Source organism: Moschus berezovskii, chromosome 25, assembly GCF_049115385.1.
Source record: "Moschus berezovskii isolate FMDL1 chromosome 25, NW_MosBer_1.0, whole genome shotgun sequence".
NCBI lineage: Eukaryota > Metazoa > Chordata > Mammalia > Artiodactyla > Moschidae > Moschus > Moschus berezovskii.
Window position 1 is genome coordinate 26,451,553 of NC_142484.1, and position 72,089 is coordinate 26,523,641.

Here is a 72,089-nt window from a genome sequence, read left to right on the forward strand (position 1 = left end):
CTACCGCACAATTGCACTCATCTCACACGCTAGTAAAGTCATGCTCAAAATTTTCTAAGCCAGGCTTCAGCAATACGTGAACCGTGAACTTCCAGATGTTAAAGCTGGTTTCAGAAAAGGCAGAGGCACCAGAGATCAAATTGCCAACATCTGCTGGATCATGGAGAAAGCAAGAGAGTTCCAGAAAAACATCTATTTTTGCTTCATTGACTATGCCAAAGCCTTTGACTGTGTCGATCACAATAAACTGTGGAACATTCTGAAAGAGATGGGAATCCCAGACCACCTGACCTGCCTCTTGAAAAACCTGTATGCAGGTCAGGAAGCAACAATTAGAACTGGACATGGAACAACAGACTGGTTCCAAATAGGAAAAGGATTACGTCAAGGTTGTATATTGTCACCCTGCTTATTTAACTTCTATGCAGAGTACATCATGAGGAACGCTGGGCTGGAAGAAGCACAAGCTGGAATCAAGATTGCTGGGAGAAATATCATTAACCTCAGATATGCAGATGACACCACTGTTATTGCAGAAAGTGAAGAGGAACTCAAAAGCCTCTTGATGAAAGTGAAAGAGGAGAGTGAAAAGGTTGGCTTGAAGCTCAACATTCAGAAAACAAAGATCATGGCATCTGGTCCCATCACTTCATGGGAAATAGATGGGGAAACAGTGGAAACAGGGTCAGACTTTATTTATCACTGCAGATGCTGATTGCAGCCATGAATTTAAAAGATTCTTACTCCTTGGAAGGAAAATTATGACCAACCTAGACAGCATATTAAAAAGCAGAGACATTACTTTGCCAACAAAGGTCCATCTAGTCAAGGCTATGGTTTTTCCCGTGGCCATGTATGGATGTGAGAGTTGGACTGTGAAGAAAGCTGAGCACTGAAGAATTGATGCTTTTGAAGTGTGGTGTTGGAGAAGACTCTTGAGAGTCCCTTGGACTGAAAGAAGATCCAACCAGTCCATCCTAAAGGAGATCAGTCCTGGATGTTCATTGGAAGGACTGATGCTGAAGCTGAAACTCCAGTACTTTTGCCATCTCATGTGACGAGTTGACTCATTGGAAAAGACCCTCTGCTGGGAGGGATTGGGGGCAGGTGCAGAAGGGGACAATGGAGGATGAGATGGCTGGATGGCCTCACCAACTTGATGGTCATGAGGTTGGGTAAACTCCAGGAGTTCATGATGGACAGGGAGGCCTGGCATGCTGCGATTCATGGGGTTGCAAAGAGTCGGACACGACTGATCGATGGAATTGAACTGAACTCCATTATGCAATCTTGTCGACTTATTGTGACCCCATGAACTCTATGTCCATGGGATTTCCCAAGCAAGAATACTGGATTGGGTTGCCATAACCTTCTCCTGGGCATCTTCCCATTCCAGGGATCAAACCCAGGTCTCCTGCATTATAGGTGGATTCTCTAATGAAAGCTAGACTAAATATAAAATCTTTAATGCAATAGAGATATTTTTGTATTGTCTTACTTCCTATAATAGAAAACTGCTTTAATTTCTGTTATTACCAAAAATTTGCTTCCCATGGGGTTGCAGAGTCCGACACTGCTGAGCAACTGAACAACAACAAGGATAGGAAATCATGAGCTGTTGAAAATTGCTCTCCTCTCACTACCTACCCTCTTCTGACCTATAGACTCTGAGGTAGGAAGTGCTGTAAGAAAGCTGAGTTCCACTCAAATGGGGGAAACTTCTTTTACACACAACTTGCATGTTCCGATATCGTTTCAAGACTCATTTCAACCCTGAGGACCTTCCTGAAAGGAAAAAGAACAAGCGGTCAATGAATGGGGGTTCATTTGCTCCCAAGTCATCTCAGTCTGAAAGGAATCAGCCACTTCAGATCCACTGTTGACTACTTCTGTTCTGAGGATGAATTCTGTATATGGTCACCCTGCTTATTTAAATTATATGCAGAGTATATCATGAGAACTGTCAGGCTGGATGAAGCCCAAGCTGGAACCAAGATTGCCAGGAGAAATATCAATAACCTCAGATACGCAGATGACACCACCCTTATGGCAGAAACTGAATAAGAACTAAAGAACCTCTTGATGAAAGTGAAAGAGGAAAGTGAAGAAGTTGGCTTAAAATTCAACATTCAAAAAGCTAAGATCATGGCATCCAGTCCCATCACTTCATGGCAAATAGATGGGGAAACAATGGAAACAGTGACTGACTTTATTTTTGGGGGCTCCAAAATTACTGCAGATGGTGACTGCAGCCATAAAATTCAAAGACGTTTTCTTCTTGGAAGAAAAGCTATGACCAACCTCTACAGTATATTAAAAAGCAAAGACATTACTTTGCCAACAAATTTCTGTCTAGTCAAAGCTATGGTTTTTCCAGTAGTCATGTAAGGATGTGAGAGTTGGACTACAAAGAAAGCTGAGTGCCTAAGAATTGATGCTTTTGAACTATGGTGTTTGATAAGACTCTTGAGAGTCCTTTGGACTGTAAAGAGATCCAACCAGTCTATCCAAAAGGAAATCAGTCCTGAATATTAATTGGAAGGACTGATGCTGAAGCTGAAACTCCAATACTTTGGCCACCTGATGTGAAGAACTGACTCCTTTGAAAAGACCCTGATGCTGAGAAATGTTGAAGGCGGAAGGAGAAGTGGGCGACAGAGGATGTGATTGTTGGATGGCGTCACTGACTCGATGGGCATGAGTTTGAGCAAGTTCCGGGAGTTGGTGATGGACAGGGAAGCCTGGCATGTTGCAGTCCATGGGGTCACAATGAGTCGGACACAACTAAGCAACTGAACTGAACTGGCAAGGACAGAAAAGTAAGGGTTGTTAATGGATGATGTTTTCCTTTGATATTTTCCTTTTCTCCACTCACTAAATGAAAGTGCTGTTTTTTTTTTAAGTCTGGGATCATGCCAGGGTTGAAACAGGAGAGTGGGCTAGGGAGAAATAAAATATACTTTTTAGAAATTAAGTTATCTTACAGAAGCAATCTCCCAATGCCATTTGAATCCACAATTTTCAGACTGGTCGAAGCAAGTGTTCTAATGATGGCTGTTATGTACTATATCTATGTATCTATGGGTAATTTTTCCTCAATCCCTGAATGAGTTAAGAGTCTAATGATAAAAGGGGAAAGGAGATTAGATTTTTTTTTATATATTTTATTGGCTCACACACAACTATTACAGCAGTTGCTTTCTGACACTTTTGCTTTATCTTCTCTCCATATACAATTCATCATACTGTTGCCTAATAAACTTCTAAGAACATTACTGTGCTTGATAAAATCATAACTTTTTTCCAATTATTCATAAGGAAAAAAATCTAAATTTCTTAATTAAAATCTGAGGTCTCTGAGGGTAAGAGAGTATGTCTTATTTATTTCTTCTTCTGTAGTATCCAGCAAAAGATGGAGCATGTAATTAAGACAGCAATATTAATAAAGATTTCATTGAATTAACTTGAAATTTAAGGCTTTATTTTGTCTTACCCCATTCTGCTTTTCTAATATTTTGTTCTATAATTACTCTTATATGACGCTTCCCTCATTCTAGTGTTTTTAATTTGTATTCTAAACTTCAGATTTGTCTATCCATCCTTTTTTCATTCATCTGTTTATCATAGATATTTTCAAAGATGATAAATCAAAATACTCTCAGTTGCAAGTAATGGAAAATCTAACTCCAATTGGCTTGAGTATTAATTAAATGGCATTGTTACCAAGTCCAAGCTCCCTCCACTCACTTCAAGATAAGTCAATGAATCTCAGATGAAGTGTTGGGGTCATTAAGGGAGCTGGCTGACCCAGAAGATGGCAGGCTAGCACCTCAAAATAACCATCTTGTAAGGGCGGGGTTGCCTTGCTATTTTATGGGTCAGAAATAGGGAGAGGTTGAGGAAACAAAAGACTATTCAAGGGCAAGCCTCAGGCAGCGGAAGATGTTAGTTTCATTTCCTTAGGGTCCTTCACTGGTGGGAGGCTCAGGTTATCTCCCTGAGGCAGGCCATTATGTACGCCTACAGTAACAACAACAAGAACAGCAGGATGAGGGGAGTCACAGAAGCAGATCTAGCATAAACTCAAAATTAACCGTTCCCGGTTACAGGATTCACTGACTCAAAAATTGGGAAAATCACTCTGTGGTCAGTCAGAGCACAATGAATGACTGAAGGTATTGACACTCAGGGTCTCAGTGAATGATCACAGTCTCTCCCGTTTACACAGTAAAACCTACCCCTTATGGTTCTCACCACGCTGTAATGGTGAATCTCCTGCTCACACTCAGTAGTTAAGTCATGTCCAGTTTCTAAGTCGTGTTCAACTCCTTGCAACCCCATGGACTGCAGCCTGCTAGGCTCTTCTGTCCATGGGATTTCCCAGGCAAGAAGACTGGAGTGGTTGTCATTTCCTTATCCAGGGATCTTCCTGACCCAGGGATTGAACCTGGATCTCTTATGTCTCCTTCATTGCCAGGCAGATTCTTTACCACTTAGCCACCAACGGTATTTTTACTATTATTATAATCCCCCTAGCAGGCACAAAAAATTGTGTAGATGGAACAGGATTTTTCAATTATGATTTATCAGTGCCCTGCTATTCTTTGTACTAAGAGAAAAACCACACATATAAATATTATTTGAAACACGTTTTCTTGTTGACTTTCAAAGAATTACAATTAACCTGGTGTATGTTAGTTGCTCAGTCGTGTCCGACTCTCTGCGACCCCATGACTGCAGCCTGCCAAGCTCTTTTGCCCACGGGATTTTCCAGGCAAGAATACCAGAGTTGAAGGAGGAAACAGGCTCTGTCTTGAAAGCAGGACTCCATCTTGGGCCGGACTGAAGACTTGAGCTATATGCCCAGTATCTATGGAAATGACATACCAACTGGAAAACCAGGCTCCGGGAAGGAGCTCCTACCTAGACTCCCAGTTGCCTAAAAGGATACCCTAATTATCTGTGTAACCAATAGAATCGTGCATTCTATTATGCTTATTGGGGTAGGACCACAGGCCTATTGATAATTGTCCACTGTTAACTGATGCTAAAGCTGAAACTGCAATACTTTGGCCACGTCATGCGACGTGTTGACTCACTGGAAAAGACTCTGATGCTAGGAAAGGTTGGGGGCGGGAGAAGGGGACGACAGAGAATGAGATGGCTGGATGGCATCACCGACTCTGTGGACATGAGTTTGAGTGAACTCCGGGAGATGGTGATGGACAGAGAGGCCTGGCATGCTGTGACTCATGGGGTCGCGGAGAGTCGGACAAGACAGAGCGACTGAACTGAACTGAACTGAACTACTTAGGCTTAAGGCATATGAATCACGGGTTAACTTTGATTGTATCTTTCTTTTCCTTTGTTCAGACTAGTGTCAGAGAATTTGGGGAGGTGGGTTTGAGAACGTACACTTAGGGTATGTAAGGTTTTCACAAAAACTGGTTGAGGTCCTTGACTAAGAGGAGACTCTGGTTTGGGCCTGCAAGTGTAATAAACCGCACTCCACTATCTGCATTGCGCTTCTGAGTGAGTTTGTTTCCCAGAACGCGTGGCTACAACAGAGTATGTTGCCATTTCCTTCTCCGACCTGCTGTTATGACAGTGCTTTTAGTGCAAAGAAAATTATCTATTGACCACTAGAGGGCAGCAGTTAGAAAACATTAATAGCCGCCACTGCATTTCACTACATTTTTGCTGTTTGTTCTCCAAAATTATAACAAGTATGTTTACAGCAGTTAAATATTGTATATTTTAAATATTCCATACCATTACCAAGCTATGTATTCATATATTTACTTTGGAAAGTGTCACTTTAAATATTCTAAAAGTGAAAGCTTTTCACCTTCTGCCTCTCATAACTTAAGTAACTTAGCAGTGTGGAGAAGTCAAACTGACAATCTCTGGGTGAGTGCAGCCAAGTGGGGGATTTCAATAATGTTATATGCTTTCTTTCAAGGAATATAATATCCCATAATCTGGAATGATGATGAAAGCAAAATAGCGTCCCTATAGGAGAGAGAGATTTCAATTAGGTAATATTTCATCAGACCAGAAACATATTCCATACTATAATACTTATCAGTTAGTCTATGTGTCTGTAAAATACATTAAAGCAGGGTGTTCTCTGTTTTAGGCTTCTTCATATTGAAGTATTTCTTATATTCTCTTTACAAGTGGCACCTCTTATTAATTTTTTCCCAATATTTTCTTATTCAATCATACCTTTTAGTTTAAGAAAAAGAATTGAAAGTTTAAAGAAGCTAGTGCTTTCAAAATCCTTTTGTAATATATCCCATTGCTCTATGTATATAGTATGGGATTCAAAACAAGGAATACGTTTCTGAAATTAGAAGAGCAATAGTTGGATTTCATTCACTTTAACACTTGGATTTTTCCAAGGCACAATGCTGTGAAAGTGAATAAGGATTTTTTCCCCTTGGGTACACAAAGAAAGAAATGGCATAAAATGTATATATCTTTCTAATGGTAAGTTAAGATGCACATAGAAAAGAATAATATATATTTGGTAGTTAATATACATATATACACTTGATTACAGTTTACATTTATTTAAAACTTCCTACTTCCAAATTTTTAATCAGACAGACCACAGGTAAATCAAAAAATAATTCATATTAGGTCATTAAATATAGAAGTGCAGAGTACTGACTTATGTATACAGATGTGAGTAAGACAAACTAAATTATTTCTTCTATCTCTGGTTCTCAAGAAATTGTACCATAATTTATTGGTAATTTCTCTAAAGCTAACACTGCAAAGTAAAGTCAAATAAAGCTAAACTAAAAACTGTCCACTTAAAAACCCTTAGTAAGAAAAAAAAGTCACAGATGAATCCTAGGGCTTATTTGCATCGCTTCAGCCTGAAAGAAGTATGTAATTAGAATGAACACTGATTAAAGAATGCAAAGTCAAATAAAGTCATACTATAAAAAAGCTTCTCAAAGCAGTTTTCTCTTTAAGAATATGCAAGCTGTACAACCTGTATAGGAAGCTATAATCTGTATCAAGTCCACTAGTTTACCATACCCCAGGAAGGCACCTAGTCCACAGTGGGTGCAATATTTGTTGATAGTAAATAGAAAATACTGCATTCAAAACAGCCTCAGAATTAGTCTCCTTGAAATATTTTTCAAATAAATTTACTTTAAAAACACTTTACCAGTGATTGATAAATAGCATTAATTATGATAAAAAGGAAACTTATCAAACATTACTATTTCAAAAAACTTATAGTTATTACAACTTATTCTATTGTGAATAAAAACATTAGCCACTTTTTACCCCCGTGATGGACATGTCATTTCTAAATCTTAACAGAGTGACGTATAATGACTCTTCCATTAACTGAGGGATTCCCAGACAACCAAATTATTTCTAAGGACATTAAGTACTTGGTCAGACAATTGTAAACATATTGCCCACAAAGGATACTTCCTATTTTTAGGTGTAGATCTTAACAAGTACCAAAAAAGAAGGAGGAGGCCATGGGGAAGGAAGAGTAGAGAAGAAAAGAAGGGACTTCCTTGGTGATTAAGACTTTGTGCTCCCAATGCAGGGAGCTGGGGTTTGATCCCTGGTCAGGGTTTCCCTGGTGGCTCAGAGAGTAAAGCATCTACCTGCAATGCAGGAGACTTGGGTTTGATCCCTGGGTAGGGAAGATCCCCTGGAGAAAGAAATAGAAACTCACTCCACTACTCTTGCCTGGAAAATCCCATGGACGGAGGAGCCCGGTAGGCTATAATCCATGGGGTTGCAAAGAGTCCCATAGGACTGAGTGACTTCACTTTCACTTTTCATTCAGGGAATTAGATCCCACATGCTGCAACTAAGATCTGGTGCAACCAAATAAATAATTTAAAAAAAAAAAAAAGAAAGAAGGAAGAGAGAAAAAAGGAAGGAAGGAAAGAAAGAAAACAGTTTTAATTATTAATACATAAAGATAATTCCTTCTAAAATGATAACATATCCTTCCACCAGAGGGCAACATTTGCAAGACATTTAAATGGTCTCTCAAAAGCATTTCCTAACACAAAAATATAAACAAATGCAAACTTATAATACTGCTATTGGGTAATATCTTATGTAATTTTGAAGAATACAAAATTTGATGATGATGATAATTATTTAAACAGTTGCTTATAAAACAATAATACTTAGTAAAACACAAGCAATAAATTGACTTCTTTAAAATATAAGAAGATAAAACTTTCAGAAAGGAATATATTGCTCTATGTCATTGGACGTTTTTTTCAGTTCATTATTAGCCATTTAACTCAAATATAATAATAAAAAATTTTAGGGTAGAAGAAATGAAAAAATACTGTTCTACATCAATGAATAAATTAATGAAAAAGTCATAGAATTTTACATGTGGAAGAGATAATAGAGATTACGTGCAAGCCTTCATTTTTTACAAATAAGAAAATCAGTTTATTAAAACTAAGTAACTGATTCAAAGTTGCAGTGATGATAATCAGCAGAACCAGGATCCAAACACAGTCAGCTGATTTCACATTTTTTACTATACACCATTGATATTCAAATTGTGATCCAGGGGTGCAGCCCTGGAAACTTGTTAGAATTGATGCACCTTGGTCTCTACTGCAGAACTATCGAGTCAGAATCTGTATTTTAACAAGATCTTAAATGGTGAAAAATTACTCTAATCCATGCTGCTTCTTCATCACTGGATTCATGACTTCAGGCAAATCATTAACTCTCATTTCCCCCTTCAGTAAACTGGAAATAAATTAAAAAAAAAAACACCTGGGAATGAAATTAGTTTGAAGAATCATTGTAAAGAATAAATGAGATCATGTAAATGAAAGTCATTCATAAATTATAACACTACACACATTAGTTATATTCAATGAAACCTCCTTTTATTGATAACAGTGCTTGGAAAAAGGGGACAATTCTCTTAGAAGAATTGTCTAATAATGCAATTCAAGGCTAAAATTGGATGGAAGATATTAAGGGTAAGGGAAGGTGTCCAGAGAATGGAAGACTTTTTCAGTATTCCTAAATTAATACTATTTGTATAACTATGAACATTTCCTTGCATAAAATGAAAGCTGGTGATATTAAAGTCACAAAGGTACATATTTAATGTTTGGATTTGGGGAGCATGATGAAGAAAATATGTCAGATTAGTAAGTCATATCTGAATATATGTCTCTTATATTGGGTGTAGCTATTAACCTAAGAATAGACTAAATGGTAGTCTTGTAACAATTCTTGTAATTTTTCACATACAACATTTTCCCCTTGTTTATGAATTTGCTCAAGATATCCCCTCAGTTGGGATCTCTCTAAGAGCCACCATCTTTCCCCACCCAATTTCCTGGACTGTCATCATTTTAATAGGACTAAATTTCTCTTCAAGTATTAAAACAGACAAGGAAACATCACTTCCTGAAATATTTTCTGTACACTTTCACTTCCAGGCTGGGTTACTTAACTCGTCCAATTTCACCCATAAGTAGTTGTAATTGTATTTATGTGTCTATTTCCCATGCAGTTTGTGAGATCTTTCAGGGAACAGTCCCAGAACCTAGTGAAAATTTGAGCACTAAATAATTATCTTTAAAATAAATAAATGAATATTAACAGTAATTCTGATTCAAACACTTATCCTTTCATCAAGAGAATGGAGAAGAGAGCCAAATGACAAAGATTTCAAAGGGATGAATGTAATTATTTTACACTACAAACAATGCTTTTGTGTTGGATTTGTGTCTGTCTCATATATATGACACACAGCAATCAGGTTTGCCAGTGATTTAGATCTCTAGTCATTTGGGCTGAAATTTAGGCAGGAATTCTTAAAAAAATCATTTTTTATATCCTCATCTTAACTTCACAAATATTTATCTGACTTCTATTTTGTATATAATTTTCTGGAATTTCAAGATCACTGAAATCCCTAAATGAATTAAATTTAATGAATTTGGTCATGAAAGATTTGAAAAACAGATACTTTGAAAAGCACTAGATGAGTCAAGTCCTGATGAACTGGAAGAACGTAGTTTTTTTGGAAGAATGTAGTTTAATGTTTCACTCCTTCTTTTTTATAATTGATCACCTTTGGGGATGGACACGGTTTTGAGGCATTCCAGAGTTTTAGGAAAATCTTGTTTAGTATACTAATAGAATATATATATATATATAAAATATATACAAATGCACATCAAAATAAGAGAAAGATGCCCCCAGTATCCTTTTCTTTATTATAATTCTTAATAAAATATACTTTGATAAATGTTAAATTTAATAATAGCAGATGGCTTCAGCTACTTTTGAAATTTTTCCACTATCCATTCAGTACCTGCATATTCATTGTATTATTTGGCCTATTTGGGGGATATTCTTACATGATTCTGTATTTAGATCCATATTTCTGAGATTTGGTACCAGAATCCCTAAGAAAAATCTACTCCCCCTGTTGGTTTAAAGGAAATTCAAGGATTTTGACTTTGAGAATGTAGTTCAAGGACAATCTGATTTGTAACTATTTGCCTGAATTACATCTAAGAGATTTGTGATTCATGTCAAATGTATTAATAATTAACATTAATCTTGCATAGTTTCCTCATTTTGCTTAATGAAATAGGTTCCCTGGTGCCATACTTACATACCTAAGAGCAAATGTCTTTCGTGAATGTCTCTAATTCTGCTTTAGAAGAAGATGTTACAAAATTAAAAAATTATATTTGAAAATATTGTAAATAATTTTAAATAAATCATCATCAGCAATAATTTGTTAAAAAGCACAAGGTGTAGCCACAAATGTCCTCAATATATTAATAGTTTAGTAGTGTGTGTGCTGAAAAGTAGTTAAAAATAAAGAAGCATACAATTCCAAGGAATTTATATTAAACTGCTTGTCTTTTATTTAACCAAGATCACTGAGGAATAACTATTCATTTTTTGAAAAAAAAAAAAAATTTCTCTACTCTATCCCTCTCTCTGCCCGCTTCTGTTTCTATTATTCCCCTTTCTTGCTTCCTCCTTCTCTTTCTTCCTTTCTACCTTTTTTTTTTTTTCCCTCTTACCTACCAGGGGTTAAAACAAAACACATGAACAATATAATTATGCAGTTCGTGTACATATAATTTATATTCAAGGGAGCTCAGGTGCCTTAAATTCCACAAACATAAGTAAAATATGTTGTAATCTTCCTTCCCTGAAACAGTCAGAGTTGGTATCAGCATGCTGGGCAAAATGTAGCAAACTAGAAGTAACTTGTCAATTTTTAATAAAATCTTTCTCCCTTGCAGAGCTAAATGCACCATTCTCACTGCAAACCCTGGCGATGATGACATCTTTTCACTTGGTTTCCATAGCATCCACTCCTGAATCCCCAGTATGGTCCTTGGTCAGGGCCATCCTTTCAGTTCCCCTAGAAAGTTGGCAACCTGACCAGCCAAAAGAAACCGCCCCCTTTCCCGAGACTTACTCTGTCCGTGGTGCTGAACCACTTTCTCAAGAAGCGCCCAGACGGGCGCTGTCAGCGGTGCTGAAAAAAATCTTCCCTGACTCTGCCCAAATCAGAACAGTGTATCTGTTATTTACTCACGTCCTCAAAGAGCAGCAAGCTTTCTCCATCTTAATTCGACTCTACCGCAGAGCAGAGTTTGCGCTGGCGTGATGGGAGGAGATCATGGGCAAGAAGGAAAAACTAACAGCAGCATCGCTCACCTGAGACCTAAGATGCTCCCATGAGTTTCGGAAGTGCTCTGCTCCTTACAGCAAAGGCACCATTTTAAAAAGTACTATTCTTTTGACTTCGTCCTTACACAAGGGTTCTGTGATATTTCCACCCGCGTTAGAAAGGCAGAGGGTTTGTCAGCAACAAGGCTTTTAAAACCGAGGATTTACATTGTTTTCGAGTGGACTGACTTCCAGGACAAGGACTCATCTGCACCCGCTCAAATACCATGGCACTGCGTGCGCCCTTTGCCACCGGATCCTCCCCTTCCAATGAGACTTTCTGATTGTGTCTACCAACTCTCCTATTAGAAAACCCGTGGGTTGCATGCAGCTATTCTGTTGTATTCTCGTTCTCACTCTCCCTCCCCTCTCTCACACGCACTCTAGCAAGAGGCACACCGATACCATTCTGCTGAGGAGGAAAAAAAAAAAAACCTACAACTACCTTAAGCGATTAAGACAATATGCGCAACTCTCGCCTTTCATAGCGATCTCTATTTAAATCTGGCAAGAGCCGACACCAAGCTTTGCAAGAATGGAGTCGGTAAAACAAAGGATTTTGACCCCAGGAAAAGAGGGGCTAAAGAATTTTGCTGGAAAATCCCTCGGCCAGATCTACAGGTAAGGGAAAGCAAACCTATGTTTGCCTGGGACTCAGCATGAAAAAAAATCTGCAGAGCTATTTCCTTAAACCCTGGTTGCTTAGAGATTGTAATATGATCGGAAAATCTTTCTTTTTGCTCATTGCTGAAGTGAGGCTGCTCTGGAAACCTACTTATTAATTCAGGAATGTTGCACTAAATTAACCTGTCTGCTGTTTGTGTGTGTGTGTGTGTGTGTGTGTGTGTGTGTGTGATTTTTGCTTTGGTACCTGCACATTCTTATCCTTTTCTGCTGAAGATTTATCCTTTTTCCAGCTGAGAAATGACCTGCACCTGTTCAAAGAGCCTTTCTTTTGTTGCTTACAGTGACACCAAATTAAATTCCTTTAATGCAGAAAAAGGAATAAAGAATACAACCACCTAAAAAATTAATAAAATTCTGAAGAGTAGTGGCAGAAAGAAAGCTGGGTCTTAGTTTCAAAACCACTTGAGTAGAGAATCCCCCAGTGGAATCTTCCTTCTGTACTGAAGCAATAATCAAAATATATCAATAATTGATAGCGGAAGCAGTTCCTTTTTTTAAATCTGAAACAATGTATATGTATTTTTAATTATTTGATCTCTCTTAGATGTCTATTTCTTGTGTGGGAAATATCACAGTGCTTTTAGGAAGAATCATAATAATAATCAGCCAAATGACTTTGGCAGTATTAGAAACGATTTAAAAATTTAAATCCTCATTGCAGTCACTGTACTATTCTGTAAATTTTACGACTTTAAATCTGTTCAAGAATATGACACAAATGCACCTTTTCTTAATAATAGGAGCAAAATCAAGAAGAAAGGGCAGAAACAAAAGGAGAAACGATTCTAAGAGAGTGCTAATCTTCAAATGTGATAAATTGAAGCCTTTGGAAATGTATAGGAAATGTAAAGAAAATGACCAATGCACGTCCCAATTTTCCCAATCTCTCCAGCTCTGGTGGGCTTCTTGTAGGCACCATCATGCACCTATGCGGCAGTAAATACTGCAAGGGCCCTGCAGTTATACAGATGCCCTGGAAAGAGCTATTCTTTCTCAGCCCAACTGCCATCAGTGAGGAGTTCAGGTGCAGAGTTTAACTTTGCATATATGAGCATATGAAGCCAATGTGAAAAAAATCTCATTAATGGAATTTTACTCTCCTAGAATAAATACATTGTCATATGCACTAATGCTGGAATTAGACTTTAGGAATAAGTACTAACATAGCTACCGTTAGCTTTATGATCTATTCCCCAGTTTATATTTTGCAGAATTTGCAAGTCTGACTTTTTGTCCTAGTAGCCTCAAATTGCTTAACAAGCAATTGTCTCCCAAGCTAGGTATTCTTGAAATTGATCTATTTTGCTTTCTCCATGTGTATGAAAATGATTCTGTGTGGCAAGATACATGGTGGATTGGAAAACATCTGCAAATTGTAAATGGAGAGGTTCTTTGTTTAAATATCCATCTCAAAGGTTCACGATGTGTTACCCTTCACATTCCTCTTCTTTTTAATAGAAATTTCACGGATATACTGTGGACCAGAACAGCACTATCAGCTTCTAGTTAAACCATTCCATCACTCTACTTTCCCCTTCCCCCAAGGACAAAGCCCAGAGCGATTGAATCAGAGGGGTGAAATCTTGTGAAACACTACACAAGTTTAAAAAAACAAACAAACATAAATCTGAGATCTTCTACCTTGATGTGGGACATCTTCCCGGAGTTGCTTTGGGGGCGCGTTCGTGTATCTGGGAGTCGCATTGTCTTTGGAAATGGGCCCAGGACATTTTTCGGTGTTTGTAACTGAGATAGTAATGACGCAAGATTGTGAATAATTAATTATTCATGTTCTGGCAGTAGGAAGCTTTGGTGTCGGCCATATGCGGCGGAGGCCTTTGTTTCAAACTCGAGTAAAAAGAGGGAAAAGAGTAAGCTGTGTCACAGGAGAGTGAACGTTGAACTGGCATCCTGGGGTTAGAGGAATGGGAAGGGAGAGGGCGTGACACTCAGGGAGCGTTCGCAGACCTCCGCGTGGGCACTGGACGGGACAGGCCTTGGTCCCCGGGGGCTCCCGGATTCAGTCGGGGACTGTATCCCGGCGTCCTCCGCCCGGGGGGCGTTTAACTTAGCCGGAAAGGAAGGGGTAAGCGGGTGCAGGAATGTGCCTGGGCCCGCCGCCGCGGACCAGCCCTCGGGAGACTGGAGGTTGTATGAAAGCGCTGCGGTTGGGAGGCGTCTACACAGGTGCTGGGAAGGCGCCGTTCGGGTCACCCTTCTTTTCCAAACTGCAGACCCCACAGGAAAGTCAGGCCCAGGCGATGGATGTGAATCAAAGCACTGCGGGGTGAATCCCCAAGGGAAGGGGCATTGGCTGCCAGATAAGATAAAATATTGAAAGTTGAGGAGATGCGGCCGCGGGGAGGGAGCCTGGGAGTCCCTGAAGTCTGGTGTGGCCCCAGCTCCCTAACTCCTGAGGGTGGGGAAGGCGGTCAGGGCCCCCTCCCCCAGATCTGACGGGTTCCGGGAACGGGGAATGGTCCCGGCGTAAGGACGTGCCTAACCCCCCGCGTGCTTGCCTCCCCACGCTGTGCCGCGCAGGGTGCTAGAGAAGAAGCAGGACGCCGGGGAGACCATCGAGCTGACGGAGGATGGGAAGCCCCTGGAGGTGCCTGAGAAGAAGGCGCCGCTGTGCGACTGCACGTGCTTTGGCCTGCCGCGTCGCTACATCATCGCCATCATGAGCGGCCTGGGCTTCTGCATCTCCTTCGGCATCCGCTGCAACCTGGGCGTGGCCATCGTGGACATGGTCAACAACAGCACCATCCACCGCGGGGGCAAGGTGATCAAGGAGGTACGCGACGGCTGGCCCCGCGGTGTCGCAGACCCACTTCACCTGTTTGAGCCTCGCTCTCCCCGCCGAATGCGGAGGGCGTGGTTGCCCCTTCAAGGCCCTCTCTAGCCCTGCCCTTCTAGATGGGGCCGCGGCAATGTTACCGATCCCTGTTCACGTTGGAGCACGCCGCTTCTGTTCTCTGGGGCTTCTTTTTCTCCCCAGCAAAGTGGAAAATAGTAAAGTGGAAAAAGCTCAATAGCTTTTTGAGGATCATACAAAGAGTTGATCCTCAATACCGTCCGCAAAATCTAAATCGAACTATTTTTCTTTTACCCGGAAGAATAGAGCAGCAGATCAGTTATTATTTCCCCCAACTCCCTACAATTCTCGCCCAACATTCTTAATCATCACAATGAAACAAAACCGAAAAACAAATCAAAGCAACTGTGCACACATATGGACAGTTTTAGCCGACAGGTCTTTAGGAGCCGCCCTGACTGGCGGACAAAGAGGAGCTAGACAGGCTCAGGGTCACCGGGAATCCAGTCCCGCCCGCCCGTAATCTTACAATGTGCGTTGAGTGGTGCCTAGAGAGAGGGTGGGGGGAGGTCAAAGTCAAGGTCACAGAAACCCGCGGGTCCGGAGACTTCCTGTATAGAGACCTGAGAGAATTGAAGTCTGGCAGAGCAAGGATTGGGGGTTGGGATGATAAATTCGGGATGGGCTGCGGATGGGATACCGTGAGCGTTGATGGGCCCTGGGTTGTTCTTGGAGATCCTGCGAAGGACGTTTGGTTTCAGAATTTTATTCAAAGGGGAAGAAAAAGGGTCTCCAGTTTCCCACGCCGAATAAGGTCTCTTTCATCTTTCCTGTGCGGATAGTTAGCCCCAGTTTACTGTAAGCTTCACCTTGGATGGCAAGTCACGCTGGCGAGGGCGGAGTTAGGCCGGGACCTTCAGACACACCCCTCTCCTGCTCTTCAGACTACCCCTGAGCGCCACCTCCGTCTCCACTGACTCCCCCGGTTTCCCTGGGCTTTTCCAAATCTTTCTGGCCCAGACCCATCCCCACTTTGCAGGGACCCCCATCCTTCCCACTAGCTCCTCCGACTTCCTCGCGTTCCATCCCAAGCTCCCCACCACTTTTCCCCAGCTTTTCCCCAGTTGGGTTCCATTCTCCCAGCGATTCCACCGCTGCAGCCGAACAGGTCGGCCTCCGCTACATGGACCCCCGTCAGGTGGCTCTGTCCCCCGCCAGGGAACAGAATCTCCTCGCGGAGAGTCCTCATTTCCCAAACTCAAGCCCTGCAGGGTCGTCGTTCATAGAGGCGATCCGACCTGCCAGGCAGTCGTCGGGGAGCAAAGTCAAGGCGCCCAGCTTCGCTATGAACCCATTTCAAACGAGCACAGTTTTTCAGTAAAAAGAGGTGTTTCTTCTCTGTAAGAAGGTATAGATTTAATTTTGTTAGAAAACGAACATTAAGCCATCCCCACGACCAGAAGTCAGGGAGTACCTCGGGCGGTGAGGGCCGTTCGGTCGAGAACTACTGAATTTCCAGCCCAAAGCCCTGACTAAACGATCTCCCTCCACCTGTTTGTTTTTTCCCTACTCCCATAGAAAGCCAAATTCAACTGGGACCCGGAAACCGTAGGGATGATCCACGGTTCTTTCTTTTGGGGCTATATCATCACCCAGATTCCAGGCGGCTACATCGCTTCTCGGCTGGCAGCCAACAGGTAAAGCTCCGGGGCCCGATGGGGCTCAGAGAGGTGGGATTTACATCCCCTGAGGGGTAGCGGAAGCTGGGGACCGGGGCGCCAGCCCCGCGGGACTGGGGAACTCCTGGACGAGGTCTCCTAGTCCCCTGGAATCCACTCTCGGGGCTAGAACATGGTGCCTCCTTCCAGAATAAGGCGACCTCAAGGATGTGGGTGCAGGTTCCCGCCGACCCCTCCCAGCGCGGGCGTAACCGGCTTCTGGTGAAATGCTAGACGTTCTCCGAGGCCTGGGAGGTGCTGAGGCCTGCCGGGGAGCCGGGCAGCGGAGACAGTGCCCCCGGTGCACAAAGGGTGCAGGCGTCACTGCGCGCCGCTCCGCGCATCCCTCGGGTACCACGGCTCCGTGTGATGCTGACCTCCTGGCAGGGCGCATCGAAAGCCCGCCCAGATGGTGCTCTGGGTCTGCCGGATTTGTTTCTATGGAGCCAGGCGGGATTTCAGGCGCCCCGGGTGCGATTCCACCTGTTAATGAGCTCCGCGGAGTAGGGGCGGGGTGGGGAAGGCGCTCAGCTGCGTCCAGAGGCCTCCGGCCTGGCTGCGGTGGTGACGGCGGCCGGGGTCCTAGCGCCAGCCCTCAAGAGTGCCCCCGCCGGCACCTGCAGAGGCACCCCGAAATGCGAGGCCAAACGACCGATGGGGTGGGGGTGTCAAGGAGCATAGCCAGGCCCTCCGACGGTGAGAATCAGCTTCATTTGCTTCTTTGTGTGCATTATGATAAATAAAACTAAGTACGCCTTACATCTAAGTGTTCAGCTGAGAAATAACAGATGTCTCGCCTTTCCTGGTATTGCTGCATAGTGGTTGGTAGTTTAGTCGCCAAGTCTCGTCGGACTCCTGCAGCTCCGTGGGGGATAGCCTGCTAGGCTTCTCCATCCATGGCATTTCCCAGGCAAGAATACTGGAGTGGGTTGCCATGCCCTTCTCCAGGGGATCTTCCCAACCCAGGGATCGAATCCGGGTCTCTCATATTGCAGGCAGATTCTTTACCCTCTGAGCAAACAGGGAAGCCCATTTGCTGCATAGAGACCCCAATAAAGATTTGGGGTCTTCTTTCAGAGCCTATACCTAGGACTTCACCCCCTCCCTCCCCACCAAAGGTTAAGTTTTCCTGGGAAGTAATCTAGAACTGGGCATCTCTCTAGTCTTGATTTCCTCTCTGCTTCCCTAAACTGGCCTTTCATCCCTCAGTGACATCTCCCAAGCCCCTTCCCTGGCTTTTGTCACCTACAGTCCCATTTAGGAGAGGTGTTTTCCTGCCCCAAATTTCTCAGTCATCTCCAAGACCTAGGGAAAGAGTCTTGGGAATTTATTTTCGGCTTAATGCCCCTAGGGTTAGGATTTTTGTCCTCAAAATGTTAAGAGGAGAGTGCAATAGACTAGAAATAATGCCTCTTGAATACTGTCTTTACCCTAACATTGTGATGGCTAACACTCAGGCTGAACAGGATAAAAAATACGTACTTTTAAAAACAATATCAGTTTAAATTGAAAATTATTAACTGTGTGGAGAACCCTATTTTATGGATGGGATAAATTTTAAAAATTGACGTAAAGGCAGAAAAATGTAAAGGATAATTTTCTTAAATATTACTGGCAATAAATATGTTACATTTTGACTTTTTTTATCCCTAATTCAGTGCCAAGAATTTTTTCCTAAAAATATTTTTCAAAACAAAATAAACTTCCCAGAAAGATACCCCAAACATACATATGTAAAATATTTTTCACTTCAGTGGAAAACCGTGCATAAATTCACCCCAAAAAAATAAAAAAGAAACTCAATAAAAGGTGAAATAAAAATATAATGGCTATGCCTTTAAGTTTTTCTCAGAGTCAAAACCTTCAGCTTGCCAAATGTTAAAATGCTAACATTTTCCTGCCAGGAAAAAACATCAGGGATGCTTTAGCTTTCACTCTTTCTAACACTGGGAGGTCAGTAAACAGGTTTTTCTAGGTTAAAAAAAAATGCAAGCTCATTGCTATCACTGTGTCATGTCTAGTAAAGAGAAGACTGATGCTGATTCAGGTTCTAATTTATTTGAAGATTTTCCTCAAGAGAAAATGTCCTGAAGTTTAGAATTTTTATTTGGATCCAAAACCACATTATCTTTAAGTAGATATTTAGGAGAGAGAAACAATATCTTTATATACAATGTTTTGTGTTCTCCAAGGCTGAGAAAACAAAATCAATATTTATTGTAAAATACTGTGAACAGATAAGAAAGTGAACCTGTTCACTTTTTAAGATTTTTATTATCTGCTTTATTTTTAATATTTTTAAAAATATTATGAAAAGCATACAATGAGAAATACACACTGGAAACCCCTTGTGAAAACAGGTTTAAAAATGTATAACATTTTCTTTTCTGATTATAAAAGTGTTACATATCAAATAGGGAAAGTATACTAAAAAGAAAGGACAATAAAATCATATAACTTAATCACGCAGAGACACTTTCATTGACTAGTTGATAAATGTCCAATTAGTCCTGTGCATGCTACATAGAATTTTATCTTAGAAGACATTTTTAACATAAAATTTTAGAAATTTTAGAATTGGCTTGAAAGATGTATGTTTCCATTTTCAAAACAGCAAAAGCAACATAGCAAGACCAGTTTTCCACCTACAAGCATTGTGCACCCATTCTGCCTTTCCTCCAGATGATTTAATAATAGAACAAGCTTTCCCTTGAGTGGGATGCTGGGGACAGAGTCCTTTCCCTCTTGGTGTAAAAAAAGCTCTCTTTGGAAGTGTTTGCCATCACTGTTGTGGGTGGAACTGGAGTAGAGGAACTGACGTGTGTGGAGACAGCTCCCCTAGAGAGAAGGGCTTCTGGTTACACCTCGTGGCAGATTTCTCAATGAAAAACAAACAGCAATGATTTGGCCTCTCCATTTTATGAATTAAGCAAAAACAGCCCCCCTCTTGGTCAGAATACAGATTTATTGGTTCTTTTTCTGGTCCATTTCTCAGTATTCTTGCTTTGCTACTCATTGAGAAGAGGAAGTAGGGGAGTTGTGGAGGGAAGGAAACTGGGTCTCCAGGAAAGCTCCTGAATCATTATTTTCTTCACCTTGCCTTAAAGGGCTATTGCATACCCTGGACAGGAGAATTTAGTCAACTCCCTCTATAGAGGGTTTTAAAGTGGGGAATCAAAGGAAGATTTCTTATAAAATCTGTAATGTTTTTAGATGAGAACATATTTAATACAGTGATTAAAAAGTATTGGGGGCAAATTAATTTTATCTTTAAACAATAAGACCATAGGGCTTATGGTAAATCATATACTTACAACTGTGAAATTACTAAAAACTATCTTTATCTTGCATTTAGAGAGTGATGAGGAGCCTGGTCAATGACTTAATGGAAGAAACAACAAAATTTTTGCAAAGGCATAACCAAAGAAGGTCAGATTTATCAAAGAAAGTTTGGTCAACATTATGTTTTTAGTGGATGATGTTGTGTTCACAGAGACTATTCTTGCCTCTGTCTAGGTGGAAATATTACCTAAGCTCTATTTAAAAACATTCCCTACTCTGCTCCTGTCTTCCTGATTTCCCAACTCTGCTTTAATTTTTTATGTAGCTTTACTGCCAGCTTTCATACCAGTATTTTTCTTAGTGATCTATAACTAAGAAATAACTGCTTTTCTACAATAAAATGTAAGCTCCACGAGTGCAAGTAGCTTTGTCATGTATTAACACCACTGTATCACTAGCATCTCAAAGAGTGCCTGGCTTATGATAGATACTAGTTGAGTAAATGAAATAACATCTCAACAAAGTGTTTTGCACTTTAACCATAGATTCTAAAGCCAGTAGGGTTGTGTTCAGACTCCTGAATGTACTACTTAATGGCCGAATGGCATGAAATATTATTTAACCTCTCTGAGTCTCGGTTTGTATTTCTGTAAAAGGAGGTAGTTAAACTATTTACCTGCTGGGAGTATCATGACGGCTAAATAAGAGAATATGTATAAAATTCTTAAGCATGCCTGGTACTCAATAATTGTTGACTGTTACTTATTTCCAATAGCATTTTATATTCAGAAAAAAATGAAAGAAAAAAGCCCTGATCATTCAGTATCACTTGTGTTTAAATTTGCCTTAAGAATTAGTAATGCAAAAAGATTATTTCTCTTGTGATAAAAATAGCTCTTTTCTCATATCAGATTTCTGCCTTTAAAATTATTTTCCCATACATATTATAGTTAAAATTATTGTTTGCTGAAAGTGTCATAAGTCTCATGTAAAGGCTTATAAACAGCTGTCTTAAAAAATAATTTTAGCCAACAGCATAGGGATTATAGAATTTCAGTATATGGAATCTTTGAATTCTAGCCAGGCATTACAAATGTGCTTAGAGAAATCCATATAAATTTGAGGTTAGACTTCTCTGATAAAAATCAAAGATTATTTCCCACATCCCTATCCTTTATTCAAAGAGAGTTCAGTTCCTAGTGGAACATTTTATCTTTTCAGGTATTCTTGGGTTTCTAACTTGACTTTTGCTAAAGAGAAAACAGTTCTTTATTCAGATAACAAACTGACCATCACATGTATCTGTAACTTATAGTGAACTCCTGATAACAGAAAGAACAGAAAGTGAAGAAGAACTAAAGAGCCTCAATGAAAGTGAAAGAGGAGAGTGAAAAAGTTGGCTTTAAACTCAACATTCAGAAAACTAAGGTCATGGCATCTGGTCCCATCACTTCATGGCAACTAGATAGGGAAACAATGGAAACAGTGATAGACTTTATTTTTTTGGGCTCCAAAATCACAGCAGATGGTGACTTCAGCAATGAAATTAAAAGATGCTTGCTCCTTGGAAAAAAAGCTATGACAGACCTAGACAGTATATTAAAAAGCAGAGACGTTACTTTACTGACAAAGGTCCATCTAGTCAAAGCTATGGTTTTAACAGTAGTCATGTATGGATGTGAGTTGGACTATAAAGAAAGCTGAACGCCAAAGAATTGATGCTTTTGAATTATGGTGTTGGATAAGACTCTTGAAAGTCCTTTGGACTGCAAAGAGATCTAACCAGTCCATCCTAAAGGAAATCAGTCCTGAATATTCATTGGAAGGACTGATGCTGAAGCTGAAGCTCCAATACTTTGGCCTCCTGATGCAAAGAACTGACTCATTTGAAAAGACCCAGATGCTGGGAAAGATTACAGGCGGGAGGAGAAGGGGACGACAGAGGATGAGATGGTTGGATGCCCTCAATGACATGATGGACATGAGTTTGAGTAAGCTCTGGGAGTTGGTGATGGACAGGGAGGCCTGGCGTGCTGTAGTCCATGGGGCCGCAGAGAATCAGACACAACTGAGTGACTGAACTGAACTGAACTGAGGGTTCAACTCATTTGATCCTCTCATTTTACCCATTGGGAAAGGAAATAGAAAATCAGGGAGGTGGTGACTTGTTCAAAGTCACAAAGAGATTGTGACTAAAACTCGGGTGTCCAGTAATACATGACTACAACCTCTCTCTGCGTTGAAAGTTGACATCTCTGCCTGATATTATATGGTTTATCTCAGTATTCACTTTCAGTAGCAAGTTGAGCCCTCTACTCTCCGAATGAGTGCCTACAATCTATCATACCCTAAATCCAGGACAGAAATCCATGAATTAGAGAGAGAAGCCTTTAGCGGGCCCCAGGGATTCTTAGATTTTTGTGGCAGGAGAAACATACTATATTTGTGTGTGTGTGTACTGGCTCCCAAATGATTTAGCCATAACACAAGTGATTCTGTTCTTTTCCCTGTAAAAGGCAAAATGCAAACTTGTTAATGACTTAGACAAATAGTGTGATATTTCTGGAGGAAAAAAACATGGTATTTGGAAGTTTTTCTACTGACCCAGCCTTTTGGCAGTTTGAACTTCTAGAAGATTGTAGAGATTTGAGCATGACTGGGATGGTTTAGACCCTTTGTCTAGAAGGAAGAGGTTCTTGCTTGCAACTTTAATTGATACAGCTCAATTTATACTACCGCTATAAAGAAGAGAGGATTTATACTTAAAAATTAACAAATTCTAATGTTCAGATTATAGAGCTGTTTACTAATGTGCATTTGCATTTATAAAAGTGGAATTTGATATACTTTAGGTAAATATTCTGGCTTGCCTGATTATGAAAACTCCTCTTGTGAGAATGATGTTCAGAAAGAGGAACAGAGATACTTTAAACACAATGCCTTCATATTTTAAGCCCAGAAAGAAATAATGTTACTGGTACTATTCTGTCATTTTCTTTCACAAAAATAAAATAATGAAGATATTTATTATAATAAGCATTGGAAATAGATTCTTAAGTCTCATCACCAAACTCTCTCTCTCTCTTACCTGTCTATCATCTTTTGTCTTCTACACTTACTTAGCCATTGCAACACTGATTGCATGCAGGAGTTTCTTAACTCTTCCAACGAGAAGCATTTACAAATTCCTTTTGGTGAGAAAATAATTCAGACTGTAACTATAAAGCCTGCTGCAAAATACCACCATCTTGCTATGAGGGAACTGGCTCATAGTGATCCAGTCCTTCAGGGCCAGAGGTGACTATCTCTATTTCAGTCATCTGGCTGCCTATCAAACATCTAGCCATTTCCCCATTGTGGCCTCTATAGGTTTGGTATCTGGGGCAATGCAGAAAAGGCCTTCTTTTCTTCTGACAAAAGAAATACCCTTTCCAGGAGATGAATAGATGTATCGGGGAGGAGGGGTCCCTAAGGGTTTGCACGTGCTTTGCTGACACGGGCTTCTATCGCCTTCCAGTCTCCTCTCCTCCCGCCCTTACTAGGCCTGGCTTCTCCTGCAGCCGCCACATCCTACTACTGCAGTGCAGAAGCAGCCTCTGGGGGGAGGGACATGATTTTGAGGGAGGAGAGTCAGGTGGGCAGCTGGTAGAATGATTCTCCCGCTGCCATATGCCACTGTTGGGGCTGTCTAATTTCTCTGTCATGAGTGATGAAGTCATTTTTACAACATAATGAGGTACCAAGGGACCCAGAGGGCTGGCTTGCGCTTGTGTATTCCTTTTTTAATTTGGGAATGGGAGCATCAGATGTGACAAAGGGAGGCACCCGAGCCCTGATTTGATTAGATTAAATCCATTAAACAGCCTGGCTCAGTCTATTCCTACAGATCCTCTCCAAGAGGATTAGTGCCCCACCTGGGGTGAGAAACACTAGATCCTTGTTAAGTGACAAGCCCCTGCCCAAATGGAAACTGATTGATTGATTCCAGGAAAATAGATATCATCTGTAGAAATGACAAGTCACCAGTGTTCCTGTCACCTCTTCCAGGCAAATACTTGTCGGGTGGGTTTGATATGTGAGGTTGTTTGTGGCTATGGGTCATAGAAAAAAGAAGATGACTGGGAATTTCACAGCGAACTCACTGTGGGTCACACTGAATGTTAATCATCAGGCAGGTTGTGATGCTGGTTTCCAGCAGCTGCATTTGCTTTTTCAGATGTTTCTGTATCAGGGATACTGTATGTTTCTCAGTTCTGGTAATCTGTTTATAGTATAGAACATCCTCTCTCTCACTCACACAGACACACCTTTTCTCTCTTTTTGTCTTACAGTATGAAGTGATTATATTCTCCTACGTATAATCACTTTAAGAACACTGGAGGGTGTGTGTGTGTGTGTGTAGTGTGTGTATAACAGGAGAAACAAGTAAAATGAGGTTTTAACTTGAAAATAAGCAAATCAAATTCATCTTAGTATGTCATTTACTGCAAAGGAAATCATGAGGAAACCAATTTTAAGTAGCTTTCAAGTAGTTCATCATTTTGAAAAGCAATCTTAATAAGCAAATGGCTGTTATTTCATTTCACAGATAGTGTAATGATTCTCTTTGATACACTTAGCGCATGAATTAGTTTCTAATCCTGTTCTTCAGGCATAGAAAAGTTAATATTTTTTATATTTACTTTTGCATAATTCTTTGCTTTTTTCCCTCAACCAAAATTTACACCAGGAGTGGATATTTTTAGGTAGCACCTTAGTTGCCAATTATAAGGAGAAAGGCTTTAAACAGAATAAAATATAATTTTAGTTGAGGTTCCTCTTATTACTTGGAACTTCAAGTTCATCAGTATTTATCTAATTAATGATTATATATATTGACTGTTGTTCAGATAAAGCAATGTTTTAGTTTAGTTCATTGCTAAAAAATTAGTATAATTTGCTAGAATTTGCATTGATTGCTTGTTTTTATATATAACACTAATATAAATATACTGCCTGATATTACTTATAGTGATATAAATATTGTCTGATGTTATTGATAATATACATTTACAAGTCAGAAAATTAAGCAAGTTATTTTAAAATGAAAATATATTTATTTGGAGAAATTTATTTCTACAAAATGTTTATGTAAAATATAATATTTACTTTTCTTCACATTTTTCACATTTATTTGGAAGAAGCTGTGATCAGACCTTACATGAGTTTCTTAATTGAAATGGATTATAAAGCAAAAAACAAAACAAATGGAAAACTCAGGCTATGGGTCAGAAATTGGATTAATTTAGCAAATGTGTAATTGGTTAATTATATTGAATAATATCTTAAACGTATGTTCTATAATCATCAATTCATTAAAATATTCTCAGATAAAACACATTACTATTTACAGTTTACAGTTTAACATTTAACCTACGGTGAGACATTGAAAACCCACCTGCAAAAAAGCTACAGTGGAATTTCAAAAGATAAAAGTGTTATAAAAATGAACTTGAAAAATAAATATTTCCTTTGAGCTCCTGGAAAGCAGTAGCATGGCTGTTTAACTCATATGATACTGTAGAGGACAACCTTTTCCTAACCCATAGTTAAAATGAATCCAGAAATCTAGCTCTTATATTAAAATGGGGGAAAATAGAAAGCCAGCTCGATTGCATAGCAACACAGAAGAGACACTCTAATCATGTAAGGTGGAGAGGGGGTGAGTGAATATCAGAAGAGCTTTTCAATCAATGTGAGGTAGATCATTCAGGTAAAAAATTTCTTCTTCTCCCAAACAGTACAAACAGTACATTTGAATTGGGGGTGGGAAGAGAGGGGATATGAAATATAAATTGTTTTCATAAGTTTCTGAGTGCTCCATTTCAGGAGGCAGATGCAATTGCAATTAGAATTAAATTAATAAATATACACATCACTAAACTTTTATATATCATCATTCTTCCTTACAGCAACTCTATAAGGCAGACATTCTTATATATTCAAAGACACTGTGTTACTGATCAGAGAACTGAACAGAATAGCAGAGTAACTTTCCCAAAGATCACTACCTGGTAAAAGGAAGAGAAGTCTTTTGATCAGAGGATAAACTTGAAAAACAGATGATGGTGGGTATTGTTTTCAAATGCAGTTGTGTGTCAAAGTAGAGACTAGTGCTAGGGAAATAAGACACACATGAGTACTAAATGTTTCTTCAGTTCAGTTCAGTTTAGTTCATTCGCTCAGTCGTGTCCGACTCTGCGACCCCATGAATCACAGCACGCCAGGCCTCCCTGTCCATCACCAACTCCCGGAGTTCACTCAAACTCACCTCCATCGAGTCGGTGATGCCATCCAGCCATCTCATTCTCTGTCGTCCCCTCTTAGTACATAATCTATTTGCTATTTCTTTAACTTCTTTATGTTCAATGCTTATATTTGCTTCTGTAACATCAAGCCAAACAAAAATGATGACTGTCAAGCATAATACAACAAGCACAACTACATTCAATACTTACTGATAAATGGAGAAATTCTTTAGGAGAATTTGGTTTTGAAAGCAGAGCTTAAAGACGGTCATTTCAGAAGCTGAGGAAGACGTGCTGAATAGAAAGTGTTTAGTATATCCCACAGTGCCATTTGGAAGACTTAAGGATGAGGCCAGACTGGGCCATGCACCTGCTATTTCAAGTTCAGATTTAGCCACAGGAACATTCTCAATTCTATTAGTCTAGAACTACTGTCCTCCAGTTATTCTAGGGAGTAACTTAGCTTTCTAGGATCATTAGAATACCCAGAACAGTAGTTTGTTCCCATTAAAGACTCAAGAACAAATAAATGGTCAGTTGATCTTAAAGGCTATTGGGATAAAGAAGGCTCAAGGAAGAAAGACCTGTTATCACCTACATATGGGGAAGGGAAGATATCACTTCCCTGGATTTAAAATCTTTATACAAAAGGAGCTGGTGGTGGTTTCTTAAGCACATGTCACATGCAAAGTGTTCTGCTACCATCAAGGAATTTGAAGAAATAAAAGACCTAGGCTGTGCTCTCCAAGACACAAATAATATGTAGGATCTTGGGTTAAGTCTTTTGAAAGGGATCTACAGTGCTTTAGAAATATCTGAGAGAGACAGTTGGAAAAGTAAAGTGTGTGTGTGTGTGTGTGTGTGTGTGTGTGTATGGTGGGTAGGTATTGAAGGCAAATGTTTAGGGGATACCATGACAAGTAAAACTGATCTGAAGAAGACTGTCAATTTTTGTTTGCTTGCTTCCTGTCAGATATTTTTAAATAGACTGTTGAGGCACAGATTGACGGACTGATGTATTTCAGTCCATACTATGTGCCCTCAGAATGGGAGTTAAGATTCAGGCACTTTAAGCTTCTAGAATTTCAGGATGATACAGGACAACTTGGAATCCATGGTCACAGAAATAGCATTATTAATTAGGCCAAAAACATTCTGGATGAAAAAGACAGACAATAACAGTTCTCTGGAGAACTCTGTTGAATGTTAGGGAGTTTCTATATCATGATAGCTGATATTATAAACCACTTACTGTTAACCAGATACTGTCTCCTTTCATAATTGATTCATTTAATCTTCATGATAATTCCTTAAAGTATGAAGATACATTATCTCCATTTAACAAATGGAGAAGGTAAGGCTTAGAGAATTCAAGTAGTAACAACTGCACAAGATCAGATCTAGTAAGAAATTGGAGTTGGAAGTTGAATTCATACAGTGTAACCATAGAATGTGTATTCTTAACTAATGTTATGTTCTACCGGTGAAGGCAATGGCAAGCCACTCCAGTACTCTTGCCTGGAAAATCCCATGGATGGAGGAGCCTAGTAGGCTGCAGTCCGTGGGGTCGCTATGGGTCGGACATGACTGAGCAACTTCACTTTCACTTTTCACTTTCACACATTGGAGAAGGAAATGGCAACCCACTCCAGTGTTCTTGCCTGGAGAATCCCAGGGACGGGGGAGCCTGGTGGGCTTCCGTCTATGGGGTCACACAGAGTCGGACACGACTGAAGTGACTTAGCAGTAGCAGCAGCAGCAGTTATATTTTACTGTTTATATGTCCCAAAGAAAAATATGGCAGCCACTCAATCAGTTTGGTTAATGAACTGAAGTGAAGTGAAAATCGCTGTCATGTCCGACTCTTTGTGACCCCATGGACTATACAGACCATGGAATTCTCTAGGCCAGAATACTGGAGTGGGTAGCTGTTCCCTTCTCCAGGGTATCTTCTCAACCCAGGGATCAAACCTGCATTGCAGGTGGATTCTTTACCAGCTGAGCCAAAAGGGAAGCCCAGGAATACTGGAGTGGTAGTCTAGCCTTTCTCCAGAGGATCTTCCTGACCCAGGAATTGAACCGGGAACTCCTGCATTGCAGGTGGATTCTTTACCAACTGAGCTTTCAGGGAAGCCCTCAATTTGGTTAATGAGGACAGTCAAAACCAGGTCAGAGGACTTCTCTTTTGGCCTTGATTGAATGATCTACTTATAATCTGTATTTTATAAAGTAGATTGTCCTTTTCAGCAGGTGTTTCCACTTCACCCTTGCTGCTCCCCTCTATAATAAAAGGCAAGGCCCCGAGAGAACAGTGATAGACTAATACAATCATTGACCAACTCCTAACACCTTTTAAATGCTTAGGATATGTCAGACATTCTTCTGGGTCCTTAACTGGTAATAAATCATAGGTTCTATAAATATTCCTGTTTTGTAGATGAGGAATGAAGCATAGAGAGTAAAGTATACTGTTCAAGATCACTCAAGTAGTGAGTGACAGAAATGGACTTTGAATCTCAGATGTCTGGCCCTAGTAAACATGATCTAGACCATTACGTTCCTTTTTATAGACAAGAAATCAGAAGCCTAATGATGTTAAGTAGCTTTCCAGTCACAAAGTTATTAACCAACAAAGCCAGAATCTTATAAAAATTTCTGTACAATATTGATGTCATCTTTTTTCCTCTCCCACTTTAGTGACTTTGACCGCTTTACTCTTATCTGAACTTACATGTATGCTTCTCACCTTCTGACTCCCTGACTTCATCATTTCCTACCCCCTCAATTTCAGCAAGCTTTTCATGTTTACCTAACTTTGGGAGCATAGTTGCATTCCCTCTGTGGTCACCCTGAACTCTATCATCTCCAAGATGCCATGGACTTATGATTTCTTCTCTTGCCTTCCCTATTGTATCTGCTGCTGCTGCTGCTGCTAAGTCACTTCAGTCGTGTCCGACTCTGTGTGACCCCATAGACGGAAGCCCTCCAGGCTCCCCGTCCCTGGGATTCTCCAGGCAAGAACACTGGAGTGGGTTGCCACTTCCTTCTCCAATGTGTGAAAGCGAAAAGTGAAAGTGAAGTCGCTCAGTCGTGTCCGACCCTTAGCGACCCCACGGACTGCAGCCTACCAGGCTCCTCCATCCATGGGATTTTCTAGGCAAGAGTACTGGAGTGGCTTGCCATTGCCTTCTCCCCCTATTGTATCTACATCTACTTAAACCCTCCTTACAATTTCCCTGTTCATCATCTCACTCCTGATGTTCTTCTACTCATGTCTATCACTGTATTCAGCCATTTTCAATTCTGCCTTTGTTTTGGATATGTAATGTAATCTCTTCCATGTTTTGAAACTTTGCTGATTCATTTCCTCTTTGAAATTCATCCTTTTTCTTATTAACCTTCCAAAGCCCAGCTTTAAAGATTCCTCCTGAAGGACTTGTTTCCTCGTCACGCCAGCTGGAATGAACTTTTCCCTGCTTTCCATTTGTACTCTGGTTGTGGTCTTTAGCGTATGTCGTTTTTTGGCTAGTTGTCTTTCTTTTACTCTTCTACTACACACAGAGCATCCTTGTCTTTTTCTAGGTACCGAGTTGCATCATGTGGGCTCCCCTGGTGGGTCAGCAGTAAAGATTCCACCTGCCAATGCAGGAGACGCAGATTTGATCCTTGGGTTGGGAAGATCCCCTGGAGAAGGAAATGGTAACCCACTCCAGTATTCTTCCTGGGAAATCTCAAGGACAGAGGAGCCAGGTGGGCTGCAGGCCATGGGGTCACAAAGAGTCAGACATGATTTAGCCACTAAACAGCAGTAACAGCAAGGTGCATCTTGTAGATAAAAGAGCAGAGATTTACAGATTTCCATGTCATAGAGTTTGGAATTCAAATATCAGCTCTATTGCTTGCTGTTTTCTCTTATGCAGTCTCTCTAGTCTCTGATTTAAAATGAAAGGAAAGCCTAACTCAGAGTTGTTGTGAGGTTTAAATGAATTAATGTAGGTGGAGAAAGTATAATAAGTGCTCTGTAAATTTTGGCTCCCTTTTCCTCCTCAACATAGTACCCTAAACATAGTCTCATAGAGGTTTGGAGTGTGAAAGCATAAATCAATGCTGAATGAAGTGGCTGCCTCAATTTTGACTATCTGTAGTACATTAAGAAAAATGTAAAGACTTTCCATATTGGCCAAGGATTTTGATAATCATAATTTTAATTACTTGGATATTGATTTAGATGATCATTTTCATAAAATTAGAAAAAAACTAGATTCTGAAAAGTTTTATGAATTATATTCTTAAATAGTTAGAAAAAGTCAATTCATTTTTATAATGCAATGGCCACTAATAATAAAAAGGATGACTAAACAAATTAAGAAAGTTAAAACTAGGAAGCATTTAGAGATGTCACAGATTATATAATTAGAAACACTATTCAGGGTAAGAATGGAAAGTAAACATTGAAAGTAATCTACTGACATTTTAAATCTCAGGAATAGTGTGATTTCAAGTAACTTTGTGAAAATGAGTATTTAAATTTTCAGTTTTAATTCTGAAACACATTACTGACTACATATTATGTGCACAATTAGATGTAAATCCCAGAGCAAAACCCACTGACCTTGGAATTATATAGACTGGATTTGAAATAATATTCCTCTACTTAGAGCTGCTTGACAACTTGGGCAAGTGGTATCACTTACTTCAGGCTTAGTTTCTTCATCTAGAAAATGGGTGTATTAATAATGTCATGTCACTGGGTTGTTAGAGTTTTGGTATGTGAAGTATAAGCATGATGTCCTACCAACTGAATAATCACTCATTAAATTTAGTTCTGACCACAATGAGTTGAGTAACAAATAGTTCATGATTGATCCAGCTTTACTGGCAGATGATTTTGTCCCCCAAGGGATATTTTGTGATTTCTGGGGACATTTTTGTTGTCACCATTTGCAGGCATGTGCTACTAGCACCTAGAGCATAAAGGTCAGGGTGCTGTTTACATCATCATACAATGCACAGGACTACATCCCACAATAATTTTGTTCAACTCAAAATATCAACAGTGTGGAAGTTGAGAAACCCTAAACTAAAAAAAGATAAAATTAATCTCTTGCCAGTTTATCTAGAGATAGCAGTGTTTTAAACTGTTTCAAATAGGCAGAAACTGATGATTGAAAGCTATAAAATAAATGTCATGCATCATTCTTTCAAAATAAGTGTTAGAAAAGAAGACACATATTAGATAAACCTGTTTAAAAAACATATATATATATATATAATTTGCAAACCTTAGCATGCACATGCAAAATTATCACCTGGACTGCTTATTACAACAGATTTCCAGGCTTCAATCTTAGCACATTCTGTTTTGGAAAGTCTGGAGTAAGAAGTCTGCATTTTTAATAAGCACTCCAGGGAATTCTAATGCATCTGGTTCATGGACAACAATTTGAAGGAATTCTTCCAAAGAGCTGAATGGAGTAGTTGGATGTATAACTCATATAAACACTTTTGAAACTCCTTCAGCATTATGTAGCTCTGGTTCTCTTTATCCTTGATGTCTTAAGTAGCCTCAGTCTCATTTTTATTGAGCATAATAAATAAAGCAAGATAGATCTACAGAAACAACAGTAGTTTTCCAGTATACAGAAACCTACCCATAAGCCCAAAACTCCTGTGTCATTTTCTCTCTCTGCTTTCACCCTTTCAACTTTCAAACTCCCAGAACAGGGGAAAGACACTGGCCTTTGGGATCAGGTACCATTTACCACTAGGTCCAGGAAGCTTGCTTCATATATTCCCTTGTATCTAGTTCTTCTCAGCCCTAAAGGAAACCTCCAAAATGTTCTGGAGTTTGCACATAAGAGCATGTGGATTTCAGTCTTGAGACAGGTGAAAAGTCAACTGAAAACAATCAGGCATGAAAGTACATTTTTAATCAATTTTAATAACAATTTTGAGTTTTTATATTTTAAAGACAGGATATGGGATTTTTGCATTTAATTTCTGGAAAATAAATCCATAGTTGGCAGAAGTTTAATATTGCTGGGCATTTTAGGGGATAATCATTTCTAGAAATAAAAAGCTTCTATTTTGTGCCAAACATTTAGGAAATAAGTTACTCTGACTCAGAGCCAAAGATACCTATTCAGGAAACAGTGCACAGGAACAACAGAAGAGAACATTCACCTCTTGAGTGACTGTGTACCTCTGCAAAGAGAAGCCACAGAGGACAGGTGGACTATTCAGTTCAGTTCAGTTCAGTCGCTCAGTCGTGTCTGACTCTTTGAGACCCCATGAATCACAGTACGCCAGGCCTCCCTGTCCATCACCAACTCCCGGAGTTCACTCAGACTCATGTCCATCGAGTAGGTGATGCCATCCAGCCATCTCATTCTCTGTCGTCCCCTTCTCCTCCTGCCCCCAATCCCTCCCAGCATTAGGCTATAGCAAGTAAACAAAAGTTTGTGGCCCAGTCTATGATTCATAGAAAAAAGCTTATCCACTTCAGCCCTCCGTAAAGTCATTTCTCAAATTTCAGTAGCAGATTAATAATGATCAAGGCTCTTTCAGAAACTCACATCTTTAACAGTTACATTTAAATGTGCTCCTGGAAAAATGAGAACTTCTATGAGGCAGTCAATTTTGACTGAACTCAAGGTTCAATGTTTGCCTTGAAAAAATTTACTGGGAACACACAGCTTAGCTCACTAGAGATAATGTGTCCTCAAATTTCTCTGCAAGAGAAATTTCTAAAGTTACCTGGTTAACTGGATATTTTTCTTGCTTCAGTTCAGTTCAGTCGCTCAGTTGTGTCTGACTCTTTGCGACCCCATGAACCACAGCACGCCAGACCTCCCTGTCCATCACCAACTCCCGGAGTCCACCCAAACCCATGTCCATTGCGTCGGTGATGCCATCCAACCATCTCATCCTCTGTCATCCCCTTCTCCTCCTGCCTTCAATCTTTCTCAGCATCAGGGTCTTTATGAAAGATTTTTTGGTTAATAATGGAATATAATTTTTACTTGCAGATGGATAAATGTGTTAGCAATTCTACTTTGAATTGTTTATATGTATGCAAAGAGAGGAGTATCCCTCCATTCAACCACCTACACAGAAAAAAAAACCTGAGGTAGATATATGAAGTATTAATTATTTTTATTTTAAAAATATGTCCTATGGGAGCTGATCATGAGATCTGGGCAGCAATTACATATGATTCCCTTCATAAAGTTTTATGAATGGTGTTATAATTTCCATACTTCAAGGTATCACACTAGACACAACTCTATTTAGGCACTTACTATTTCTTCAGCAGCTCTTCAGTGAGTATCTCCTATGTATCAGTCACTGTGCTAGGCATTAGGGATACAACAGTATATCTGAAAAGCAAGCTCTTGCCCTTCAGCAGCTTACACTGTAGAAGATATATAGACTCAAACCATATACAGTGCTTAATTAAATATTTATAATTTGTAATTATATCTATGAAGAAAGTGACTAAAATTAAGTATAAAAAGATTTATTCAGTTTAGTTCAGTCGCTCAGTTGTGTCCAACTCTTTGCAACGCCATGGACTGCAGCACACCATGCTTCCCTGTCCATCACCAACTCCCAGAGCTTGCTAAAACTCATGTCCATCGAGTCGGTGATGCCATCCAACCACCTCATCTTCTGTCGTCCCCTTCTCCTCCTGCCTTCAGTCTTTCCCAGCATCAGGGTCTTTTCCAAGAAGTCAGTGCTTCGCCTCAGGTGGTCAAAGTATTGGAGTTTCAGCTTCAACATCAGTCCTTCCAATGAACACCCAGGACTGATCTCCTTTAGGATGGACTGGTTGGATCTCCTTGCAGTCCAAGGGACTCTCAAGAGTCTTCTCCAACACCACAGTTCAAAAACATCAATTCTTCGGTAATCAGCTTTCTTTATAGTCCAACTCTCATATCCATACATGACTACAGGAAAAATCATAGCTTTGACTGGACGGACCTTTGTTGACAAAATAATATCTCTGCTTTTTAATATGCTGTTGAAGTTGGTCATAGCTTTTCTTCCAAGGAGCAAATGTCTTTTAATTTCATGGCTGCAGTGACCATCTGCAGTGATTTTGGAGTCCCCCTAAAATAAGGTCTCTCACTGTTTCCATTGTTTTCCCATCTATTTTCCATGAAGTCAACGCTATGGTTTTTCCCACTGTCATGTATGGATGTGAGAGTTGGACTGTGAAGAAAGCTGATCGCTGAAGAATTGATGCTTTTGAATTGTGGTGTTGGAGAAGACTCTTGAGAGTCCCTTGGACTGCAAGGAGATCCAACCAGTCCATTCTAAAGGAGATCAATCCTGGGTGTTCATTGGAAGGACTGATGCTAAAGCTGAAACTGCAATACTTTGGCCACCTCATGCGACGAGTTGACTCACTGGAAAAGAGTTTGATGCTGGGAAGGATTGGGGGTGGGAGGAGACGGGGACGACAGAGAATGAGATGGCTGGATGGCATCACCGACTCGATGGACATGAGTTTGAGTGAACTCCGGGAGTTGGTGATGGACAGGGAGGCCTGGCGTGTTGTGATTCATGGGTTCTCAAAGAGTCAGACATGACTGAGCGACTGAACTGACTGACTGACTGACTAATGGGACCAGATGCTATGATCTTTGTTTTATGAATGTTGAGTTTTGTGCTTCAAATGATGTAGCAATTCAAGATAGTCCAATATCTATTTGCAATGGCTAGCCAATTCAGTTCAGAGCATTCTTATTTTTTAAGGAAAAAAGAATACAGTCTATCTTGAAATTGCTTGTAACTAACTTGATCTGAGAAATGTATATCTGTTAACTCCTTTTATTTTTCAGGGTTTTCGGAGCTGCCATACTTCTTACCTCTACCCTGAATATGCTAATCCCATCAGCAGCCAGAGTGCATTATGGGTGTGTCATCTTTGTTAGGATACTGCAGGGACTTGTTGAGGTATGGAACTACAGTATGACATCATTTTAAGGTTGGCATGCTGATAAGAATCAGAAGATTATCTTTGTTTTGATCTACAAATAAATATATTGTATTAGGTTGTGTCTGCTACTGCTGCTGCTAAGTCACTTCAGTCGTGTCCGACTCTGTGTGACCCCATAGACGGAAGCCCACCAGGCTCCCCTGTCCCTTGGATTCTCAAGGCAAGAACACTGGAGTGGGTTGCCATTTCCTTCTCCAATGTGTGAAAGTGAAAAGTGAAAGTGAAGTCGCTCAGTCGTGTCCGACCCTTAGCGACCCCACGGACTGCAGCCTACCAGGCTCCTCCATCCATGGGCTTTTCTAGGCAATAGTACTGGAGTGCCTTGCCATTGCCTTCTCTGAGGTTGTGTCTACATAGTGCTAAAAAAATTGGAAAAGGTTAGAAACCAGGTATCTTTAAATGATGACAAACTACCACTGTGACTGTTTACCCCCACTTCTCTGGAACTGAGTGATGATGAAGTGTTTAGTGAATGACATAAAAAAACAAAACAGACGTTTTTGTTAATGTGCTGTGATAAAAATTTTGAGTCCATCCTCTGAATTAATATGTTTGGAGAGTTTTATAACAAGTCCCTGATGGCTTTACATCATGATTTGAATTTTCACTAAAAAAACCATTTCATTGGATGTATTCTTTGGGCATCAACTCTAATGATTGACTTTTGCTCCATCAACCTGTAGTCTTTGAAGGAATATCATTTAAAAACTTGAGAATGGCATACTTATTGCCCTTTCTCTTTCCATGAAATACGGTGGGAGTAGATAAGTCAGATAAAGTATTAAGGCACTGAAAACAGTTTCTTGTCTTTCTAAAAGAAAAGAAAAAATGACAGGATCAAAACAATACAAAAAAGAATATTTAAAATTTTTTAAGTTTTAGGCACTAATTTCAGGATGTATAACAGCCTTCAAGGATGTAAGCTGCACCTTCTTCTGTAGGGAATCCTTTTATTTGGGAATCACTAAGTTTAACCCCTTTCAAAAATGTCTCTCAAATTGCTCAGAATTGCAGATGAACTGAATAATAGAGGATCTTTTCTTTGGCCTTAATCAGAAGAAAACTGAGGTAGAAGGAAGTCTTAAAGGATGGGAATAAGTTGAACAAGTGACTAAAAAGAGGTCATGTCTTATCTGGTCTGGGCTGAAAGGTTTTTAAAATGGAATTTTATGGAATCAGCAAAGAAAGGCCCTCACATGGCATCTGGGGACCCTGTGCTCATTCTGAGAAAACAGCATCACATCAGAGAAGTGAATGTACTTATTTTCCTATGATCCAAGATTCTAAACAGTGCTGATATATCTCTTTCCATCACAGGGTGTCACCTACCCAGCATGCCATGGGATATGGAGCAAATGGGCTCCCCCTTTAGAGAGGAGTCGATTGGCAACCACCTCCTTTTGTGGTGAGTATTATGTGCAGATACAGTTATGTGCATAAAAGCTTAGGAACAACTTATGTAAGAATTGGAAGTTGGTAAAAAAAACTCACCTGTAAAACCATTTGAGGTGTGTCTGTATGTGTGCGTGAGGAAAGGTTTTTGACCCACCATTTCAATTTCTTTAATTATTATTGGTCTACTTAAATCTTCTACTCCTTCTTGCATTTTGTATTTTTCTGGGAGTTTATTCATTTCTTCTGGGGTTTCAAATATATTCATTAATTATTTTTATTATAGTTTTTTGAATGTGATTTTTACTATAGTGTTGCACTATTTTTATATCTCTGACTTGGGTGTGTAGGTTATATTCACCTGTGTTGTCTTGTACTCCTGGATATGTGTTTGAAGTATATGGATGAGAGTGCATATACATCCAACTGTGCAAGGATGTGTTTGTAAGATCCAGCCAAGGAAAATGAGATGAAGTCAAGAATTTCTATTGATTTCACTTACCTTTCTCTCATTTTCTCTTCTACTTTAGGTTCCTATGCTGGAGCTGTGATTGCAATGCCTTTAGCTGGCATTCTTGTGCAGTATACTGGCTGGTCTTCCGTATTCTATGTCTATGGTATGTTGCATTTCTATACAATAGAGTCAAAAGAAATGTGCACAAACTAAAGCAGTGTGATAGATCAATGAATATGCTTCTGTGTTTACTCATTATTGATTTTTCATTGATTCTTTTCTTTATAATCTAAGATCAAGGGTAATATTCTATCTCTGTGATTTTCTCTGCAAAATTATTTATTATTTTTAAAAGAAATCACATTGCTGATGGAAACTTTGTAATGCGCAGTATGTGTTGCCCTTGATTATGGAAAATTTAAATTAGCTCTTGATTCAAAGCTGATTAAAAGGAAGAAGCTAGGCAGCACCAACTTCTCTTTTTGATTCTTGCTTTCTTGGTCATTTCCCTGATTCTATTTCCTTGAGACTCAATGGGATAGGAAGCTGAAAGGCCATATTAGTGTTAATGTAAACATTCAATCTTGTGATGAAATATTAGCAGTCGCTGCAGGGGCAGTGCATTTTAGCCCACATTTCCCCAGAATTAAAGAAGATTAAGCCCCCAAGTGGAAATAAAAATGACAGGAAGCCCAAAGTCCAAACTCCTTTTCTATTCACTTTCTAACCAGAATATAGAATCTTACTTCTTGAAAGTATTCCATAGTCTCTCGCTAAGATACACTTTTTTAATAAAGAGGAAAGAAGAAAGATAAGAGATCTGGATTCCAACTGATGTTGTCACTGATTAATACCAGTTTTGGACACAGGCAGGAGAATCTGAAAGATTAATGAAGTCAAATGGGAGAACAGAACAGAATTTGGCTGCTTCCAAATGTGCTATGATCCATTTTCATTTTGAAATGTTCTAATCAAAGCAAATTCTTATATTTGTAGAATATAAATAGTGGAGGATCTTATCCTGGTTTAAAAGCCGTGGTTGAGTTTTGTATTCATGAATACCCTAAATGGTGAGCTATATATGCAGTTGAACATATTTTTGTTTTCTAGGGAAATTTTTTTAACGGATTTTAATCCATAGCTTTTGTTTGATTTTATTTTAAAGCCCATAATTCAAAGATATTTAAAGCACTTCTTTACAAGGTATAAAGTTGGTATGGCCATCCATTAAATTCTCTGATTTGTGCCTTAGTCCATTATTTAATTGAAGATGTGATGTGACTTTAAGAATATGAATTTTCCACAAAGGACCCAAGAAAACCTACTTCATTATTTTAAGTTATATCTCATTTAATACTTATCATTGAATGGCTTCACAGGTGGCACCATGGTAAAGAACCTGCCTGTTAATGCAGGAGACATAAGAGTTGCCAGTTCAATCCCTGAGTCAGTAAGATCCTCTGTAGGAGGGCATGGCAACCCACTCCAGCATTCTTGACTGGAGAATCCCATGGACGGTGGAGCCTGGTGGGCTACAGTCCATAGGGTCGCAGAGTCATACACAGTGACTGAAGTGACTTAACACGCATGCAGAATCTGAAAATATCAAAATAATAGTACTTGATACTTGCTGTATATGACAAAAGATTGGTCTGTGAGCCACATATTCAATATTCATTTTTAAAAAATTAATGAGATAAGATCCATATGGCAGCTTGAGTTTTAAAAAGATAATGCATATACAGCAATTAGCTGAGCGTCTAGCACTTCAGACATATTCAGTTAGTGGAAATTATAATTATTACTCAATTATAAGAGTTCTCATTTATTGAATGCTTATCTTGTGCCATCCACTATGCTAATTTATGTATTGCCTTCTTTAACTTCTGTTTGCAAAAATCTTATTAAAAAAATGAATTATCTCCTTTGGTAGCAGAGATTTTTCAGAGATTTGGTTACTGATTAGAAGATGTAGCTAATGAGTGACACAGCCACAATTTGAATACGGGAGAACCATATTCCACAACCACTACACTCTACCAAATTGTCACACACCATCTGATTCCAAATTGTGTTTGCTATCACATTCAGTAATTAAAAGGGCACAGTACATCAGAAGTTATGATATTAAGAAGCACTTAGAGACTGACTAGCCCCCACCAAAAAAATATATATAGTATTATAGGGATCAGGAATTAGATTGTTACCCAGGTGAGAAATAGAACAGTAAGAGGAAAAAATGAAATGGCCAGTTGATGAGAATCAGGATACATTATGTGAATTTTTTCTGTTATTGATGCTTCAGGTTTATATTGCACAATAAGGGCACATTTTAATGGTGAAAGTGCTAAACAAAGGGATGAAATAGAACTTGTAGTAGCATGTTTATTGTATTGGAATTTATAACTTTCACCTGTCCAAACAGTGATCAATAGGCAATAGTATATGCTGTGGTATACAGTCACATAAACTGTTAAATATTACCACATTAATTACAGAAGCCTATTTTTCATGTACAGTATCTTTTCAGGCTAAACTATTCTTCTGAAAATTGAAAGTGAAAGTCGCTCAGTTGTGTCCGATTCTTTGCGACCCCATGGACTAGTCCATGGACTTCTCCAGGCCAGAATACTGGAGTGGGTAGCCTATCCCTTCTCCAGGGAATCTTCCCAACCCAGGAACTGAACTCAGATCTCCTGCATTGCCGGCCAATTCTTTACCAACTGAGCTATGAGAGAAGCCCAAGAATATTCCTTTAGATTTTATTTAATAGTCTGCTTACTAGATCTGGGAATTCCATGGACAGAGGAGCCTAGTGGGCTATCATCTGTGGGTTGCAAAGAGTCAGACACGACTGAGCGACTTAACACTCACAAACATTACTAGATCTGCAAGTGCTAACAGGAGAGGGGGAAAAAGCATTCCTTTTCCCTGGAAAGGCAGACCACTACCCATATTAAAGACAGACACAAATAAAAGGATTTACTACCAGCAAAATTTTTTGAGGACAGGAATTTTCTCTTGTTTATCATATTTCTCTCATTCAGCAGAGTACCCGGAAAAGTAAGTGTTCAGTAAATATTTGTTGAATGTACGAACATGTTCCAAACTATACCATTCAATAATTATTTATTGTGACTTTCCTGTGTTTTGCCATCGTTTAACAGGGACAAAGATTAAATTACAGCACCAGTCTTCAGATTGTATGAAGTCTAGTGACAAAAGACAAGTAGAGATGGCTAGATTCATTTGGAGAAGCATAAGCTCAAATTCATATTTTATAATCCTGTCACATGATTACTATAGTTTTATCCCAGCTGCTGACTGTTACATGGAAGTAGTTAGGGGAGTATGCTTTTCTTTGACTTCCTCCTTTTGGACTCTTGCTTTCAGGAAGCTTTGGAATGATCTGGTACATGTTTTGGCTTTTGGTGTCCTACGAGAGTCCTGCAAAGCATCCTACTATTACAGATGAAGAACGTAGGTACATAGAAGAAAGCATTGGAGAGAGTGCAAATCTTTTAGGTGCAATGGAAGTAAGAACTTTATTATGGTGTATATTCCTATTCTTTTCCATCTCACCTCTCTTCGACCAAGCAGATTGTTTTATGTGTCCCTATTCAGCAAAACTAATTTGGTATCAGTCATGATTGCTTTTTTTTTTAACTCCATGCATATTCCCTGACTTAGAAATGATCACTCCTTCTTCCATCTATGATTTCTTTTTTACTCTAACTTTTCTTAAGCACCTTCAAATTTTAACTCGATTATAGCTATAATACTGTAGCTGTAAACCTCAGTAAATTTTAAAAAATATTTCAACATAGCTAACTGAAACAAAATTCAACCAATGTTTGTTAGATTACAGGAAATGTCAAATCACCTAACACAGTCATGAAAGGAGATATTTTTATTCACTGAATATTCTAAGTTTTATACATGTGTATTTCTACATAACTTAGTAAATACTAAAACATTAGCATGCCAACCATAGGTAGCTAATCTGAAAAATATTCTTAATATAATGTAACCCTTTTATTGATAAAATGTTACCATTTTTAGGATTATCATATGAAGATCAAGTGTTATAATGTTGTAAAGCCTTTTTCTGATTATAAGCTATTTTCTTGGGCAGGATTTGCTGACAGAGAAAGAGATGCAGTTCTATATCAGTAATACAAATATTTTAGTACACATATTAATACATCATGAACAGCAACTAATGAATACCCATCCGATGCTATAAAAATAAGATAAAACCTTTAAGCAAAAATATTGTAGACCGTCTCAGTAATTCAGGACCTAATCAACTCAGTTTCTTTATGCTAAGAGTTGAAAGTTACTGTGCATTTAAGCAATGTCTCTTATGCATTATGCTTCCCCCAAACTTCAGTTGTATTTGATTTCAGCTCTGATTCTCTACTTCATTTGTTAGGGAAGGCCTGTCCGTGGCATCTCATTCTAGGAAAAAAGGTCTGTCACCCATTGCTGCTGAGGGCATCTTGGCCTTTAATGAATAAGAAAATGTCATATTGGGTAACATTAGAAATTAAGCCAGTACTTTAAAAAATATCTTACATTGTAGTTGTTCCATTAGCTAAATAGGCTGGCATTAGAATGTACCCCTTCCTGTTTTCTTCTGTAAATAGGCTGATAATTTTTTTTCTGATGGTAGCTACTCAAGAAACAAGTGATGATGTAGGGGTAGGTTCATACTTAGCTTCAAGTTCTAGTCCAAAATATTCTGATTAGCCCATATCATCATTGATAAAATATGCTTCTTTTATTTGCCAGTTCTTGAGAGATTGTGTGGTGTTGAGGTGAGGTATATATTTTTTAGAACAACAAGAAACTTAGTCTAAGTGAAAACCAAATTCTGGAAATGACTCAAAAGAGAAGAATCAGTAGATTGATAAAACAGTATAGGCAAGCTCAAACTCCTCATTTCTTAGACCTTACTGTTTTTCTAAACACAGTATTTTACTTCTTAGTGATTTTTTCTTTTTTTACTTTTCTGAAGTAAATTTAAAACTGAGATCAAGTGGGAATAGGACTTGTATTTTAGTTATTTTGAACTTTTTATTGTGATCAAGTTCAACATATAACAGAAGGAATAAGTAACAGGAATATCCATATATCCACTGCATAGAAACAAAAGTTTTTAACATCTTGCCTTATTTATTTCACTTTTCTTTTTGTTGAGCAATTTTAAAGTAAATGAGATGTCATAATACTTTACCCACAAATACATGCTTCTCTAGAAAAATAATATTCTCCTTCATAATCTAAGTACTATCATTATATGTAACACAACTAAAAGTAATTCTCTAACATTATCTAATACTAGATCATATTGAAATTTCAGATGCCCAGTTCAATCCTAATATCTAATCAATATTCACATCTTTTATAGCCATTGTTTGTGGAGTTTGGATCAAATTAAGGATCACATATTGTAGGTGATTCTTATGTCTTTTAAACATGTTATTTTTCTCTACAAAATAATTAAACATGCAAACAGAAAAATGCACAAATCATAAGCAAATAGCTTGCTGAATTTTTACAAGCTAAACACACCTATGAAGCAAACAACCATTTCAGTAAATAGAATGTTATCAAAATACTATAAGCCCCCCTACAGCCATCAACAATTTTTTAAGAGAGATGACCAGACACTTTCTTTTACATTTGAAGAAGTGCTTTGTAGCCTGAAGAAAAAGTACTTAATGAAGATGATCCTGGTATAAATTAAAAACATCTTCTCAGCAAGAAAAAGTTATTTTCTTCTTAAAATCTTCTGAAGTTATTACTTATTAAAATACAGTGTTATAACAGACATTTCTGTATTTGGTCATTTTCATTATCTTTGAAATAAGTGTATTCATCTGGCAGCATTTTTCTAGAATTTATCAGGAAAATTTCTTTTAAACTTGCACTTTTTGAATCCATCTATGATGGTGTCACTAGAAACTTTTAGCTAAAGCCAAAATATTCACTATTTATTATTAGGACAGGCTTTTGTTTTTTGATTTGTTCCCTGTGATTCACCACAATGTATCTTCCTACAATATCACTTGAAAGTGATCTGTAAAATGTTTCATTAGATTCACAACCACTGTTAGTAATTATGAGGCTCTACAGGCAGCAATAATGACTAAATCTTGTAAAAACTGTTTGCCACCTCTTTTACTAACTTATCAGGTTGAGAATCCAAGACAGGGCTTCCCTAGTGGCTCAGAGGGAAAGAATTCACCTGCTAATGCAGGAGACACAGATTCGATCCCTGATCCGGGAAGATCCTGCTTGCTGGGGAGCAGCTGGGCTCCTACTCCTCACCAAGAAATGCAGTCTTAATGAGAAGCCCCTGCACAACAACTAGAGATTAGCCCCTACTCGTCATAACTAGAAAAAAGCCTGAGCAACAAGAAAGACCCAGCACAGCCTAAATAAATAATATTAAAATAAATAAAGCCAAAATAAATAGATAATACTAAAAAAAAATCCAAAACTAGTGATAAACATTTATATTAGGCTATTCTTCCTTCACCAAAGAGTATTTCTATGTTCAAAATAAAGAATTGAGAAAGTATTTGGAACTATGAGAGATTTTTTAAGGTCTAAAAATATTAATCTTGAGGGAAGATAATTGCTTTGTATTTGGGCATACACAGCATCTTTAAATATACCAGGTGTAATTTTTTAATGAGTGTCATAAGCAAAGCCAATCATATTTAAGTTAATTTTGAATGTCTTGCATATCTTAAATAGCTAGTTATGGTGTGCTGGGTGGCCAAATGCTTAACCCAGATGTATACCATGTGAATTTAAAGACTCTTGCACTCCAGTGTCACAGAATTTATCCTGATATTCACTGGCTACCAAGAGACTTTGTAGTTAGGTAATGTTGTCATTAACTTTTGATGGGGTCTAGAATACTGCACATTTTTCTTATTTTTCTTCTCCTAACTGCATTGAATTTTCAACATTTTATATAAAATATGTCAGATACCAACAAGGTCATTGATTTGGTAGCGAGTTTTAGCTGAGGCCTGATCGATCACTGCCAAAACAAAATAAAACCAAAATCTTGGAAACTAGGGTCTATGCATTTGGAATTACTTTTTGAGAAAAATAGAGTCTTAAATATTTCTAAAATGGAAACAGTTTAATCAGAAGGAGAGCTGTATCTTCTTTTCTTCTTCCAACAATTATTTATGCAGCTAAGGTTAACTGGACTGTTGCAAATAACGACTCACTACCTCCTGCCTATATCCTACTCATGCTTCAGCATACACATCCTAAAAATGCAAAAGTATCTATGATTCTCATTTAAGTTAGGAAATATTTAAAATGATCAGAATGCCTCTTTTTTTGGAATTTCAGAAATTCAAGACTCCATGGAGAAAGTTTTTTACATCTATGCCAGTCTATGCAATAATTGTTGCAAACTTCTGCAGAAGCTGGACTTTCTATTTACTGCTTATTAGTCAGCCAGCATATTTTGAGGAAGTCTTTGGATTTGAAATCAGCAAGGTATGTAAAAATTATCCTTCTTTAAATAGAGCATTACTTTTGTACTTTAGTGACTATTAAGCTCCTTTGCCAATATTTTATCTCCTAAATTTTATCTTGGAAATTAGAATTACAAATGAATTCTAGTAAACAAAGAGTAAGTTAGGCATCTGGGTGCCTACAACATTTAAATGCCTGTTAAAAACTGTTGCTGGGATATAAACAAAACAGACCTAGTCTTTGCCCTCACAGAGTTTACCTCTTGGTTGGGACAGGCAACAACATAGCCTTTTTCTTGTAAACAAGCATAATTCCCTTTAAGTTTCAGGTCAAAGACAATACATCAGTAAACAAAAAAATATTTCCTTTAAATGGAATTGTATTTATATAATTATCAATCTAACTCTGCTTCGACACCCTCAGAAATCTGTCGGGCTAAAAGATTTGAGGATAGCAAAAATATCTGAAAACATTCTTGTATCTTATTTACCCAGTTTAATCATTTGGCAAGCATTTGTTGAACATGATATGTGAAGATTTATGTGTTATATTGAGAAATAAAAATGTGGTTCCTCAAGTGTTCACAGCTTGATAGTGTAGACAAAAATAAAACATTTCCAACTACAGCACAGCATGCTCAGTGCTACAGACATTTATTTGTAGGTATGAAAATATAATCATTTTAAGATTCCTGTAAGGATTAAATGAACATAAAATGCTACAATATATTGAAATTTACAAGGTCTTCTCATATTCATGAATAACCTGTATTCTCAAACAACTGAATAACCATCATAATTTCTATTGAAATGATGGAGAAACAGAAGCTAGGGAAAGTATTTAAATTATCAAAGGCCAAGCTAACAATAAGCGACAGAATTAAGTTTAAGCCCTTATCCTTCGATTTATGTCTCAATTCCCTTTACTATGCCATTCAAATTCAGGTAAACCATAATTCATTTAAACATGAAGCAAGTATTTGCTCAATGCCATCTCTGTGACAAGTGTTTTGCGGAATACATTTGTCTGCATTGGCCATGGACTTGCCATTTCTCTTCATGTCATTACTTAAGTCCAGCTGGGCTCGCTATTCATATTATGCCTCTTTGAATGACTATCTGAGGCCTGAAACTGAAGAAAACCCGAGTTTAGGAGTAGCTATTCTAAGAGCTCTTTTGTGATCCCTGTTTCTAAGGAAACTGCTTCCTCCATTCCTGAGAAGAATGACTGCTTTAGACAGGGCTCTTCTCTCTCGAGCTGATCAAACATTGCAGGGTAGCCTTCGGGAGCTCTGAGAGGTGTTATACGTCTCAACAAAGGCTGCTGGAGGTGTGAGTCCATTTTCACAATCTAGGACAAGTATGACACTGAGAGGCTATTAATAAAGTCAGGTCTCATCGGGGAGAGTGAGGGAGCCAACTGATGTTAATGAAACTGTGTGGTCATTCTGGCCCTTAGCTCCAATTAACAGAAAATGCCTGAGTAAACGATATTTTGATCTAATTCACTTATTATATTTAATTACAATTTTGATAAATTCTACACATACAAATGTGTAGAAGATTTTGATTATACTGGTTTAAAAAAATTACTGACTTATCTAAAGTATGTGAAAAGGAGATGATGGAGGCAATAAAACATGAGGTTTGGATCCAGGCTGACATGGTCCTAAATCCAAGCTCCACAAGAGAGTACTGACACATAACCTTGGTCCTGTTCTTGAATAATTGTCTCCTTAGTTTTCTGACCTGTAAGTAACAGTATTGAGATTGTCTTTCAGCACAGGGCATTAAGTAGAGTTCCCTGTGCGATTCAGTAGCACAATATTGTAAAGCAACTGTACCCCAATAAAAATTAATTTTAAAAAAAGACCATGCTTCAGAAGTGCAGGAAAATTTAAGTGAACTAAAGTATTTATACAGAGGATTGTTTTAATCAACCTTAGTTAAACTGAGTATCCTACAGATAAAACCACAAAGGCAATGACTTTTTCATATGTGTGTATACATACACACACAGACACACACATACAGAGTCTCAGCCTATACTCATATATGAAACTTCTCAACCTCTTGAGAATGGCATAATCTTTTTAAGTCATAGTTTCTTCATCATTGCAATGAATTTAATAATATTCAAAGTTTCTGTATGGAGTGAAAGAAAGAATAAAATTGCTTGGATATTTAAGCTATTTAGAGTCATTTAATATCTCAATTAATCATTACTCATCCCAAGTCCATGGTCATGACACCACAGTATACAGCATTGTAAAATAAAACAGAATCTTTTCTTAATCCTTCAGTAATCTAGTTTGGAAGGACACATTTATACAAATAATGAACACTTATCTAGTATTTACTATTTTCTAGGAATTGTTCCTCAAAGTATGCTTAGTAAAACTCTTCCTAATGTATTGATGTATATGAAATTTACTAAGTCCATATGTCTGGTAATACACAATTAAAATACATTTTATTCACAATTTCTGCCTCCATGATGCCCAGATGACAGTGTTTTACACATAATTGTTGATCAAAAAACTGTATGTTGAATTGATGCTGGCAGGTTAGGTTTTAGATTGGGCCGTTTAGTACGAAATTAGTTCAGAAACTAAGTATGCTATGTGACAGTGTAACCAAATATTGGTATTTGACATGGAAAATGCCTAAAACTGAGAATTGATCTGTATTTTTTGAGCTCTTAATCTATAGAAACTAAATATAAAACTCGTAAGAGATATATATTTAACATGCAATTAAGGTTTTATCTTTATTATGAATTAAAACAAATTTTAAAATAGTCTCTTCAAGGTTTGTCAAACGTATTTCTCTACTCTCTGATTCCGTCTTTCTCTTTTCCCCTGTTACTAATGATGAATTTTTACAAACATATTTAAGACTATAAAATAGGCACATAAATGTGAATCATTCTGTGATAAAATTCAGGATAGTTCACTCAGAAATTCAAGATTTACTGACTCATAGCAGAAAAGAAGTGTTATCTTCTAGAAGAGAAAAAAGAATCAAAGTAAATTTACTTAGCTTTTCTCATTTATTCTGCGGAAGTTATTTTTTACTCTGAGAATGAGTAAGTGGTCATTTACAGACAGTAGTTTTTCCTTTCTTTGTCCATAAAGAGCTTTCAGTTCAGTTCAGTTCAGTCGCTCAGTCGTGTCCAACTCTCCGCGACCCCATGAATCACAGCACGCCAGGCCTCCCTGTCCATCACCAACTCCCGGAGTTCACTCAAACTCATGTCCATGGAGTCAGTGATGCCATCCAGTCATCTCATTCTCTGTCGTCCCCTTCTCCCACCCCCAATCCTTCCCAGCATCAGAGTCTTTTCCAGTGAGTCAACTCGTCGCATGAGGTGGCCAAAGTATTGCAGTTTCAGCTTTAGCATCAGTCCTTCCAATGAACACCCAGGATTGATCTCCTTTAGAATGGACTGGTTGGATCTCCTTGCAGTCCAAGGGACTCTCAAGAGTCTTCTCCAGCACCACAGTTCAAAAGCATCAATTCTTCGGCGATCAGCTTTCTTCACAGCCCAACTCTCACATCCATACATGACCACGGGAAAAACCATAGCCTTGACTAGACGGACCTTGGTTGGCAATACAAGACCATTATATTGCCCACATTACTTATTTCTGTCCTTTTGTTTTTTTCTCCTTTTTGTTTTTCATCAGGTTGGCATGCTATCTGCTGTGCCACACTTAGTAATGACAATTATTGTACCTATTGGAGGGCAGATTGCAGATTTTCTAAGAAGCAAGCAAATTCTTTCAACTACTACAGTAAGGAAGATCATGAATTGTGGTGGTAAGTATGCTAAGAACATGCTTTTACTTCTCAAAGTTCCAATCAACATGAATCAGCTGTTTCTGTGCATATCACATATGCTATTAAATTTGTACCTTTAATGTTCATTCAGAATCATCCTCCCATCTTCAAATATTCATAACTTCTAGTTTTAGATGATTGCATAACTAACTTGACCCTTCCCACTATTGAAACTTAAGGTTGTTTTTGCTGTTTTTCTTAAAACACAAAAAAGGCTTCAGTAACTTCTGTGAATAGATTACTATTGTTATTATTTTGAAGCTAGAATCCCTGAAGTGTTTTGCTAGGTCAGATAAGTGTGATCATTTTTGATAGTTTTGACTCACTGGAAACATTTGCATAAATTTCTGAAGCATTTTCATGTCTGTTTCCGAAGGTTTCGGCATGGAGGCAACGCTGCTTCTGGTTGTTGGTTATTCTCACACTAGAGGGGTAGCAATCTCATTTTTGGTACTTGCAGTGGGATTCAGTGGATTTGCTATTTCTGGTAAGATACTTTTTAAAAAAAAATGTACTTGTAACATTCTTATTTTTGCTAGTGATAAAAAGAAATTTATATTCTACTTTCCTCTAACACTTTGACTGTTGAGAAAGTGTTTACTCAACATATTTCCACTAGAAAATAACAATGATGAAAGTAGCTCAGACAGTAAAGCATCTGCCTGCAATTCAGGAGACCTGGGTTTGATCCCTGGGTCGGGAAGATCCCCTGGAGAAGGAAATGGCAACCCACTCCAGTATTCTTGCCTGGAGAATTTCATGGACAGAGGAGCCTGGTGGGCTATCGTCTATGGGGTCGCAGAGTCGGACATGACTGAGTGACTAACACATTGGGATTTGTTACTATTCACTACTTACTTATCCCCTGCTTATCCCCCCCATTTTTTTTTTTTTTTTAATGAGCATCTCCTCTTCTCTGTGGAGTAAATATCGGGCGTTAAGTATTGGATAACAAATGATACCTCTTTCTATTCTCATTATATCCCTGAGCTAAATTATCAAAAATAGTTATTAAGCACATGCTATGAGCCTGGTGTCTTTTAAGGAGGTTGGTGGGGGTGGTGGAGGATATTCTGTAGTCACCTACTTCTGCAAGGTTTGGGATTCTCTGAGTCACACCTTCTGTGTGTATTTCAGGTTTCAATGTCAACCACTTGGATATTGCTCCAAGATATGCCAGTATCTTAATGGGCATTTCGAACGGTGTTGGCACATTGTCAGGAATGGTTTGCCCTATTATTGTTGGTGCAATGACAAAGAATAAGGTAAGACAGAGCAAGAGATGTTCATTTGTAGAATATTCTCTCTCTTGATTAGGAAGAGCATCTGTATGTTCTCTGTGGCATTCTGCTCATTGTCCAGTCACCACATCTCTGAGTAGGGGAGATAACCAAGGCTCAGAAGTAAATCTCTTTCAGAACTCTGAGGGAGCCTGCTTCTCCAACCAATAAAGGTTATACTTTCAACACCTTCTAATACTTCTGGTATCCCTGGTGTGGCAAAATAACAACATCCGAGCTCATTTGAACAGACACATGGAAACCTTCTCAGTTTTATTTGTAAACATCAATTTAAACTTCTCTGTAGTAATTGATGGGCGAATATTGCTGTCAGCATTTGTCTTTATAGGTAGAGTTTCTAAATTAGGGCTTCTCTGATGACGAAAATATTGTTACCAGTATTTATCTTTATAGGTAGATCTTTTAAATTATGGTTTACCAAAAGGAAATAAAAGAAGTGGGAGAAAAAACTAAGTAACTCAATGGAATTTAAAGAGAGATTATGAAATTTAAAAAATTAGCAGACCATAGATATCTTTGGAGTGCTATTTCAGAACTTTAGACTTTAAAAGTGTTGAATAATGAGAGTCACAGTAGTATAGAACCTTTCTCTCACTGTGTTTGTTTAATATAATCAGAACAAGGGTTTCCCCTGAAGATAGCATTTCAGGAAATGCTTAATGGTGGAACATTCAGAGAAGATGTTAGGCTTTTCAAACCCAGGGAGTGTGTTCTCACAGTGCCACTTCTTGTCACTGCAGTCACGTGAAGAGTGGCAGTATGTATTCCTGATCGCTGCCCTAGTCCACTACGGTGGAGTTATATTTTATGCAATATTCGCCTCAGGAGAGAAGCAACCCTGGGCAGACCCTGAGGAAACAAGTGAAGAAAAATGTGGATTTATCCATGAAGATGAGCTCGATGAAGAAACGGGGGACATTACTCAAAATTATATAAATTATGGTACCACTAAGTCTTACGGTGCCACAACACAGGCCAATGGAGGTTGGCCTAATGGTTGGGAAAAGAAAGAAGAATTTGTACAAGAAGAAATACAAGACTCGTACAACTATAAGGACCGAGATGATTATTCATAACAAAGCTAATTGCTGGATTTATTTTTAGTGTTTGTGATTACATTAATTGTGATTGCACAAAAATTTTAAAAGATGTGGTATAAACATGTACACATATCAACCAGGAAAGTCTTGCTGTAAAAATGAAATCAAAACAAACTCATGAAGTTACCATCAAGTGCAATCTATAGAAGTTGTGAAATTCCATCATTTCCATTCAAGTCATCCATCCTTGCATTTGTGATTTAAAGGTTGACTGGTCAAAATTGTAGAAGCAAGTAGTTACTCATTAGATTCATATGAGTTAAAACTCATCACCACTTAATAAAGCACAACTAAAACAGTTGGTACATCCCATCCTACAAAGGTTAGGAAGCCAAAGCTACTTGATCATGCAAAATGCAATTACATATTTGTTACACTCTATTGCAAGATATCATGCAGAAGTCCTGTTAAAAAAAGGTGAAGTTGTCATGTTGGCTGCATCAGGTGTTGGCAACATTTTATTGAATATAAATCATAGAGTTGAGATATCTCTCATGTAGAGAAGAATGTTGTGGGCTAGCAACTAGCAAGGTGTACTAAATAATTATTGTTATTACACAATGTAGACTATTTTGTTGATTCTCAAGAGGAATATCTTGCAGTGTTTTATATGAAACGCTTGGGCACAAACACTTTTATCTGTGAAAAAGAAGTTGTAGAGTGAGGGGTATGCTTCATGTTCTTCCATTCATTTACCTAACAGTATAAAACACTTCACACTTCAATAAAATCTGACTTTTCATGTAGCATATCACATAACTTTTTTGAAAAAATATTAAAAATAAATAGACTTCAATGTATTTTTTATTACAACTTTGTACTGGTTGTAACTTGCTTTAGGAAAAAAAAAAAAGATGCATACACCATAAAGAATCTAATAAGAAATTTACTATGGAGATATAGCCCTTAAAATGCAATATTAACAGCAAAAGAAATAGACATGATAGAGGTATCTTTCTTCCTTACTGATTAAATGTATATGAAACTTGTGCCACAGAGCTATATATAATATGAAAAGGTAAACTTAATAGAGATATTGTAAGTAGATGATTTTATTATTTAAATTCCCACTAAAATATTTGTCTTAAATATATAGGACAATAAATTATACTGAAACTATATCTATATATATATCTGTATATCTTACACATATCCATACACATATACATAATAAACAATCTTCACAAAAAACCAAAAATAGCATACACCTAATGTTGGGTTAGGGGGCTGCAATTTCTACTTTCATAGAGTCATAGAATTTTAGATGGGGCAGAGGCATTTTGCTTGTCATTTCTTAATATAACTCAACAGAAATTGCAACATTTGTGTACCGAGCAATAAGTGCAATGCATAAAATTTCCTGTCTGTATATTATCTTCATTTTGCTTGCGGTTGCTGTTCGGGTGGTTGGAATGATTTTCTTCCTTTAAAAAGTTAACATCAGACCTCTTTATAATGTTTGAAAATGACAATGATACATTTCCCAATTCAACTTAAAATATTATTGGTGTGTTTAATTGTCTATTCTGGATATTTGATCTGTTCATTGTATTGTACTAGTGACTGGAGGCCCTGCTACTGCAAATATAAAACATAAAGTTTGTTTTAAAAACGCAAACCATTCTTGACCTTAAGATAATAAAAATATCTTTTGCTTTGTGTCTCAAAGTGATGTAATGTGATCATCGCTTTTACTGTGTTGAATGAAAAGATATGGACTATCATTTTGTTGCTGCAAAAAAAAGTGTTAATAAAATGCTCTATTTATCCTTTTGCACAAAAATAGTACATTAGTTTGGGGTCATTTTTTTTGTTATTGTAGCTTAACTTTGTATAGTTTAGCTTGCGTACACCCCAATGAAGTCAAATGTAGGCTCAAGAAAATTAGCCTTTTCAGCCACTTGAGATTTAATGGAAGAATATGGTATTCTTTAGATTGTGTGGGATGTGATTCTGCAAAGAGAGTTTTATATCAAGAAATAGGTCTCTAAGTCAAATTCTATTTTTCAGTGCCTGGTTTTTCATAACTAGTGCTAAGCTTTAAAACATTAGGGAAAAAACCTCAAAGCTTGTCAGGTCAATGATACTGCTGAATTTTCATTGTACACGTACCTTGTGCTGGAAGTGCTTTAATCATTTTGTGTCAAGTATTTTATGTAACGCCACAAGGACCCTCCAAACTGGGTATTCTTTTTATTCCCAGATTACAAATGAGGGAACCAAAGCTCAGAAAGTTTAAATAACTTTCCCAAAGTTAAATTGAGTCATGACATGTTAGTATAATGTGTCAGCCAAATCAGCAAACATTGAGCAAGATTTCTCAGTGAAGCCAGAGGAATGTCTGTGTCACTGGAAAGATGATCATTTGCTCTGATTCCCTATTTTACAGATATGTAGGAAGGGATGATCATCATTACATAAGATTGGTAACTGAGACTCATAGAACTGACTAAAGGGACTGATGGGATGACTTAGCTGATACCTCTTATTTAATAAATGAGGACCCTGAAAGTCAACAAGGGAAATGGACTTGATTAAGAGGACACAGAGGATATTATGGATTTGGAAAGAAGTTGTTATGACTAGTTGTGCTTTTGCCTTTATTTTTTAGGCAGGTTTTTATTTAAGGAATTAAATAAGAATATTTATTGGTTCAACCACTACCTCGTATTCACTACTCACATAACCTCTGAGTGGGAGGTGAGGGAGTGTATTTTCTCTTCCTGTAATCTTGTGCATGATGAAACAACAGGCAGAGACCTAGTTTAATTTTTAAGGAGGCCCACATGCCATCTTTATACAACTTGATGGCAGGAATGAAAATGTCATAATCTAACACTCTATATAATTTTTTCAGTTCCCATAAGAAAATTGTTCTAATGATGCCTCTAAATGTTACCACAGGCTACACTCATTTACTTTGATCTCAAACATGTGAAGTCAACTTCCCTTTCATTTTCTTCCTCATCCCAATGCCCTTCCCCATCTATACTGTTCTATGCATCTAGTATCTTGCAATTAGCAAAATGGTTTCCCATGCATTCTCTCATTCCATCCACACATCTGCTTTCTATTCTCCAAGTAAGGTAACTGGGTCTAAGCAGTATAATTAACTTCCTAAAGAGTCCCCAGGCAGAATTAGAACAAGAATACATACTATCTGACTATAGCAGAAGAGGAATTTACTTTTTGCTCTTAAGTCTTATTACTCTTCTGATTATGAATATAGGATAAGGGGAGGGGATCTTCATTAAAGAAAGAACAGTGTTAAAAACAATGAAAATAAGAGTAATCAAAGCACTGTTAACATTTTAGGCTATTTTCTGTGAAAAATGCATAGGAAACACCCATATACTTTGTGATTTGCAAATTTGAAGTCATACTTGATCATTTACTTGTATGGCATGCATATTTTCCTATTTGAATACTAGAGTTCGATAGTTAATATTCTATTACATAACATGGGCTATACTTACTCTATCTATGCAACACCTTCGTTATTATGAATATTTCATTTTTGCACCTTTTTACCTTTGTCTCCCTGCGCTAGTGGTGTTTTGGGGAAACATGAAATACTATACACCTATATTAATACCTTTAACTTCTGTAAGTGTGATATTGTTTCTGTGTCTAGATATAGATATAGAAATAACAATAAAGATATTGTTCCTAGAGCTACTGGCAATTAGCTTTTCTGGGGTTCATTTACCAGTTCACTTATTTACTCAGTAAATATCTATTAAGCAACTACACTGTGCAGCCAGGGTAAGATACCATGGGGAGAAAACTGGACCTCTCTCTTGGACCCTAAAATCCATTTTCCCTTCTGGAGGTATTGGTGGTACCCCAGTTGCCCAGTCTGACCACACAGAAGCTCCTAGATACCAGAAACTCACTAACCTCCCTCAGAAAGGTTTTTTCTTGAACTCCCAAAGACCTAAATTGAGCTGCTTTCAATGTGCTCCCCATGTCAATTTTTTTTTTTTAAAGTTTCCGGTAAGAAAGATTTTTCTCATCCTTTTGTTCTTCTCCAAATTTCTTTTGGTTTGTGCATCTCCCCTGGGTTTCTAAGGACCTATGTATTTTATCTTTTCATTTTTTTTTCTCTTCATTAACATAGTGCTTCTCTAATTTTTAACTGCACACAGTGACTATTGACATTTAATTCTGCTGTAGTGTTATAATTAGCAGGTTTTTCTGTGTTTTTCTCTCCATCCTCATGCAAGACCTCAAACCTCAATTTTCATTCAGCAGGTGTCAAAAGCACTCTATTTGTGAAGGTTGGTCTACGTTATACAGTCCCTTAAAATGCTCCATCTTCTCCAAGCTTTCCCCTGAATGCAGCAGGCACCTGAAAGCCGTATCACCTGGACTGTCACTCTGACCCTTGTCCAAATTCAGCAGCTTTTATAGAATGAAATCCTAGACTTTCACCAAGAGCAAACAAAGTGAAGAAACCTCTCCAGTTTTCTTAAATCACTTTCTCGAGCACATTTTGTTACCCTGCTTAACGTGCTTTAGATAAAGATCCTTGCATTTCTAAGAGTTTGAGGGATTCCTTTCCTGATGCATTAGAGCACTGTTAACACTTAGATAGGAAAGAACCTGGGACCCCTCTTCCCACACCCATGGTGCCTTTGTCTGCTTCTCAAGAAACTTAAAGATATATTTTTTGGCTCAATTGCTGCTTGTATCTCCTTTCTTTATTTTCATTTGGTTTTCATCTTTTACTGTTTGTTGGTTGGTTTTGGTGTTATTACCTTTGATTTTATTTTGAAGGAGTAGGTGAATGAGTGATCAAATACAATTATGATATGCATGCCTGTGTGCTCAGCTATGTCTGACTCTTCGCAACCCCGTGGACTGTAGCTCGCCAGACTCTTCTGTCCATGAAATTTTTCAGGCAAGATTACTGGAGCAGGTTGCCATTTCCTACTCCAGGGGATCTTCCCAACTCAGGGATTGAACTCTGTCTCTTGCATCTCCTGTATTGGCAGGTGGATTTTTAATCCCTGTGCCACCTGGGAAGCCCAATAATTGTACTAGGAATTATTTATAGTTCATGAAATGCCAGACACTAATCTCAGGGGTTTATGTATTAAAACCCTGCGAACATTATTACATAATGTTCACAGTACCCTTTTGTGGTAGATACTACTATCAACCCCATATATAAATGGGGGAACTTTGGCATAGAGAAGTTAAGTAACTTATCTGTAGTCATACAACTAATGGGGTGAAGTTGGAAAGTGAACTCAAGCCAGGTGGCTGTAGATTTGTGCTCTTCATCACTACTGTCCATCGCCTCTGAAGAGTTGTATGACTTTGGGAAGTTACTTGACTCGTCTGAGGCTCAATTTTTCATTTGTAAAATGACAATTCAATACCTTATTAGAAGCTCTTTTTGCAATCTAATCAAACAGAGCTTATTAGTACAGCAAGCCGCACATGTAAAGAGTTTAACAAGTGTCCTTTCCCCTTCCTCATTATACTAATACTAGATATAACTCTTCAAGTGTAACTTCAATGCCAGCTTCATGACTATTTTGGAAACTATCTATAGAGAAATTTTTTTGACCATAACTAAACTACTCAGATTTGTTCCCTAAATTATTTTTTTATATTTGTATCAATTATGTGACACAAAACAAGTGCAGAAAACTAATCACCATTGCTATTTATGTAAAATATAATGTATACTTATACAAATTTAAGAAACTATATACTGTGTTTAGCAAAAGGTTAAATACCTAGATTGGAAAGATACAAAAGTATTCATTAAAGTTGTATCTGGAGAGCAAGACAGAAAATGGATCTGGGAAAAGCATAAAAGCATGTAATTGTCATCTTTTAATTTCAAAGAAGATCTGAAGCATATATGAAAAAATATCAATATCTGTTTATTTTCAGAATTCACGTGTGGCTTTTTGTTATATTTTTCATGGTAATTTTCTTTATTTTGAAGTACTAAAGCAAGAAAACCAGATAAGATATAATTCCCAGAGAACACTAGTCTTATTTCTCTCCAGGTTTTTTTTTTTCCATATCTGAGCTGCCAATGAAGATATTGTCATGATCTTCAAGAGCATTTGACAATTTTCTGAAGCCACAGAATTTAATACAATAGCTTTGGGAGAATGTTTTTATCTTATAAAGTCAAGATAAAGGTAGAATTATACACATTTATGAACAGATTTATGAATCCAAATGAAGTTCTTCTGCACAAAGCCAACAAAAATGTGCATGGGAATAAATGTCACAGATGAAAGCCATCATTCTGACAGATCTCATCATATTCTACTGGACTGCTTTTCAAAAGGAGTGTGGTGGGTGGAGGACCACGTCTCTCTTCATGAATTCAGGGTAGAAATTAGTATATCTCCATTCAAAGGTTCATTAACCCTTTCAATTCCAGTTGCAATGGGATCACAGCAAAAAAACAAAAAAACAAAACAAACAAACAAAAAAACAGTTGTTAGGATTCAAACTCTTTACCACTGCCCCCTTTATATAACCCGAGGCAAGTCATATTGGTTCAATGAGCTTGGGCTTTCTCATCTGGAGGATAAAGGGATTGGTTATCTTGAATGGTTTTTGAAGATCCTCCCAGCTCTGAAATTTTCTGACTTCATTCTCACTGGTAAACAGCTGAGTTCCTCAAATTAACTTGATGAAATATTATAATTGTTCTCAAAATTCTACTAAATAGAAGACTAAATGTTTATTTTCTGCTTACTTTTCTAGTGACTTTAAAAAAAATTAGCCACCCATGTCAATAACCAAAAGGAGGGACACTATTTTGGCCTTGATTCTGTGGTTCTTCTTTCATCCTGACCTGAGATTTGAGAATTTCATGAAACCGCTTATTAACTAAAAGCCCTGCAGTGGGCTGAAATATTTGTTTGAAAAACATGAGTTGAAGTTCCCATAACAGATCATACTCAGCTTTTACTGGTTTAATGGAATATGTTATAGAGTCCTGGCATGGGAAAAGATGGAAATGCATGTTCAAACCCCTTCTTTCTATAGTTAGGGAAGTTGGGAGTAGAAAAGTAAAAAGAAAGGTTCAAGTCTATCTAACTAGTTAGTGGTCAAAGGGTAACATGGACTCATATCTTGGACTCATTAACTGGGCTCTTGAAATTAAAAAACCACTCTTTCATTAAGTTAGTATTTCAAGCAATAAATATTTATTGATAATGTATTACATGACTGGTCCTAGGAATATGGGGGCGGGGGATGACTAAATGAATCCTGCCTTCGTAGAACCCAATACAGTGGATAACAGATGGTAAAAATAATGAAGAGGAAAACCTATTACAATTGTGATATATGTTATGAAATAGAAGCATAAGTGCTCTGAGGGTTTCAAATGAGGGACTTGATCTATCTAGTCAATGCGTTGAGGAACATTTCTTCAGCGATGTGACCTACAATGTGAGACATCAGAGGTGAGATGAAGTTAGCCTGGCAGAGCAGGACTGGAAGAGAGATTGAAAAAGAGGAAATGGGATGTGCAAAGACTCCAAGAAGGAAAGATCTTGGTAAGTATTTTAATATCTAGTGTTATCACTCCTCAAATGTTAATGAGTATACCTGGAATTTACCTAATATGTAGAAATGCTAATCAACTAAAGGTTAAATCTAGCATGCTAAAACATGTTTTTCCAAGAGCTACAGTGTTTGCCTATTCATTACCTCATCCAACATCTATTAAGCTATGTACAGGCCTATATTACACTGTGAGGACACAAGAATAAATTAAACATGGTCTCTGCTCTTGAGAAATTCCTGGTTTAGAGGTGAAGAATGATACACATAGAAATAGGTATAGAATATCTTCAGAGCAAATGAAAGAGAACTTGTATATAAATAATCTTTCATTTGGGCAGCAAATCCTGCATATCAAAAGATATTCACAATTATTCCTTATACCATTTAAAGTTTTCAGAACACTTTTACATATGATTTATCACAATTTGCTCTTAGACATGTGTTTGTTTATAACTTTAGTATGTATGTCTACTAAGCCATTAATGCTATGAAGTATATCTTTTGTTCTCTATACCATATCCAAGGTCTAACATAAATAAAGAACTCAACTAATAATGAGTGGAAAAATGAATGATCATATTTGATATGCACAGAAAATTATATAAGTAGGCAGATTATTGGGCTCATTAAATTAATTCTCCTTTCCAGAAAGGAAGTTGGAGAGAGAAGACATAGAACTGGACTTTGAAAGTGGAATAGTTATTTGCCCATCTTTATAAGGGGCTTCCCAGGTGGTTCAGTGGTAAAGAATTTGCCTGCCAATGCAGGAGATGCAAGAGACGTGGGCTTGATCCTTGATTTGGGAAAATGCCCTGGAGTAGGAAATGGCTACCCACTCCAGTATTCTTGCCTGGGAAACTCCAAGTAAGTAATTTGGACAGAGGAGCCTAGCAAGCTACAGTTTATGGCATCACAAAGAGTTAGATGTGACTGAGTGACTGAACAAATACACACAACCTTATAAATGGAGAACAGGCATAGAGGCAGAGGCCCCAACCTTAGCAGATGCTGGGGGTGTATCTACCATGGCATGTGTCTGGAGGAGTGAGCATGATTGGACTATCAAGTGTGCATGGGAGACATGAAGATAGATAGGGCATTAAACTAGCTGGCTCTGCAGTGCCATAGATGCTGGGGCATGGTATTCAGAGGCTATCTTATAGTTGAGGGAATTTTAAGTGGGGCCTGAGTGATTAGTGATTACTTCATCGGGGAAGATGTTGCAGAGGAGAGGGGAGAGACTGGAAGTAGGTTCCGTACAAGAGTGCCAAGGAAGATATGGGAGGGAGGTGGTGTGGCGAGATGGCATGACCTGGGGACTGTGACGGAGTTACGGATATCAAGACAAAAGCTTGGTATATTCATTTTCGTATCTATCCACTCACAACTCAAACCACAGAGCAAGAGGTGGATAATGAAAATATATTAACAAATATGCAATTCACGTTTTCTGCACCCTGAATGATGTTTCCAGGCCAGGGTGATCCACTTGTCCCTGGATTCCACAACTTTAGATAGAAAGAAGCATGTACAATATTTACGAGAAAGTGCTCTCTTGTTCTTCTTTTTCAGAATTCTGTATGAAACTAAAGGTTTATATACAGTCTCTCTCATGTCAAGGGGCATATTTATTCCAGAAGTTTCTCAAGTTAGCCTCTTTCCTCAAGGAAATTGATGCATTTAACCAAGGGAACGATAGAGTCACTCACTTTAAGGGTAGATTCACCTTAAGCTTTGGCTGTATCCCCATTATTTTGTTATGCTTTTTTCCCCATCATATTTCTTCCTTTTTCTCTTGATAAAGCACAGTTATTTATGATGTGTCTAGAAACATAAATGAAAACTTGATGTATCACTAGAGAGCTTTCAAGGTCAAAATCACATTTCTTCATCAGTAACGGTGGACATTATTGTTGCCTGTACTGGGATTTAGTTTAAAAAAAAAAATCATAGAAAAGGCTGGGTGATCCAAAATATCCCCCTTACTAGGGGTTGCCAAGTACAACAAGGCAAGTATTGGACTTGCCTCCATATCACACCTCTAATCACATATAAGCAAACCACTTCATTTCTCTGAGCTCAGTATCCTCATTTGCAAAATGGGGATCACAATGCATATTTCACTGAACTCTAATAAACATTATGAGAGGTGGTTTGATTTGCATGTTTCATAAATTTTTATAACGTGTCAAGCAAAGGCAGGAATTTCAGGTTTCTCCATTTGAATGATGGTAACACCCAGAGGCTCCCAGTAAAAGGGAAGTATTAACTGGATGCAAATATAGCAGACCACTAGTAACTGTGAACATTTTATGGTATATTACAGGTGTTCCAAGTGTCTCCAGACATTCTCTCTTATTGATCCTCACTCCAGTGATGTCAGGTAGAATGAAGGAGCGTTATCCCCCTTCACCACTGTCTTTCCAAATTTAAAAAAGAAATTAAGACTCAGAGAGTATTTGATTTATCCATCTTGGATTAGAACCCTGGACTAGTACTAATTCAGATACACCGCAGTACTCATTCTTTGACGGGACAGATTCAAGTGAAATAACTTCCAGGAAGGGTGGTAATTGGAAAGAGCTGCTCTCCAGAAAAGGTAGATTCAGCAGGGAGACCCTTGAGTTGGGGTGGGCAGAAGCAGCCACGTGACTGCCTGAGAATGAAGGGAATTGGGCTGGTCCATCACGCTCTCCTCTGCCCACTGATGGCAAGTTACTTTTATTTCCATGTAGCCCTTATTTATCATTGTCTCATTGTTTGTGCCTAAATTAGTGTTCCTCGGTGAACTCACTGAAGGTAGGAATCATGTTTTATTTGTTTTCATACATTCCCGTATTATGCAAAACTATGCCTCCCACCTAATAAATACAGAATTGAGATGCAGGGAGCTCAGAACACCTCTGTACTAGTTTCTTTGGGCTCTTGTAATGAAGTACCACAAGCTGGGTGGCTCAGAACGGCAGAAGTTTATTGGCTCACAGTTCTGGAGGTCAGAAATCTGAAATCAAGGTGTTTTTGAAGTCAACAGGACCATGTGCTTCCTGAAGGCACTAGGGGATGATCTGTTCCAGGCTTTTCTCCTAGTCTGGGGTATTTCTATGCTTATTGGCAGCATAACTCCAATCTTCACATGGCATTCTTTTCCCTGTGTGTTTTTCTCTTCATGGGAATTCCTTTTCTAAAGATACCAGTCACATCGGATTGGAGACCCACCCTAGTTCAGCATGATCTCATCTTTATTCAACTAGTTATATCAGCAATGGTCTTATTTCCCAATAAACTCACATTCTGAAGTACCAGAAGTTAGGACTTTTGCCTATGAATTCAATCTATAACAAGCTCCCTCTGGTCTTAAGAGAGTTTAACAGGCTCTCTGTTTTTCAGAACTTGTTCAATTAGTGATCACAAAGCAGTTATTTTTGATACTCTCTTTCCTATGGGTAACATGTCTCTTGCAAAATGTTGTTACCATTGGCTTCTTGTGGTCATTCATTTCCCAGCATTTTCTCCAAGACATGCAGGACTATGACCATCTGATCCCACCGCTAAAATGACCAGAAATGGGAGAGTGAACACACATCCTGGACAGTGAGGAAAACATCACAGAAACACTGCATGGCCATTCTGCTGACAAGGAATCCGTCTGACAAGACATGCTGTTGATCCCCTCAAGGATCAGATGGCAGACGTCCTAGATGAAAGGGCAAGATATAAAATGAGCACGAAGACAAGGGCATGAAACAAGTGTACTTGGCTATGTGACTGGTGTTTCAAATCACTCGAGACACTGGTTTCTTCCATTTGGCAGGATGTGTCTTACTCTATGCTTAACCTCGCTTAGAAAATTCAGTAAAGCTACTCAGTAGCAACAGCAGTAAATGCAGGAGTAGAGTAATTCTTTGGTGAACGTATTTATTTAAGAATCAACATCTGTGTATATCTCAGTGTAAGACATCCAGGATATATGAAACTGAAAAGCTACCTGAAAATCAAATAAAACCAGAATACCTATAGATTGTTCTCTTTCTGGGGTCGAATGAGGTCACATAACAGTTAAACCTGAAGTTCCCTTCTGACTCAACATCCAACTTCTTTGGCTCCTATATGTATCTGAATCACAGAAAGGACCTCTACTGATTTTGGTACCAGGGAGTTGATCTACCCATGGGTCACTGCCAGTGCTTACGGAAGTTTCAGCAGAAGTTTCAGCATGCTATCCCATGCTGGACTGACGGGGTATGGCTCTCTGTCACACATAGCTTCTATCTATGGCTTGTTATGGTGAATGGATTACAAAAGGGCTGATGAGATTGAAAGGGACATTGTTCCTACCAGATTGATGTCACAGTAGATTGCTTTGCACACAGGAGTCTGGCCTTTGTGCAGACTAACCTCGCGTGAAGTTATGAGATGGTTTTACAAGCTCCTATTTACCACTCTAATCCTCTATACAGTCATTCACAGCACAGCACAAGACAACCTAAAGGTTTTGTTATACAAAGATTCATCCAAGAAAGGATCCAAGATTACAGATGAAGTTTTCAGTACAGAGATTTTCAACTGCTCACTACTGGGATTAGAAACTAAATAGGGACCAAGCTTATTATGCAAAAGAAAGAAGAAGCCTAGTGTGGATATGGTGACAGGGAAAATTCATGCCCAGCCGAGAAGGGGCAGCAGATCCTTAGTTGCAGTAGACGGTGGTCACGTGGGAGTGATGCCATTTTTCTTCAAGAGGCTGAAAATCCAGATATTTATGTGACGTGTCAATTGGAAAAAAAAAAGTGCAGCCTAAAAGTTGAGAGTTTTATTTTATTTGGCAGAAACTTGGAGGACTTAAGTCCAGAAGGCAGGTACCTCAAATAAACCCTAGAGAACTGCTCCTAGAAGGCAAGGGAAGGAGCCAGTTTATACAGAAGTTTTGCAAGAAAGAACAGGTGGTCTGAATGTTAAAAGATTACTGTAAATTAAAGAAAACCAAATATCAAGTAAAGGAATTTAGGGGTTTTTTTCTCTATGAGAAGATGCAAGAGTATGGGATCACTGAATTCATTCCTTTTATATGTACCTCAGCTCTCTGGGGCCAGTATCCTGTATTTTCACATTCTGAGTTTCCTCAGGGTTCCACCTTGGGGAGTAGTTGCAGTCTGATAGCTGCTAGAGGACAGGTATTCTTTTCCTTCCTGAGTTCCCTCGGGGCTCATCAGATCACCTTCCGTGGTGGCTATAATTGCTGATGACTGTGACCATTCTTTGTTTACTGCTGAGGCTGGAAATGTTCCATTTCTCAGAAATCTCATAATTTTTTCTAATGTTGGCAATCATAATGGCAGCTTAACAATCAATGTTAGCTCAGCAAAATATCCCCAGATCAATTTGGCCCTCAGGCTCCCAGCGGGAAATTTCTGGGCTCATAGTTTTATTAGAGGCTACATGGCTCAGAAATTCCTCAGGCATCTTCTAGGGTGCCCCACGCTCATTATAAGCCCGATTTGCTGGCAATAGCTAAGAATAACTCCCTGGCTTCCTCTTAGCTGATGTCCCTGTGCAAAGATCACCTTTTTCCTTCAACTTCTTAAAATCATCTACCCATCTCAGAAGCCAGGTTCAAGAGATCAAAGTCCAGAAAGAGAAAGCATTTCCCTCCCCATCTAAGTCTAAAAACCTGAATTCCATTTATCCAACAAATATTGACTATGTGGCCACACACCAGCAGATATTGTTCCAAACATAGATAGGTATGTCATGGAGTTTGTTACATGTCTAGGTGACCAGATTTTTCCAAGTAAATGAATAAAAATAGACACTTTAAGAATGGTATGTATTAGGGTAAAAATTAAGGAGGGTAACAGATGGAGAATGGTGGGAAGGTGTCTGGCTGTCAAGAAAACCTCTGAGTGTGTGAGTGAAAGTCGCTTAGTCATGCCCGACTCTTTGCGACCCTCTGGACTTTAGTCCATCAGGCTCTTCTGTCCATAGGATTCTCTAGACAAGAATACTGAAGTGGATAGCCATTTCCTTCTCCAGAGAATCTTCCCGATCCAGGGATTGAACCCAGGTCCCCTGTATTGTAGGCAGATTCTTTACCATCTGAACCACCAGGGAAGCCCAAAGTTTCTGAGGAGGAATCTTAAATAGGGTTTTTTTTTTTTTTTTTTTTTTAAGTAAAGCCTGCGATGGGGATTCTTGGGTGATTTATTGGAAGTATACTTTCCTCCAAGGCAAGATTTCATCTAGTAGGTGACAGATAGTACTCAAAGAAGAATTCAGACCCTTTTCAGGCAGGATATTTTCCTGGACCCTAAGGAAACCTTCTTTGGAGGGCCTGTGCTTTGGACCTGCCCTTTTCTGTCCTTCAAATATGGACATTGATGGGAATTAGATTCCTTTCTTCCTTACATTCATCAACCCTGACTCTCCCCCATTGAGTCAGATGTCTTCCCACTGGGTCTGCTGTTTCCTTCCCCTTGCCATTTCTCCCTTCTACTTGAATTTATCTCAGTGTGACCTTTCAATAAGCCTAAGAACCACAGCAATATGTGCTCTTTAAATACTAGAGAAGAGCATATATTTAAAAGAAAGATTTGATTAAGACAGACAGTTTAAAGTACAGCCATATTTCAAACCCATTTGATAAGAATGGCACTGCCTATAAAATCATGATCAAGAGAAATTTCACAATTAGTCCTTTGGCTTACAAGGTACATTGTCTCTTCTTTGCAAAAACAACTGGAGTAAATAAGATAAATACAGATCCTGATGGAACAGAGACTCTTATCAAGCGAAAAGTTTCCGCAGATTTCTCATTAGGATGAACTGAATTGATATTAGAATCGATGTATTAAACAGACATGTGTTGGACACCTTTTTGAGACCACAAAACAACACAGAATTTGAGTGCATTATCTCTCATAGTAAACGGATCTCTTTTACTAGCTCAGTGGTGTGAAATGAAATATTTCCTGCCATATTGGTTGGCAAGAAATGTCACAGCTATCAGTGATTTCTGGCCTCCAAATGTGAATGAGGGCTCCCAAAAGGGAACACAATGCCTGCGTTCCAGCAAATGCCACCCCATCCCCAATGGTGATTGCTGAGGAGCTGGGAAGGGGGATGCAAGAAGCAGTCATCCACTACACCTGTCATCCCTTACAATGAACAAGGAAATCAGGATGTGAGCAATCAAGAAACAGGATTCAGCCCCAGGTAGCTGAGGTGCTTATGAAAGGAACAAATTCAGTGAGCCCAGAGGCTTGCATCTTCCCATACACAGAGGAACACTACATTCCTTAGCTTGATATCTGGTTTTTCTTTACTACTTAAAAATAATTTTTGATGTTCAGACTGTCTGTCCCCTTTGATACAAACTTGTGTGTAGCCTGAGCCCATCTCTTGCCTACTTGGAGCAATTTTCTCAGAGCTGCTGAGATACTGCCTCCCGGGCTTGTAGTCCTCAGCATTTCCACCAAATAAAATAACTATGTACGGGTTGTGACTAATATTTTCTAGAGGCAGTGGCTTAAAAGTTGTGAGCTTGAGAAGAAAACCTGTTTGGTGCCTCTTAAACTTTATCTCGGGCTTCCCTGGTGGCTCAGATGGTAAAGAATCCACCTGCAATAGAGGATACCTAGGTTCAATCCCTGGGTCAGGAAGATCCACTGGAGAAGGGAATGGCTGCCCACTCCAGTATTCTTGCCTGGAGAACCCCATGGACAGAGAGGAGCCTGGCAGGTTACACAGTCCCTGAGGTTGCAAAGAGATGGACATGACTGAGTGACCAACCCACTTCCAAACCTTATCGATGAAGCAGAGGTAGAGAAGTAGAGATAGTATCTACATACTACACGATAGTATCTACATGACAGCAGTTGTGAAGGTTAAATGTGAGAGAATGCATGAAAGATTTAGGGCAGATCCTGACATACAGTAAGTACTCAATAAATGAAGGTTATTGCTATAAAATGGTGTTAAGATTGGAGATTTAGTGATAAGTGTCAAGATTCTTGGCTTCAGGAGTCTTTGATGGGCCACTGTTAAGAGGATTCAAAGACATAGGGAAGAATATTGAAATAAACGGGGCTTCCCAGGTGGAGCTAGTGGTAAAGAACCTGCTGCCAATGCAGAAGATGTGAGACTCATGGATCCCTGGGTAAGGGAAGGTGCCCTGGAGGAGGGCATGGCAACCCACTCCAGTATTCCTGCTTGGAGAATCCCATACACAGAGAAGCCTGGTGGGTTACAGTCCATAGGGTCACAAAGATTCGGACACGACTGAAGTGACTTAGCATGCATTGAAATAAACTGTTCGAGATGGAATTTCAAGTTTTATCAGTTAATGAAATGTGAATGAGAAGCAAAGAACTGAGAGAAGATTTTGAGAAGAAAGCAGGATGTTAGGCATGTGATGGAAGGGTGGTTATGTCTGAGTTGAGAAGACCTTGTCAAACAGTCTTTCTGAGGGACATACCTATCTTGAATACAACAGAGATTTTCTTGTCTTTTCCTTTCCCTGTTCTGTAAAATTCTAGGTGTGCAGTGGCAGAAATAATGGAATTCAACTACATGGTTTTTTTAATATAATTTATGGGGGAAGTACTTAATTTACAAAAACAGCAGGTTTATAAATCAGATATTCTACACATGGCAAAAAAGTGAGATGAAATATTTAAGCATGTGAGCATTTTTACTGATTAACAGTCCTTCTGATTAACAAGATGATGTATACACTGTAATCTAGTGCTTAATCTCTTAAAATGTCAGGACTAACTACAGATTGGCTTACTATTTGACTTTATTACTAATGGAAAATATTTCTTGATAGTTGAATAATCAGTTTAAAATTTTGAGTTTATCCCTTACAATGTGGAAAGTCAAACTAATATCTGCATTTATTTAAGCAATAATTTCTAGATGATTCTATTTATTGCTTTAAATATATGTATGCATGCATGTTGCTATAGTTTTATCCCTAAGTCATGCCCGACTCTGCAACCCCATGGACTGTAGCCCAGCAGGCTCCACCGTTCATGGGATTTCCCAGGCAAGAATATTGGAATGGGATGCCATTTCCTTCTACAGGAGATCTTCCCGGCCCAAGGAACCTGAATCTCCTGCTTGGCAGGCAGAGTCGTTACCACTGAGCCACCTGGGAAGTCCCCCTCTCTCTCACCTTGCACCTCAGATATATTTTCAGTTTGGTTCCACACCACAGCAATGAAGTGACTACTACAATAGAGTAACACAATTTTTTTGGTTTCCCAGTGCAAATGAAAGTTGTGTTTACAATATTCTGTAGTCTATTAAGTGTGCAATCAGTTCAGTTCAGTTCAGTTCAGTCTCTCAGTCGTGTCTGACTCCTCGCGACCCCATGAATCACAGCACGCCAGGTAGCATTGTCTAAAAAACAAAGTTCATGTCTTAATTAAGAATACTTCATTGCTAAAAATTGCTAGCCATCACCTGAGCCTTCAGTGAGTCGTTATCTTTTTGCTGATGGGGGTTGTGAAACATTACAGGAACTCGGCACAGAGACACACATTGAGCAAATGCTGTTGGGAAAATGGTGCTGATATGCTTGCTTGATGTAGGGTTACAACGGACCTTCAATTTGTAAAAAAGAAAAAAATTATCTGCCAAGAAAAATAAAGCAAAGCCATGCCAATTTCACAACAGTAATTCTGCTTAACAAACAACTATATATTCTCAGTGGGATACAACAATAGACACTTATTTCTGGCTTGCTGAAGATCCCCTGGAGAAGGAAACGGCAACCCACTCCTGTACTCTTGCCTGGAAAAATCCCATGGATGGGAGAGCCTGGTAGGCTGCAGTACATGCGGTCGCAAAGAGTCAGTCACAACTTCACTTTCACAAGTCTGTAAATGAACTGAGGTTGACCTTCTCCTGGTGTCTTTTACGCTTCCTCTGGAAACAGCAAGCTCATAGTGCTGGTAAAAAGTGCCAGAGGGCAAGCCAGGCTGCCCATTGAAACCCTATCAGATCTGCTAACATTCATTGGCTAAACTAAGTCTTTAGCTGTTGCCAAAGATAAGGAGGATGGTTACTTCAGCATTTGTGGGAGGAACTCCAAATTTACACAGCAAAGGACATGAATACAGGACAAGGGGAAGAATGACAGCCAATAAATAAATCTACTACATTTTATAATCTTCATCACCAGTATTTGTTTCTTGACATTTTACCAAATCTATGTAAATCTTATATAAGCAGATCAAAACAAATTGTGAACCTTACATGAAAGCCTATTTTATATAGAATTTTGAGTTACTAAGGGCCAGGTGAAAAATTAGGTAGTCTATGGTTCAAGTTAAAATGTTGGATTTTATCCTGAATTCAATGGGAACCATTGAAGGATTTTAAGTAAGATTTATGTTTTAAAATTATCAATGTGGCTACTACATTTGACATTTGTTTGGATGTTAGTTCTAGAAAGTCTTGTAGATCTTTGTAGAACCGTTCAACTTCAGCCCCTTAAGCATTACTGGTCAGGCCTAGACTTGGATTACTGTGATATTGAATGGTTTGCCTCAGAAACAAACAGAGATCATTCTGTCGTTTTTGAGATTGCACCCAAGTACTGCATTTCAGACTCTTGTTGACTATAATGGCTACTCCATTTCTTCCAAGGGATTCCTGCCCACAGTAGTAAATATAATGGTCATCTGAGTTAAATTCACCCATTCTAGTCCATTTTAGTTCACTGATTCCTAAAATATTAATGTTCACTCTTGCCATCTCCTGTTTGACCACTTCCAATTTGCCTTGATTCATGGACCTAACATTCCAGGTTCTTATACAATACTGCTCTTTACAACATCGGACTTTTCTTCCATCACCAGTCACATCCACAACTGGGTGTTGTTTTTGCTTTGCCTCTGTCTCTTCATTCTTTCTGGAGCTGAAAAAAACTAACATCCAAAAAAGATGTCATTTTTATTATAGGGGACTAGAATGCAAAAGTAGGAAGTCAAGAAATACCTGGAGTAACAGGTAAATTTGGCCTTGGAGTACAAAATGAAGCAGGGCAAATGCTACAAGAGTTTTGCCAAGAGAATGCACTGGTTATAACTAACACCCTCTTCCAAAAACACAAGAGAAGACTCTACACATGGACATCACCAGATGGTCAATACTGAAATCAGATAGATTATATTCTTTTCAGAAAGATGGCGAAGCTCTATACAGTTAGCAAAAACAAGACCAGGAGCTGAAAGTGGATCAGATCATGAACTCCTTATTGCCAAATTCAGACTTAAATTGAAGAAAGTTGAGGAAACCACTAAACCATTCAAGTATGACCTAAATCAAATCTCCTATGATTATACAGTAGAAGTGACAAATAGATCCAAGGGATTAGGTCTGATAGACAGAGTGCCTGAAGAACTATGGATGGAGGTTCATGACATTGTACAGGAGGCAGTGATCAAGACCATCCCCAAGAAAAAGAAATGCAAAAGTGCAAAATGGCTGTCTGAGGAGGCCTTACAAATAGCTGTGAAAGGAAGAGAATTGAAATGCAAAGGAGAAAAGGAAAGATATCCCCGTTTGAAAGCAGAGTTCCAAAGAATAGCAAGGAGAGATAAGAAAGCGTTCCTCAGTGATCAATGCAAAGAAATAGAGGAAAGCAATAAATACTAGAGATCTCTCCAAGAAAATTAGATACCAAGGAAAATTTTCAGGCAAAGATGGACACAATAAAGGACAGAAATGGCATGGACCTAATAGAAGCACAAGATATTAAGAAGAGGTGGCAAGATACACAGAAGAACTATACAAAAAATATCTTTATGACCCATATAATCACAACGGTATGATCACTCACTTAGAGTCAGACATCCTGGAATGCAAAGTCAAGTGGGCCTTAGGAAGCATCACTACAAACAAAGCTAGTGGAGGTGATGGAATTTCAGTTGAGCTACTTCAAATCCTAAAAGATGATGCTGTGAAAGTGCTGCACTCAAAATGCCAGCCAATTTGGAAAACTCAGCAGTGGCCACAGGACTGGAATAGGTCAATTTTCATTCTAATCCCAAAGAAAGGCAATGCCAAAGAATGCTCAAACTACCACACAATTGCAGTCATCTCACACAGTAGCAAAGTAATGCTCAAAATTCTCCAAGCCAGGCTTCAACAATATGTGAACCATGAACTTCCAGATACTCAAGCTGGATTTAAAAAAGGCAGAGAAATCAGAGATCAAATTGCCAACATCTGCTGGATCATCAAAAACGCAAGAGAGTTCCAGAAAAACATCTATTTATACTTTATTGACTATGCCAAAGCCTTTGACTGTGTGGATCACAATAAACTGTGGAAAATTCTGAAAGAGATGGGAATACCAGACCACCTGACCTGCCTCTTGAGAAACCTGTATGCAGGTCAGGAAGAAACAGTTAGAACTGGACATGGAACAACACACTGGTTCCAAATAGGAAAAGGAGTATGTCAAGGCTGTACACTTTCACCCTGCTTATTTAGCTTATATGCACAGTACATCATGAGAAACGCTGGGCTGGAGGAAGCACAACCTGGAATCAAGATTGCCAGGAGAAATGTCAATAACCTCAGATATGCAGATGACACCGCCCTTATGGCAGAAAACAAAGAAGAAATAAAGAGCCTCTTGATAAAAGTGAAAGAGGAGAGTGAATAAGTTGGCTTAAAACTCAATATTCAGAAAACTAAGATCATGGCATCTGGTCCCATCACTTCATGGCAAATAGATGGGGAAACAATGGAAACAGTGACTGACTTTATTGTCTTGGGCTCCAAAATCACTGCAGATGGTGACTGCAGCCATGAAATTAAAAGACACTTGCTCTTTGGAAGAAAAGTTATGACCAACCTAGACAGCATATTAAAAAGCAGAGACATTGCCAACAAAGGTCCATCTAGTCAAAGCTATGGTTTTTCCAGTAGTCATGTGTGGATGAAGAAAGCTGAGAGTGGAAGAATTGATGCTTTTCAACTGTGGTTTTGGAGAAGACTCTTGAGAGTCCCTTGGACTGCAAGGAGATCCAATCAGTCCATCCTAAAGGAAATCAGTCCTGAATGTTCATTGGAAGGACTGATGCTGAAGCTGAAACTCCAATACTTTGGCCACCTGATGTGAAGAACTGATTCATTGGGAGAGACTCTGATGCTGGGAAAGATTGAAGGCAGGAGGAGAAGGGGATGACAGAGGATGAGATGGTTGTATGGTATCACCGACTTAATGGAATGAGTTTGAGTAAGCTCCAGGAGTTGGTGATGGACAGGGAGGCCTGGTGTGCTACAGTCCATGGGGTCGCAAAGAGTCGGACATGACTGAGCTGAACTGAACTGAACTGAACTACACTGGAGGTAGGGAGGGACAGGAATGGATTATTTTAGAGCAGCA

General features: G+C 38.6%; 1 protein-coding gene across 1 annotated transcript; it reads left to right on the plus strand.

Moving 5' to 3' along the window:
- The first annotated feature begins 12,274 nt into the window (after positions 1 to 12,274).
- SLC17A6 (solute carrier family 17 member 6) lies at positions 12,275 to 51,109 on the plus strand. The gene is made up of 12 exons (XM_055415069.2): positions 12,275 to 12,360; positions 14,968 to 15,220; positions 16,820 to 16,938; positions 35,375 to 35,489; positions 36,850 to 36,937; positions 37,455 to 37,541; positions 40,772 to 40,914; positions 44,762 to 44,911; positions 48,579 to 48,711; positions 49,109 to 49,219; positions 49,870 to 49,997; positions 50,774 to 51,109. The coding sequence occupies exons 1-12, from the start codon at positions 12,275 to 12,277 to the stop codon at positions 51,107 to 51,109; spliced, it is 1,749 nt and encodes a 582-aa protein (XP_055271044.2).
- The last annotated feature ends 20,980 nt before the right edge of the window (positions 51,110 to 72,089 follow it).

Coding starts and splice junctions, on each gene's coding strand:
- SLC17A6 (XM_055415069.2), top strand. CDS start 12,275: ATGGAGTCGGTAAAACAAAGGATTTTGACCCCAGGAAAAGAGGGGCTA. Junction 35,490..36,849: donor TACTGCAGGGACTTGTTGAG/GTATGGAACTAC, acceptor TTTCCATCACAG/GGTGTCACCTACCCAGCATG. Junction 49,220..49,869: donor CAGTGGATTTGCTATTTCTG/GTAAGATACTTT, acceptor TGTGTATTTCAG/GTTTCAATGTCAACCACTTG.